Source organism: Podarcis cretensis (assembly GCF_951804945.1).
Source record: "Podarcis cretensis genome assembly, chromosome: 13".
NCBI lineage: Eukaryota > Metazoa > Chordata > Lepidosauria > Squamata > Lacertidae > Podarcis > Podarcis cretensis.
In genome coordinates this window covers 31,623,223-31,684,170 of record NC_137182.1, presented here as the reverse complement: position 1 = coordinate 31,684,170, position 60,948 = coordinate 31,623,223, and the positions used below count along the sequence as shown (strand labels likewise).

At 40.6% G+C, this 60,948-nt stretch overlaps 5 protein-coding genes across 6 annotated transcripts; 3 read left to right on the top strand and 2 right to left on the bottom strand.

The window, feature by feature from the left end:
- Window positions 1–819: 819 nt before the first annotated feature.
- On the top strand, window positions 820–2,009 carry LOC307200422 (olfactory receptor 6F1-like; the record flags this gene model as incomplete). Its single annotated transcript, XM_079948963.1, has 2 exons — window positions 820–868; window positions 1,060–2,009. 2 exons carry the CDS (start codon window positions 820–822, stop codon window positions 2,007–2,009), a joined length of 999 nt encoding a protein of 332 aa, XP_079805089.1.
- A 3,320-nt stretch (window positions 2,010–5,329) lies between these two features.
- Window positions 5,330–16,754, top strand: LOC307200129 (vomeronasal type-2 receptor 26-like). 2 transcript variants are annotated; one of them, XM_079948522.1, is made up of 4 exons: window positions 5,330–6,178; window positions 6,813–7,040; window positions 8,506–8,632; window positions 9,378–10,556. In XM_079948522.1, exons 1-4 carry the CDS (start codon window positions 5,345–5,347, stop codon window positions 10,286–10,288), a joined length of 2,100 nt encoding a protein of 699 aa, XP_079804648.1. In that variant the 5' UTR covers window positions 5,330–5,344; the 3' UTR covers window positions 10,289–10,556. The 2 variants fall into 2 exon arrangements, 1 of the variants encoding a protein (XP_079804648.1); XR_013832336.1 differs by lacking the exons at window positions 5,330–6,178; window positions 6,813–7,040; window positions 9,378–10,556 and adding exons at window positions 7,592–7,683; window positions 16,616–16,754.
- A 3,810-nt stretch (window positions 16,755–20,564) lies between these two features.
- On the bottom strand, window positions 20,565–31,362 carry LOC307200227 (vomeronasal type-2 receptor 26-like). The gene is made up of 4 exons (XM_079948648.1): window positions 30,511–31,362; window positions 29,544–29,771; window positions 23,463–23,589; window positions 20,565–21,701 (listed from the first exon to the last, which is right to left on the bottom strand). The coding sequence occupies exons 1-4, from the start codon at window positions 31,342–31,344 to the stop codon at window positions 20,791–20,793; spliced, it is 2,100 nt and encodes a 699-aa protein (XP_079804774.1). The 5' UTR covers window positions 31,345–31,362; the 3' UTR covers window positions 20,565–20,790.
- A 4,762-nt stretch (window positions 31,363–36,124) lies between these two features.
- LOC307200190 (olfactory receptor 6F1-like) lies at window positions 36,125–37,970 on the bottom strand (the record flags this gene model as incomplete). Its single annotated transcript, XM_079948608.1, has 1 exon — window positions 36,125–37,970. One exon carries the CDS (start codon window positions 37,968–37,970, stop codon window positions 37,035–37,037), a length of 936 nt encoding a protein of 311 aa, XP_079804734.1. The 3' UTR covers window positions 36,125–37,034.
- Window positions 37,971–45,496: 7,526 nt separating this feature from the next.
- On the top strand, window positions 45,497–48,424 carry LOC307200149 (olfactory receptor 6F1-like). The gene has a single exon (XM_079948555.1). It carries the CDS (start codon window positions 46,014–46,016, stop codon window positions 46,977–46,979), a length of 966 nt encoding a protein of 321 aa, XP_079804681.1. The 5' UTR covers window positions 45,497–46,013; the 3' UTR covers window positions 46,980–48,424.
- The last annotated feature ends 12,524 nt before the right edge of the window (window positions 48,425–60,948 follow it).

Genomic DNA, 60,948 nt, shown 5'->3' with positions numbered 1-60,948 from the left:
TTAGCTCTTGCTCCCTGGGAAGGGGTCATTGTGAGTGGATCCACAACATCAGGAGAGCAGCAGGTTCCCTGCACTATCAGGTCTAGTTTCCCTTTGTATGACAGAGCACCAGAGACTTGGTTTTAGAAATATAACAATTAGAACATGTGCAGAGGAGGGCAACTAAGAAGATCAAGGGTCTGGAAACCAAGCCTTATGAGGAATGGTTGAGGGAGTTGGATATGTTTAACCTGGAAAAGAGGAGACAGAGAGGAGATATGATAGCCATCCTCATATATCTCAAAGGTTGCCACATGGAAGGTGGAGAAGCTCATTTTCTCCTGCTCCACAGAGTAGGACCAGAACCAATGGCTTCAAGTCACAAAAAATGAGATTCCGAATAAATATAAGGAATAACTTTCTAATGGCAAGAGCTGTTTGATACAGGAACAGACTCTCTCGGAAAGTGGTAGACTTTCTTTCATTTGAGATTTTTAAGCAGAGGTTGGGTGACCATCTGTCATGGATGCTTTAGTTGAGATTCCTGCATTGTGAGGGGCTGGACTACATGGCCCTTGGGATACTATCCAGCTCTACAGTTCTATGAGTTTATGAATTTTGTCCAAAGGTTCTGGGAAAGTTTGAGGAATCAAAGATTACAAGCCTCTATATTAGGGGTAGCTATTTTCCCATCACCCTCTGCCAGGATGGTCAGTGGTCAGGATGATGGGAGTTGTGATCCAACAACAGCAGAAAGCACCATGTTGGCTACCCCTGCTCTACGTATTCAAATATTTAAATTTTGCAGAACATACAAATGTGCAAAATTTATACTAGGAAATGCTTATTGGAAGCAGCCCAGCTGCCACTCACCCGAAGAACAATGGAGGTGAGTTTCCTACATAACTAAATGTGCAAATGGCTTATGAAGAGAGTTAACTGGAAAGAAGTTTTCATATTGTTCAATATGATTGTACATTCCATTTGATTATAGGGAGTCAAATTATTCAGATTCTGTTAAACAGATACCCTGTTCTGCTTGTCTTCCTCTTCCTCATCAAACGTGTGTCTGTTTTTCAGGTGGAAATGCAAGCCCTAATCAAACAGTGATCACAGAATTTATTCTCCTGGGATTTGGGAACCTTCATGAGCTAAGAATGCCTACATTTGTAATATTTCTTGTGGTCTACATAGTAACATTAATGGGGAATATAATGATCACAGCGGTTGTGTTAACTGACCACAGCCTTCATACGCCCATGTACTTCTTCCTGGGAAACCTCTCTTTCTTGGAAATATGGTACACCACTAGTGTGGTTCCGAAGATGCTGAAAACATTACTGACTGCCCATGAGGCCATTTCCTTCTCAGCTTGTCTCCTCCAGTTTTACATCTTTGGCTCACTGGCAGTTACCGAGTGTTTTCTTCTAGCAGCAATGTCCTATGATCGCTATGTAGCCATATGCCAACCACTGCATTATGGAAACTTAATGAACTTCAGAGTGTGCGTTCAGCTAGCGATAGGGTCATGGGTTGGTGGGTTTATTTCCTTATTTGTCACCATGCCAATGGTTTCTGTGCTGCCTTTCTGTGCCTCTAATAAGATTGATCATTTCTTCTGTGATTTGGCACCTGTGGTTAAACTTGCCTGTGGAGACACACGACTGGTGAGAATCCTTTCTTTCTTTATTGCTTCTCTTGTATCCTTCTCTCCATTCCTTCTTACCATTCTGTCATACTGTAAAATCATCTCCACCATCCTCAAGATCCCATCTGCCAAAAGCAAACAAAAAGCCTTTTCCACCTGCTCCTCACATCTCATTGTGGTTACAGTGTTCTATGGGACACTGATGGTGGTGTATGGTGTACCTACAACAACTTGGTATCCCAACTTAAGCAAAGTCTTTTCTGTGCTCTATATAGTTGGGACACCAATGGTCAATCCTATTATATACAGCCTGAGGAACAAGGATGTCCAGAATGCATTGAGGAAACTGTTGACTAGAAATCCTGCACTGGCATGTGAATGAAAACTTTGACACACCCTTTGAATGTGGGGAACAACAAAGTATCTGCTAATTTGTATTTTAAAATGATGTCTACCATATTTGGCAGATATAGGTATGTAGGATATTTTCAACATACTTATATAAGCATCATTTATTTATTTACAAAATCTACTTTTTGAAAGGTTTAGTTATCTCATTTCGCTTGTTTTACAGCCAATGGTAATCTATAATGCTCATAAGTGATCCTTATAGGCAGTCCTTCATGCAACTTGAGTGTGATGAGTTGTATGTGATGGAGTGGACCACCTAACCCAGCATTAGTTACTATAGCAAGGATTTGAAACTGAGGTTTCCTGACTTCATTTTGAAGACAGGTACTGGAAGTCAAAACAAGGATCTTCACCCTACAAAGCACGTGCATTTTACTCTCAGTCTAGAAGTGTCCACTTTTTATTAATCTGTGGGTTGAACAAGAATGCAAGAAGTATTATCAGAATGTTGGCTTTGTGAGGGAGAGAAGAGCATTGTGTGGAGAGGGATCTTTAAATATTTTTTTAATAAAAAAATTGTCATATACTATTTCTTGTGGTTTCTTTGTTTCTTGGTTTCCATTGTCTTCGGTAATTTCAAACTCTACTCTCCCTTGCAGTGCTGTACAACAGCAGATTTGTCATGATCTTCCAGGGCACAAGATGCTCCTTGCTTTTGGAAGTTATAGAAGCAGTAACTAAGTTTCCAAGTTTTACTGTTGTTTGTCATTAGTATATTATAGTGGAATTTGAAGATGTGGGATGATAATAAAGTAGAGACGGCATTTTGTTTTCCTTTAATGGTATTTTCTCGTTTATATGTTTTACAAGTCTTGTACAACTTTGCGATCATAGATAAGCTCTTGGAATTCAATAGAGCTTACTCCAAAGTAAGTATTGTGCATAGATTGTAGTCATGACACATGGCTGATCAGGGATATAGATCCAGGTCTCCTCCAACAATTTCCAAGATGCTAACTACACCACACTACATTTTGGAGTCCCAATTGGCTACAGGGTTTGTTATGATGAGCTCCTAACTTCAAAATTCACCACTACACCACTGGTCCTTTATTATCTAACCCAAGGGAATTAAAAAGTGACGGTTCTGAATATGTGACAAACACATTTTCTCCAGCATTTCCACTGGGAATACCTAGCACTTAATGAATAACTACTTTCCTGTTTATTAAGAGGACTATAATTAAAGTTGCTGCTTCTCAAAAATCCTTGTGGATGTTCAGTGATAACTGTCAAAGAATACTATAAATCTAATCAGAATAGATAGGGTCTGGTATCCAAATGTCTGAGTTTGAGATGCCCAAATTGCAACCTCTCAGGAAACTAAATTACCATTCAATTTAGACAATTTTCATCTTGGAGATGCTGCTCATAGGATTGCCAGAAAAATAGTGGTCTCTGTGTAGAATGAAGATTGTATTGTATTAAGGATGGTTGTTTTAGTAATCTTTCTGCTGGAACTATTTCCTTTCATGGTATGTCAGGCTCACATAGCAAAATGCAGGCTCCAAGGTCCTCATCGTCCACTTCACATCTATCATCAGCCAGGAGATTTCATCATTGGTGGCATTGTTTCCCATGGTGGCTTCTTATCCACTTCAGCAACATTCATGGAGGAACCTCCACCAGTACTGCCTGAAGAACTTGTGTAAGAACTCAGCCTCTCATGATCAATCCCAGAGCAGCAGCTTCAGAACAATGGCTGATGCTGCAAATGTCAACTCAGTTATCTTTGATTTAAATATAACATACTGATCTGAAAACTCACATGAATCAACTGTGAATAAAGGGAGTAACACAAACTCCAATTTATGGGATATATACTAAGAAATATTGAATACAGTGAAAATATACTGATCCCACAATGGAAAGTAAGCTCCATTGTGCTCTTTTAGGTTTAGTTCTTTGTCAGGATGTATAGATTAACAGTCTAGTAATTTAGCAGTAAACCCAGCTGAACTCAATATGATTAACTTCTGAATAGATATTTAAATGTCCCAAGTGTTGAAGATGCTTCTGAAACAATCTGCAACTCTCATTCTAGGGTGGTGCCCAAGGCTTACCAGCACATCCTGGCATTGACATTTGCAGTCAAGGAGATCAATGGATGCTCCCACATTTTACCCAATATCACCTTGGGCTTCCACATCTATGACAGCTATACTAATGCAAGGAAGACGTATCTTGCCACGCTGATACTTTTATCCAAGCTGGAGAAATGTGTCCCCAACTATGTATGTGATATTGAAAATAATCTGACAGGGGTTATTGGGGGACTCGACTCTGAAATCTCCTTTTATATGGCAACCATTTTGGATATCTATAAGATTCCACAGGTATGGCACTTATGGGCAATACCTCTTTGCAATCTAAGTATCCACCCCTTCATTTCTACTATGCACTTTAATGACAACATTGCTTTGCAGTAAATTTGCATGGGAGGGGAGAATAATTCATTCTCTATTTCAACCCCCTCCCCTTTCCAGGAGACTGATATCCCAAGGTCCACTGGTGGGATAATGGACCAGCTATGTTTGGGTATGCAGCATTTTCTACTTAGTGAAGAAGGAATGTGCAATCAGTGGGAGGGGGGAAGCTTTCAAGATTCAAACACAGGTAACTGGCACTAAAATCCTTCTCCCTCCTCACCACACCACCCCCCAAAAGTAATGGGTTTGGGGAAGATTAAACACATAATGAAGTTATGTTAAGTAGCAGAAACAATCAAGCTTTGCTGGAAAGGAGTAATAGTAGTGAACAGCTGGTTCACAATTGAAATGTGGTTTCATAAAAGAAGTGCGAGGAATCATGTAAAAAGGAGGCAGAAATCTCAGTTTTGCTCTGGGCTGGGTTCTGTGCATCATGAATAAGAAAGAAGAAGCTCTAGAAAAATAAATTCGGAACTTAACAGTTCTGACAAAGCTAAATAATATTTAATGTACAGGTAGCTAATCCTCTTATTAGGGCCTGATGTGCCCCTCCCATCAATTTTATTCAACCCACAAGACCTACCAAAGTCAGCAATGACACACATACAAAAATCTTTAAAAATAAATGAATAAATAAATAAATAAATGACTCAGTGCCTGCCCCCACTCATCAGATCAAATGTTTAACAAGCAGGAATGGGAAATTATCCCAGTTTTCAGCTCATATGAATGTGTCTATTTTGTATAAATGAAAGACAGCATGCAGCCAACAGAATTCATCATATAATGTACATAGTTTGAAATAACTCTGAAAATTATATTTGTCTCGTCCCTTCCTCCATTCCCTCTTTAGCTCATTTGTGGCTCTACTCCAGTGATGAATGATAAAACCCCAGGTCTTTCCTTCTACCAGTTGACAGCCCAGGAAGACCTTCAATATGAGGGAATTATCTATTTGCTTCTGCATTTCAAGTGGACATGGATTGGGGTCATTGCAGTGGACAATGACAATGGGGAAAGATTTGTGCATACAGTACTTCAATTGTTTTCTCAAAATGGCATCTGTTTTGCCTTCATAGAAAGAATTCCCAATTTTAGTTTTATCCCTGAAATTAATGACATGTTACAACAGGGGGCAAAAATACATGATAAAATAATGAGCAGCAAGGCTAATGTAGTGGTGAATTATGGAGAATCTTACTCTATGGCATTTTTAAAATGGCTTCCATACCTATCAGAACACGATATGACAAATAATGTAAAAAGTAAAGTTTGGATAACAACAGCTGAGATTGAATTCACTTCATTTGTCTATCAAAGAAACTGGGATTCGGGACTATTCAATGGTGCTATAGCCTTTGAAATTCACTTCAGTGACCCACCAGGATTTCATCAGTATGTTGAGCACAGAAACCCTTCCAACACAGATGGGGATGGTTTTATCAGGGACTTCTGGCAACAGGCTTTTGATTGTGTGTTCCCAGATATCACTGCAGACCAGGTGGAGGGGAACATTTGCACAGGAGAAGAGAAGCTAGAGAACCTTCCAGGATCGTTTTTTGAAATGAGTATGACAGGGCACAGTTACAGTATCTACAGTGCTGTCTATGCCATCGCCCATGCTTTACATGCTATGTCCACATCCAGACCCAGACACATAGGAATGGCATATAGAGGGAGAGTGAAGAATCAGAATCAACTGTTTTGGCAGGTAACGGGTTGAACTTCCTCAACTTGGAAGAGCACTGTTATTCCTTCACAATGTATTGGTTTCCTAAATACTGTCAGCTTGCTCTTTCCTCTCAGGGTTCAGGCATATGGAATATGAGGAGGAACTAAATCTATAATTTTGTGGACAGATGATGGCTGTGTCTTTGTTTCTCTGAGGAAAGAGCCATTTGACTAACAGTCAGGATGCAGTCAACAGAGATGAGCAACATTCTTGCTATTCCAATTGTTACAGCAAACCTGCAAATAGCTGTGTAGCTGCTATATATGTATAGGCATCCAGAGGAGTAGAAGCAAATGTGATATTCTTGACAATAAATAATTATCTGTCATGTGCATTCCTTTGGCTGTGAAACACCCTTGACAGCCTGCAAATTTTTGCTCAGAGCAGGGGGTCACACACCACTGTTCTGCCTGAGGGATGTAACAGGGAGAGAGAGGCCTGACAGAAAGAATGAGAGAAAAACATTTATGTGGGAAAAAATTGGTTGGCTCTCTACATGCTTGTCCCTGACTCCACTCACTGTAGGTTCTGACCTCAGAGGAAAAAGGATTGCTCAGCCCTGTATTAGAGTGCAGCCTTTTCTAAACACTTGTCTTTTCTGTTTTCAATTTAGCTCCACCACATTCTGAGAAGTATCTCATTTAATAACACTGCAGGAGATGTGGTATCCTTCAACAAGAATGGGGAGGTAGCATCTAGCTTGGATATTATCAATTGGATTATATTCTCCAATCAATCCCTTCATAGAGTCAGAGTCGGAAGGATAGATCCTGGAGCGCCTTCAGATCAAGCATTCACCATTGATAAAGAAGTAATAACTTGGCACAGCTGGTTTAACCAGGTAGAATCCAAGTCACAGGCATTTAGCAAAAGGTCTAATAATAAAGGAGCCCTGTTGTTCTATCCTGAAATTTAAAACTGATTTCATTTGACAACGATGAACACTTGTGAAATACAAGTGGACGAAGGAGGATATAGTGTGGACCAAGAAAGGATAAAAAATGAAGATAGGATAAAATGTGACTGAAAGGGGGAGGAAAAAGGACATGGGTGAATGGGTGAGGAGTGTCCACATAACTGGAAGTACATCACACTAGTGCAAACAGTCCCCAGAGCAATGCTAGATAGTCCAAAACATCAAATACTGGTTCCAGTCCAATACAACAAGCAAAGTCCAGAGTCAAACAGTAAATCCAGGTTCCCACCTCAGCAAGAGAACCAGGGTAGGAAAGCCTAGAGTCATCTGAGTGCCCACAAACCTCCTCCCAGAACAAGCCTCATGGTGTCCACCTGGTCAATTAGTGAGCTGGGCTGTGTTCCCTTGCCTGCCTCAGTCTTCTAGAGTGTGTTTCCCACTGTTCCTGACGCCTCACAGCCCGCTGTGTCCATAGAGATGGAAGTACCTCTGGTTCTAATGATGTGTCCTTTTCCCCTGGCTCCCATGGACTGTCAGCTGCCCCTTGAACATCCTCTACTACTGTCCTGTGAGTACCTCCTAAGTCTCCAACCTCTCCTGCCCAATCATCAATTTGTACCAGTTGTGGCTAACACTCCTTGCCAGGATCCTCTTCCCCTTCCTCGGTGTCCTGATTTTTCATGAGAAGAAGGCAACAGGGGATGAAATGAGGCCAGAGGGAGAAACTGAGAGTTGACAACAGGAAGAATAGAGGAGACAACTAAAGTTGATATGGGAGTTGTAGAAGAGAAAAAGGGAAGTGTGGTAGTGAAGGTGGAGATACTGAAGGAAGGGAAGGACAGGGGTGAGGTTAAGAGCCTGGTGCAGAAGTCATAGTATTTACTGCCATTCTCCTTATTTATTTACATATTACTTTTGTATATTGTCTGTACAACTATCTTCCCACTTTTATTGATGCATATTTTTAAGAATAGCTCAGTTCAGTTCCTTTTAAAAAACAAAACTGGTTCGATGAACGTGTTTACTTAATATGCATATTTTCCCTCAGAATACATATTTAATTACATATTTTGATCAAAGAAACACAATGTGTTGGATAGTTAACTTCATATTCTGATGGTATGGATCAGGACGTTTTTTATTAAAATATATAGGGACTGAATTCATCAAATGTCCCCAAATGACTTCCTCCACCTCAGATAGTAGCTGTTGAGACTAGGGTTGGCAATTACTTCTACAGTGTCCAGTGCCCTCAAGGGAGCCAATTCATACCCTACTGAAATGCTGTGTCACTTTAGTAACACAAAGCTGGGTCCAGCACCTGAGGGATTCCAAACACCTTATTTTCTGTTTATCATTCTGCTTATTCTGTTTATCATTTATGAATTAGGCCTCTCCTCTTTCGGCCTGCACTGAAAGTTGCCAACCAGGATCTAGCAAGAAAGTGAAAGAAGGGAAGCCATTTTGTTGTTATGATTGCATCCTATGTCCAGAGGGCAAGATTTCAAACCAGGAAGGTAAGAGACATAGATGATTGCACAGTCAATTGCACTTAGTTTCCTCATACATGATGGGGATCTAAATGTAGCTATGGCTAACAAGCTACTTTCAAAGGGGCTGTTATTGATAAGAGTCTGATGCTAGGCTGACCAGAGCCAATAATCACACGGGCGGCGGGGGGGGGGGGATATTGTATTCAGACTGCAGTAATATGGTACTGGGGAATGGATTCCAAAGCCTATATACCTCATGGGTGTCCAGGAATGATTTTTATGCATGTTGCTTACGTCAAGCCATCAGGAAGGTATATCATGTTACATGCTGATTGGTTACAAAGCATTGATGTATACATTGTTGTTGAATAAAGGTATTTGCACACTATTCAGCTTTTTCTACTTGTTCTTCAGTTCCATGGTAATATCATCTATCTTCTGCTGCTGCTTCCTTATTCTGAAATCTAAGGGCAGGTTTCCCACTCCCTCTTTCTCACAAAACTTAGAATATGGTCAATTTTTATTCACCACAGTCATGGGATGCTTTTTCATACCTCACCTGGCTTACCACATCCTTGCCATTATAGCCCAAAATCATATTATAGCACCACATAGCTCCAAAGCAATTAAACAAGTCCCCACAACATTTCTTAGTATTTGCCAATTTGAATTGATACATTTCTTTTTCTGAGTTTGAGGGAAAGGCATGAAATGTTTCTGGGACTGATAGTATATATGTGAGCTAAGGTTCATACTTTTCTTTTCCCAGATATGAATGACTGTACTAAATGCTCAGATGAAAACTATCCAAATAAGGAACGAGATATATGCATTCCCAAAGGCATCAGCTTCTTGTCATATGAAGAACCTTTAGGCATCAGTTTAGCTATAGTTGCTCTTTCTTTTGCTTTCATCACAACTCTGGTACTGGGAACATTTCTGAAGAACCATAAGACTCCCATTGTCAAAGCCAACAACCAGAATATCACCTATACTCTCCTTGTCACCCTCTTGCTATGCTTTCTTTGTGCTTTACTGTTCATTGGCCAACCAAAAAAGATAACATGTCTCCTGCAACAAGCTGCTTTTGGCATCATCTTTTCAGTGGCTGTTTCCTGTGTACTGGCAAAAACTGTCACTGTGATTCTGGCTTTCACGGCCACAAAACCAGGATCCAGGATGAGAATGTGGGTGGGGAGAAGGCTGGCCAACTCCATTGTCATTTCCTGCTCCCTTATTCAAGCAGGCATCTGTACACTGTGGTTGGCAATCTCTCCCCCATTCCCAGATGTTGACAAGCATTCAATGCCTGAGGAAATTATACTAGAATGTAATGTGGGGACTGTGATTATGTTTTACTGTGTCCTTAGTTACATGGGCCTTCTAGCAATAATTAGTTTCACAGTGGCTTTCCTTGCCAGGAAATTGCCAGACATTTTCAATGAAGCAAAGTTTATCTCTTTCAGCATGTTGGTATTTTGCAGTGTTTGGTTGTCCTTTGTTCCATCCTACCTGAGTACCAAGGGGAAATATACAGTAGCTGTGGAGATCTTCTCTATCTTAGCCTCCAGTGCTGGTCTATTAGGTTGCATCTTTTCCCCCAAATGTTATATTATTTTGTTGAGGCCTGAGCTGAATAATAGGGAACAGTTAATAAGCATTAACAAAATGAAGAATTAAATATCTCTGTTTTGCTGTATGTTATGTAGGGAAAACGCCTCACTTTATTACCAGCTTTTATTTACACTGCTGATTCAACTTCTAACCACTACCACCATAAATATGAGGGATGAAGGCCCTGCCCTTTGAATATGTTGATAGTTACACAGATGCATGTGTGAGAGAAAAATCACTGCTTTATTAGGGTTGCCATATTCCCCAAAGTGAAAATCCAGACAAAGTTGTTGAGCCCTAGCTTTATTTCTCATTTTAAATATATGAAGCAGTAGTTCTAGTGGAATAACCATGTGTGTTTAGCAACTGGAGCATTTGAAGCTTCCTTTCTCATCAACAAGGTTCCCAGAGTAGCTAGCAAAGATCAGAAGTCAGAAAGTCCTTGCCCTTAGGTTTACAGTATGTACATTATATTTTAAAAACACTCTCAAAGCTTCACTTGAACCTTGTGTATTCATGGTCATGTGTCTCTTGATTTTATTGGGACAGTCACACTTGATCCTGTTCATACTGTTTCACAATTTAAGCCCTACAATATTTTGTTGCTGATCCACACTTGTCCTCTTATTATTTCTGGTTTTCATTTCTTAGTCTTGATCATCCCATCCCCAGATATCCTTTGTCATGGGGAATAGGTTTAGGAACGAGCAGAGGTCAGCTCTGGGTGGGTGTGTTTCAGAACACAAATGATATCATCATCTGCTACAGTACAAAGGTAACAGCAGAGTCTCTCTGATAATGAGAATATAATTAGCCTTTCAGCTTTTACTGTTCCTTGTGAGGGAGCAGCAAAGTGGACGTCAAAACATAAGGATAACAATCAAGCAATGAATGTGTCATTTCCTTTGATTGTATTTCTCCTTTATACTAGCAGTTTGTGGCGTAACGTTTTTTTTAAAAAATAACAACTAGTTTGTATTTTTAAATAAAACCTTAAGGTCACATTTTAGCTCACTAAATATCTTTTAAAAAATAATAATTATGCTTTACATGTTGAAATTTGTAAGACTATGATAAGAGCCACCGGATTCAGTGGACCTTACTCCCAGACAACTATTATGAACAGTATTTTAGTAATGCCTTATGGCTTATTGGTGATGTGAACCCAGGTCTCCACAGCCTAATTTGAACATTATATGTATACCACTCTCCATTAGGGAGTCCCTTTTGGCTACAGCAGCTGTTAAAATCAGTGCCTAACATCAGAATTCACTACTACACCCTTGTTACCACATTATCTAAAAGAAAAGAATTCAAAATGATACTACTGGAAATGTAGCAGCAGTCCTACAGGGAATCTCCCATTCTGACTTAATAATTATCTTCCTGTTTCATGATCAAAAGTACTGTAATTAATTCTGCTGCTTCCCAAAGCCCCTATGGAGTTGAAGTGAACACTGGCAAAACTCACAGCAAAACCTGTGGAAGATGATATAAGCATACCCAGTACCATTTAAAAGGTATGGTATCCACTAGTCTGATATTGGATGCTCCTAGACTCAAGAGAGACAGTGTAAAAGTAATGAGAGTGTTGCAGAAGAGAATAGGGAAATATTTGTGCATAAGGAAGATTTCCTCTTGTTCTAAGGATGGTGGATTTGGTAGTGTTGCTGCTGGCAATGTTTCCTAACAAGATATGCAATTCCCATGTGGCAAAATGCAGGGTGCAGGATCCACACCATCCAGTTCACATATATCATCAGTCAGGAGATTTTATTATTGGTGGCATAGTTACTCATGGTGGTTTCTACTCCAGTCAAACAACCTTCACTGAAGATCCGCCACCCGTGTTGCCTGAAGAGCTTCTGTAAGAACATATTTATTGTTTGGGTTTTTAGTTATATTTCTCATGTCACTTGAATTATCAGCCTCAAAACACCCGCTGAGGCTGAAAACATATGCACGCTTATTTGGAAACAGCTCCCTTTGAATGATATGATCCATTTCTGACAGAAAATGGAGAGGTGTGTGCTTTTAAATTAATGTTTTTAAAGTAATAATGAAGAAAATAATCTCCCATTTCTCCACAGGCGAATAAATAAAGCTTCATTGAAAGGAATATCTATTTTGTGTATCTGAAATACCACCTTTAAATAGTTGGTTGGTTTTTTTTAAGTAAAACAATTTTTTAAAAAAACAACCCAGACCATTTATGGTCATTTTAACTTATTCCCATTTCTCAGGGAATAAACCCTACTGAACCACATATTGTTAATTTCAGAGTGCAGTACCTACATTATCCATCTCATATGCATAATCAGTCATGAGAGTTAATCATTGACGACATTGCTTTGCTTTACTTGGAGGATTCTTCTCCAGAGCCTCCAGAAGTTGCAGCACTTAACACACAATCACTTTCATTGGAGTAAATCCCACTGAATGCAAACTGATTAACTTCTGAGTTAAAATATAAGGGGCTTACCAGTATGAAGTATTTTGACACAGATTGCAATTCTTGTTCTAGGGTGGTGCCTAAGGCTTACCAGCACATCCTGGCCTTGGTATCTGCAATAAAGGAGGTCAATGAAAACCCTCACATCTTACCCAATCACACCTTGGGCTTCCACATCTATGACAGTAATGACAATGCAAAGAAGACGTATCATGCCACAATGCTACTTTTATCAACCCTGGAGAAATTTGTCCCCAATTATATATGTGACATCCAGAATAATCTGACAGCTGTTATTGGTGGGCTTGACTATGAAATCTCCCTTCATGTGGCAACTATTTTGCATATTCATAAAATTCCACAGGTAGGAAACTCTTGTCTGTTTTCATTTGGAGTATGAGAATCCAATGCTATGTTCATACTTTCATGCTCTTTCCAGATTTTATTTTGTGTGTTGGAAGGAGAATTAGACACATTAGAAATAATCAGATCAACAATTATTCTTTCTCTCCCTCTCTCTTATACCCAGGCTAATAAAAACCCTTATTACAATTCATTCATGAAAGAGGGAAGACATTATAATTGGAAAACAATGCTCTAGCAATATAAGTGAGATTCATGTCTGACTCTTGGATGAAACCAATTTTCTTGACATACTTCAGTTTGGGTCCCCATCTCTCCTAAGAGGGCAAGGCCCTGGCAGACCCCAGGTACAAAAGACAAAGGATGCTCAGCGCATGAAGACCATGCATAATGTCATTGCATATGTGATAACAAATGCTCTCTGAAAGCTGATGACCTAGACCATTCTCTAAAGCCCATTTAAAATATAGTCTTTCTCCAAGATCCTGAAATAAATAAATACAAGAGTGTACATCCTCACCTAATTCCAAATTCCAGAGCCTGTTTTCCATGCAATTGTAAAGTTCAAATGCCTTTCAGGGTTCTTCTAAAAATCCCTATAGTAACATATGTGAATGACTATAACTAGTTTAATCTGTTGTATAATTTATAATAGCTTTCACATTTTCTCCAATCTCTCTTTAGCTCACATATGGCCCTGTTCCAGTGGTGAATGATGAGACCTCAGGACTTTTCTTCTACCAGGTGGCCCCCCAGGAACACCACCAGTTTGCAGGAATTCTCTCTTTGCTTCTACATTTCAGGTGGACATGGATTGGGGTCATTGCGGTTGATAATGACAATGGAGAAAGATTTGTGCAAACTGTGCTTCCAATGTTTACAAAGAGTGGTGTTTGCTTTGCCTTTCTAGAAAGATTCCCCAAATATAGTTATGGCAGTGAAAGTTATGGCATGGTACAACTGGGAGCAAAAATACATGATAAGATTATGGGCAGTAAAGCTAATGTAGTGGTGGTCTATGGAGAATCTTATTCCATGGTATTGTTTAGATGGCTTCCCTTTCTATCAGAACATGAGCATATGACACTGAATATGAATGGCAAAGTATGGATAACAACAGCCCAGATTGAATTCACTTCATTTGCATTTCAGCGGAATTGGAATTCAGAAATGTTCCATGGCTCTATTTCTTTCACAATTCACTTGAATGACCCAGAAGGATTTAATCTATATGTTAAGAGCAGAAATCCATTAATTACAGATGGAGATGGTTTTATCAAGCACTTCTGGGAACAGGCCTTTGGCTGTAAATTCCCAGATTACATGGCTGGCAAAGTGGAAGGGAATGCTTGCACTGGGGAAGAGAAGCTGGAGAGCCTTCCTGCAGATTTTTTTGAAAAGAGCATGACAGGCCATAGTTACTGTATTTACAATGCTGTTTACGCTGTGGCCCATGCTTTATATGAGATGTCTTCAGTCAAGCATGAACAGAGAGCAATGGTGCACCAAATGAGGCAGAAGAATCAGAACCACAAGTTCTGGAAGGTAAGGTGTTGAAAATACTCAAGTGGCAGAGCAGAACACATTGTTTGTCACTTTCTCCCGACATCTGGTCTTCCTCCATGCTTCTAGCCTGCTCTTTGCAGCTTAGTTTTACAAAGAGGATAAGAAAACCAATGCTGAATCATGACTTCCCACACAAAGGAGGAGGGGGAGAATTATAGTTACAGTAGTCTGGTTGATTTGTGGCATATTGTGATGCCTGCAAATTCTGGCTGTACAAAGGTGGCACTTTCCGGAGAAAAAAAGAATATGATCATGGGATCGTTCATGCAGAAAGCATCCTGTTTTTCATGACAAAGTGTTTGTATGGAAGATCCCACAAAACCAGCTGAGATGCCAAACTAATAACAACCAGGAGACGATAATGGCTGGAGGCGCCTGCCCCATTCCCTTAGCAGCCCCCATCCTCCAAATCCTTCCTCAGAGAAAGTGTTCCCACATCACTCCCGAGAAGGAAGGTGGTGGTTGGGAGTGGGGGTGGTAAAAGAACAGGAAAAGATGTTGTGTGAGAAAATCAGTTGATTCTGTCCATTTTGGGCTATGACTCTATTCCCATCTGACATAATTACCATGCTCCATTGGCACTGCGATCTGCACTCACCATTTGATGAGGTTTAAGAGTTTTCATATGTATCAAAACGCTTTCCTGGAAACAAGTTTCACCGTCTCTACCTTTTTTTCCTGAAACTACTGATTTTCTTTTTCCAATCTAGCTCCACCAATTTCTGAGAAGTGTCTCATTTAACAACACTGCAGAGGATGAGATTTCCTTTAACCAAAATGGGGAGGTGCTATTTGGCTTGGATATTATCAACTATGTTATATTATCCAATCAATCCTTTCAGAGAGTGAGAGTTGGAAGGATGGATGCACAGGGGTCTCCAGATCAAGCATTTACTATTGATGAGGATGTCATAAAGTGGCCCAACTTATTTAACCAGGTACAGCCCAACTGTCAGCTACTTCAAAGGTTTTCTGGGATTGATTGAGGACAGATGATCTCTCCTTATGGTGAAAACTGCTTTCATTGTGGCAATCATGAATACCAACAAAAAAGATTTTTGATTGAAAGAAGATTACTATTTATGAATTCTATCCAGGTTGATGTGCAATAAAGGGGTGAAGAATAAAAAGACCAGCTGAGAGTAGACATGATCAGGTTGTTTTTAGAGCAGCAATAGAAGAGGAGAAAAAAAGAAAAGTGGTGAAGGGGCTTGAGCAGGAGATACGGAATATATCATTCTTACAGGAGTGGTTTTCAGGAAAGGGTGACACAGCATACCTGGCCTCCCAACAGCAATGCAACTGCATTACTGGGTGGAACAGGAGGAGGGGAAATACAGCAGAAAGGTCAATGCACTGTAAGTGCACTGGCAAAGGGTATGTGCTGGTTGGGGCAACTTTTCCACCATATCCCACTCTCCCTTCCAATAAGCAACAGTGAAAGCATTGCCAGAATGACTGATATTTGACAGCCCTTCGCACCAGCCACTCTTTCTGGTTTTAATTGTATTGTTGTTTTTTTCAGTTATTAACTACATTTGTATACTACCCATGGAACTAATTTCTCTTGCCAGTTTTTGTCACATATGCATATTTTAAGCCATAGGTCCATTTCCTCATAAATCTGATTTTTTAAAATAAAAAACATTTTAATATGAATTAAGATAAATATTCAGAATGCATATTTAAATCCCTGTTTAATCTATTTTAACTGTGCTGCAATTTTTGAGGAAGCTAAAAACATATGCATTGGTCCACTAGATGCTCATCAAACATATTGTACTGGGATTCACAAAGACTGAATTTATCAAACATTCCTAAACGTGACCATCCTCCTATGGTAGTGGCTGCTGAAACTGGGAATGGGTGTAGCCCTAAAACTGCTTTATCTATATATAGTATATCATACTAGGTATTTTCTATCTCTCCCCAAACAAGTGGACCCTGAACCTGAAGGATTCACCAGTCACTGTTCTCTTCATTATCATTCTGCTCTTTCATTTATGGATTAGGCTCAGCCTCTTTCTGTATGTACTGAGAGTTGCAAACCTGGTTCTTACAAGAAAGTGAAGGAAGGGGAGCCATTTTGCTGCTATGATTGCATCCCGTGTCCAGAGGGGAAGATGACAAACAAGGAGGGTAAGATATAAACATAGAACGCTGGATCCACTCAGTTATTTGCAGTTAGTATCCATTGAAATACAGTAAATGTAAGAAAAATGTAAGAAGGAAGGGGGAAAGCTCTGGCTATTCAGATATATGAATCTGAGGAGTATATTGCAAGCTTTGGGAATTACTCTTTATATTTGCATAAGTGATTCAGAAGGTAACAAGCAGGTTGATATTATGGCCTGTGTGTATTTAAGCCAATCTGCATCGGACGTAAATGCTACTGAGTTATGACATCACTCCCAGATTTAGTACACATGATCCCAAATAGTTTACCATATCATTTTTATCCCTGCATCGTCCCACACTATGATGCTTCTTTAGATCCATGCAGGCCTTAAGCAGTGATACTCACCCCTGAACACTTTTTATCATATCAATGCTTCCTCTATCATGTTATTTGAACAGCTCTGTCTAAGGGTAGCAGTTACATTGTGCTGTTGATATAGATGGCAACTATGTGAACTCAGAATACATCATTCTTTTTCCAGATATGAGTGACTGTAATAAATGCTTAGATGAAAACTATCCTAGCAAGAGGCAAGATACATGCATTCCCAAGAATATAAGCTTCTTGTCTTTTGGAGAGCCTTTGGGCATTAGTTTAGCCTTCCTTGCTCTTTCCTTTGGTTTGATCACAGCACTGGTGCTGGGAATAATTCTGAAGAACCGGAACACTCCCATCGTCAAAGCCAACAACCGAAACCTCACCTATACTCTACTCATCTCCCTCCTGCTCTGTTTCCTTTGTGCTTTATTGTTCATTGGCCAACCTAAGATGGTGACATGTCTCCTCCGACAAACTGCTTTTGGCATCATCTTTTCAGTGGCTGTTTCTTGTGTGCTGGCAAAGACCATTACTGTGGTTCTGGCTTTCATGGCCACCAAACCAGGTTCCAGGTTGAGGAAGTATGTGGGGAAAAGACTGACCAACTCAATTGTTCTTTTCTGCCCCCTTATTCAAGCAGGCATATGTGCTGTGTGGCTGGCAACATTTCCCCCATTCCCAGATGCTGACATGCATTCCCTGACTGAAGAAATTATATTAGAGTGTAACGAGGGCTCTGTGACTATGTTTTACTCTGCTGTTGGCTACATGGGCTTCCTGGCAGCTGTCAGTTTCACAGTGGCTTTTCTTGCCAGAAAGTTACCTGACAGTTTCAATGAAGCCAAGTTTATAACTTTCAGCATGTTGGTCTTTTGTAGTGTTTGGTTATCTTTTGTTCCAAGTTACTTGAGCACTAAAGGCAAATAAATGGTAGCAGTGGAGATCTTTTGTATCTTAGCCTCTAGTGCTGGATTGTTAGGTTGCATTTTTTCCCCAATTTGTTATATTATTGCGTTAAGACCTGACTTGAACAACAGGGAAATGCTAACAAGAAGAAAAGAATAAAGCACTGAATTTAAGTTCTTTGCTATACATTTTAATTGAGAGGTTTGCAAGTGTGTGTGTTTTGTATTTGTGTATTAAGTAGATTTTTAAAATTTCTCTCGTCTTCATCAGCTTTATATTAACCTGATTCACAATACTAATCTGTTGTTGTTGTTGTTGTTGTTGTTGTTGTTGTTGTTGTTATACAAGAACATGTAGACATGAAAAGCTACTAACAGGAGGAAAGTAATGATAGAGTTGGAGAATAAAATAATAGCATCATATTACAATCTTGCTTTCCTGAGTAGCAAATGGCATTCAGATACCCCTGCCATAACAAATAATGAGAATGAGAAACTAGCTATGAAGAGGCCCTCCCTGTTGATATATACAAAGAAAGGAAATCAATCTGCATTTAAATTGTGAGCCCAGGTGCAATGAAGCCATGAGGGGTTTGGTGAACACACAGTGGATACATAAAATACGTCCAAGGACTGTGCTGGGATCAAATAAGGCCACAACTTTATTGATGATTTTTTCAGGTTTGGGCATAGGATATGTATCTACTAATCAACCAGACTGCCCACTGGTTTATGGATAGTTAATTCCACCCCCAAGGTCCCTTCCAACTCTGTATATTGAGTGTAAACCTGTCCCTACATTGTCCCATCAATGTGCTATGTGCAAGGCCTTTTGGCCAAAATATACTCACTACCTTTTAAGACAGGTAGCTGCTGTGGAAAGAGCTTTCTTCATTGTGATTCTCTGCTAACAAACCACTCTCCCAATGGAGATTATCTCACACAACACTCTGTTGGTTCCTGAACCCATTTCCCATGGCAAAGGATATTTGGGGATGGGATGATCAAGACCAAGAAAAGAAATCCAGAAATAGTAAGTGGACAAGTATGGATCAGCAACAAAATATTGTAGGGGTTAAATTCTGAAACATTATAAAGAGGATCAAGTGTGACTGTCCCAATAAAATCAAGAGCACACATAACCATGAAGATATACCGTAGATATAGATATATAGATATGGGACTCGGGTGGCACTGTGGGTTAAACCACAGAGCCTAGGACTTGCCGATCAGAATGTTGGCAGTTCGAATCCCCACGGCAGGGTGAGCTCCCGTTGCTCAGTCCCTGCTCCTGCCAACCTAGCAGTTTGAAAGAATGTCAAAGTGCAAGCAGATAAATAGGTACCGCTCCAGTGGGAAGGCAAACGGCATTTCCGTGCGCTGCTCAGAAGGACAAGAACTTTATTACTGTTGATCTTTGCTAGCTACTCTAGGAGCCTTGTTGATGAAAAAGGAAGCTTAAAATGCTTCAGTTACTGTCAGATGGCAATGGTGGTTGCTCATGAGTAACCAGTCAGGACCCTTTTACTGGTTTTATTTTGGTGCCAGACTATTTACAGTGCAGAACCACAAGTTCATGTCTGCCTCAATCGCTAGCAGAATCCGGGAGTGGTCGTTTCCGGGTCCTCCCCCAACATAATAGCTTAGTCACCCCCAGCCTCTTCCTTCCTTATTTTACACCTCTGTGCAGGGTGGGCGACGGAAGAGGCGTGCTTCCCTCCTGGCTGGCTTGACCAGGAGTGGTGCTAAGGCTCCCAGCAGCATCCTCTGGTCCCTTCCCCTCTTCCCCACTGGAAGTGTGGCTTTCCCCACCACAGAAAGAGTGTGCTGGTCCCATGGGTAGATCAAGAGGCGAGGTCCAAGTCCAGTCCGAGGTCGAAGGAGCAATATGGAGGCAGTCTGTAAAAGCTGAGGCCGGGAGCAGGGCAGGGTTCAGGCAGGAACTGGCAACCAACAATGTTGCTTCCGCAACTTGGGAGTGGGGCTGGCTGGCATTTATCTGCCCTGAGGCATAGGGTGGCCCCGATCCTCAGGTGACTCACCTCTCCTGGCCTGGAGGTGAGCACTCCTCCTGTGGGAACTTAGTTCCCTCCGCTTCTCTGTCCTAAGCCTCTGCAACCCCAGAGAGGCTGGAGGGTTATCTGACCCAGAGGCAACCTCAGCTTCCTCTGACGGGGCTGAGAGTGGAGCACCTGCAGGCAATGGGTCATCCATCACCTCAGGAGCCAGAGCAGACTCAGCTGGTGCCTGCACCTGAGGATCCAGCACAGGTGAGGACCCTTCAGGCTCATGCCCCAGCCCCGGCTCAGATGGCTCTGGAAGCGGGAAATCCTGTGCAGGCTAGAAATCCTCAGGTTCAACATCCGACTCGGAATCCCAGGCTATCGCAAAGAGGAACTGCTTCGTAAGATTTTGGGAGGTTCCCTGTAACCCAACTGCCCCTCTCCTTTATTCCCTGTTCCGATGGGAGTCCCCTGACAATTACCAAACAAACACACGTGATTATTCCACTAGAACTACTGCTTCATTTATTTAAAATGAGAAATAGAGCTAGGGCTGAACAACTTTGTCTGGATTTTCACTTTGGGGAATATGGCAACCCTAATAAAGCAGTGATTTTTCTCTCACACATGCATCTGTGTAACTATCAACATATTCAAAGGGCAGGGCCTTCATCCCTCATATTTATGGTGGTAGTGGTTAGAAGTTGAATCAGCAGTGTAAATAAAAGCTGGTAATAAAGTGAGGCGTTTTCCCTACATAACATACAGCAAAACAGAGATATTTAATTCTTCATTTTGTTAATGCTTATTAACTGTTCCCTATTATTCAGCTCAGGCCTCAACAAAATAATATAACATTTGGGGGAAAAGATGCAACCTAATAGACCAGCACTGGAGGCTAAGATAGAGAAGATCTCCACAGCTACTGTATATTTCCCCTTGGTACTCAGGTAGGATGGAACAAAGGACAACCAAACACTGCAAAATACCAACATGCTGAAAGTGATAAACTTTGCTTCATTGAAAATGTCTGGCAATTTCCTGGCAAGGAAAGCCACTGTGAAACTAATTATTGCTAGAAGGCCCATGTAACTAAGGACACAGTAAAACATAATCACAGTCCCCACATTACATTCTAGTATAATTTCCTCAGGCATTGAATGCTTGTCAACATCTGGGAATGGGGGAGAGATTGCCAACCACAGTGTACAGATGCCTGCTTGAATAAAGGAGCAGGAAATGACAATGGAGTTGGCCAGCCTTCTCCCCACCCACATTCTCATCCTGGATCCTGGTTTTGTGGCCGTGAAAGCCAGAATCACAGTGACAGTTTTTGCCAGTACACAGGAAACAGCCACTGAAAAGATGATGCCAAAAGCAGCTTGTTGCAGGAGACATGTTATCTTTTTTGGTTGGCCAATGAACAGTAAAGCACAAAGAAAGCATAGCAAGAGGGTGACAAGGAGAGTATAGGTGATATTCTGGTTGTTGGCTTTGACAATGGGAGTCTTATGGTTCTTCAGAAATGTTCCCAGTACCAGAGTTGTGATGAAAGCAAAAGAAAGAGCAACTATAGCTAAACTGATGCCTAAAGGTTCTTCATATGACAAGAAGCTGATGCCTTTGGGAATGCATATATCTCGTTCCTTATTTGGATAGTTTTCATCTGAGCATTTAGTACAGTCATTCATATCTGGGAAAAGAAAAGTATGAACCTTAGCTCACATATATACTATCAGTCCCAGAAACATTTCATGCCTTTCCCTCAAACTCAGAAAAAGAAATGTATCAATTCAAATTGGCAAATACTAAGAAATGTTGTGGGGACTTGTTTAATTGCTTTGGAGCTATGTGGTGCTATAATATGATTTTGGGCTATAATGGCAAGGATGTGGTAAGCCAGGTGAGGTATGAAAAAGCATCCCATGACTGTGGTGAATAAAAATTGACCATATTCTAAGTTTTGTGAGAAAGAGGGAGTGGGAAACCTGCCCTTAGATTTCAGAATAAGGAAGCAGTAGAAGAAAATAGATGGTATTACCATGAATCTGAAAAACAAGTAGAAAAGCTGAATAGTGTGCAAATACCTTGATTCTACGAAAATGCTTTGTAACAAATCAGCATGTAACATGATATATCCTCCTGATGGCTTGATCTAAGCATCATGCATAAAAATATTTCCTGGGCACCCATGAGATATATAGGCTTTGGAATCCATTTCCCAGTACCATATTACTGCAGTCTCAATAAAATACCCCCACATCCTTGTGTGATTATTGGCTCTGGTTAGCACAGCATCAGACTCTTATCCATAACAGCCCCTTTGAAAATACCTTATTTTTTGCTCTATAAGATGGACTTTTCCCCTCCTAAGAAGTAAGGGGAAATGTGTGTGCATCTTATGGAGCAAATGCACGCTACGCGGCTATCCCAGAAGCCGGATCAGGGAGAGGGAGCCCTGCGCAGGGCTCCCTCTTGCTGTTCTAGCTTCTGGCTTCATGCGACTATCCCTGGCTTTTGCAGGAGGTGGGGGAAGAGACAGGGCACACAGCTCTGTCCCTTCCCCCGCCTCCCAGAAAATCCCCAAGAGCCGCGCTCCCTTTATTTTTTTAATGAATTTTATTAGTATTTTCCACACAACAACAACAACACAAAATATATCAAAAAATAACAATACACAACACACAAAAATCAACATTTGAAAACAAAACAAAACAAAAACAAACAAACAAATCCATATCTTACAAGTTAATATTATAAACACTAAAACAACAAGAAGACATTGATTTCCACCAATCCCACAGCACCTCCTTTATCTCTCATTGTGTCTTCCTGTTTTCCTTTTAAAGAGCACACGGCTTTTGTGGGAGATGGGGGGAAGGGACAGAGCGTGGAATTAAAGAGAGGAATTAAAATACTAGGATTGGCATGAACCTATTCCCACCTATCCTGTTCAGTTATTAACACATCATTTTTTCCAGCTTTAGGTCGCTCTGTGACCCCATCACTTGGCGGAGAATGCTGTAAAGGGTACAAGCCATCCTCACCTCCTGCAAAAGCCCACAAGAGCAGTGCTCCCTTTAAACAGTTTGCCGCTCTTTCCTGGCTTTTGGAGGAGGTGGGGGAAGGGACAGAGGGCAGGTTAGCCGCACACAGCCTCTTCCGGGCAGGGGAAGCCTTCATTCCGCTGCCCGGGAGAGGCTATGCGTGGCTATCCCAGAAGCCAGAACAGCAAGAGGCTGTCCCAGAAGCCAGATCCCTCTTGCTGTTCTGGCTTCTGGGATTCAGAATATTTTTTCTCTCGATTTCCTCCAAAAACTAGGTGCGTCTTATGGTCTGGTGCATCTTATAGAGCAAAAAATATGGTAGATTGTTAGCCATGGCTACATTTAGATCCCCATCATGTGTGAGGAAACTAAGTTCAATTGACTGTGCAATCATTTATGTCTCTTACCTTCCTGGTTTGAAATCTTGCCCTCTGGACATAGGATGCAGTCATAACAGCAAAATGGCTTCCCTTCTTTCACTTTCTTGCTAGATCCTGGTTGGCAACTTTTAGTGCAGGCCGAAAGAGGACAGGCCTAATTCATAAATTAAAGAGGAGAATGATGAACAGAAAATAAGGTGTTTGGAATCCCTCAGGTGCTGGACCCAGCTTTGTGTTACTAAAATGACACAGCATTTCAGTAGGGTATGAATTGGCTCCCTTGAGGGCACCGGACACTGTAGAAGCAATTACAGTGGTGCCTCGCAAGACGAAAAGAATCCGTTCCGCGAGTCTCTTCGTCTTGCGGTTTTTTCGTCTTGCAAAGCAAGCCCATTAGCGGCTTAGCAGATTAGCGCTATTAGCGGCTTAGCGGGTTTAGTGGATCAGCTGATAAGCGGCTTAGCGGATCAGCTGATAAGCAGCTTAGCGACTTAGCGGATCAGCTGTTAAGCGGCTTAGTGGATCAGCTGATAAGCGGCTTAGCGGATCAGCTGATAAGCGGCTTAGTGGCTTGGGAAAAGGGGGGGGGGAGGAAAAAAACCCCGCAGGAACTCGCAAGACATTTTCGTCTTGCGAAGCAAGCCCATAGGAAATTTGTTTTGTGAAGCACCTCCAAAACGGAAAATCCTTTCATCTAGCAGGTTTTCTGTCTTGCGACGCATTCATCTTGCGGGGCACCACTGTACCAACCCTAGTCTCAACAGCTACTATCTGAGGTGGAGGAAATCATTTGGGGACATTTGATGAATTCAGTCTCTCAATATTCTAATACAAAACTGACGTGCAGCGTAAATTAATAATGCAGAGTTTTAAAGAATAAAAGCTTTACTGAGTAAATAAACTTCTTCATAAACAATATGGTTCAAAACAGTTTGACTGAGATTACATACTGACTCTGCTCACAAATAAGGCAGAATGACTGACTGAAAACTTACAGAGAGCACAAAGAGAAACTGGCTGCTAAGTCATATGTCAGGGTGACTCAACAGCTAGCAGTTAGGCCTGAATAACTTTAGTAGGTCCAAATGATTGTGCAGTCTCAACACTTCCCAGCCTGCTTTGCTGCTTCTGCTCTCATGTGTCTATGTCACATGACAGTCCCCCAAAGACCTAGAGAGCATAAGTATAAACATGAAAAATTAACTTATTCATATATTTTGTTCACAAGATTTAGCTTTGCAATCAGTTCAACATGTTGCACCCTAGGGAACGCTTTTGTAAATAAATCAGACAAATTATCCTGTGATTGACAATAAACCAACTTAATCACATTACGTTGTATATAGTCTTTAACATTGAAAAAATTGATGGCCACGTGTTTTGCATGTGCTGAAGTGTTCCCTGAATTGGCAATTGTGATACAAGCTTGATTATCCTCATAGATTGTGACAGGCTGTTGCACTTCATATCCCAAATCATTTAATACCTGGATGTACCATGTGACTTTGTTACACGCTTCAGATAATGCAGAAAATTCTGCCTCACACATAGATGTGGCAACAAAACCTTGCTTTTTGGATTTCCAACCAATTAGTGAATTTCTAAACATGACCACTAGACCGCTGGTTGATTTTCTCGTGGATGGACAATTTGCAAAGTCACTGTCCACAAACACCTGCAAATACCGTATTTTTTGCACCATAACACTCACTTTTTTCCTCCTAAAAAGTAAGGGGAAATGTCTGTGCGTGTTATGGAGGGAATGCCTACGGGTGGCATGCCTACAGATTTTCCTCTTCTAAAAACTATGTGTGTGTTATGGTCAGGTGCGTGTTATAGAGCGAAAAATACGGGTAACTTGAATTAGATGCAGATAACTTTATACACTTATTCTGTGTACCCTTCAGGTATCTCAGTATTTGCTTCACAGCAGCCCAATCAAGTACACTAGGCTTACTTGCTTTTCTGCTTAGAATACCTACACAAAATGAAATATCAGGCCTTGACCATTGGCTCAGGTACAGAAGAGATCCTATTACCGATTGGTATAAATCTGGTTGATCAAACAAAACATCACTTTCAGTCTTTTGAAAATCTACAGTCATAGGGGTTTGCACAGCATTGCAATCCTGCATTTCTAGCAGTTCAAGCAGACCTTTAATCTTTTGCTCTTGGCATATTAAGAAACTTCCATCTGCTTCTCTGCATATTTGGACCCCTAAATAGTGACTTATTGTTCCTATGTCTTTCAGTTTGAAATGTTTTTCCAACTGATTTGCTATCTTTTGAATTTTACCTGTAGAACTACCTGCCACCATCAAGTCATCTACAAAGATCAAAACCAATATGTAATTGTCACCTGATCCTCTTGTATACAAGCAAGGGTCAGCAATGCTCCTTTTAAATCCAAGATTTAAGAGTTGTGTGTTTATACAATCGTTCCAGCATTTAGCACTTTGCCTAAGACCATAGACAGCTTTGTTTAATTTCCACACCAAATCATTCCCCTCCTCAAACCCTAGGGGTTGTCACATGTATATCACCTGGTCCAGAAGAGCATTTAGATATGCAGAAGTAATATCATAATCACTTACTTCCAATTTCTTGTCAGCTGCCACAGACAAAACAAGCCTCACTGATTCTGCCTTGGCAGTGGGCACAAAAAGCTCATAATAGTGAATTCCTGGCTTTTGTGTAAAACCTTTTGCTACCAGTATAGCTTTAAAACGTGTGTCACCAGACACCTGAGTCTTCCTTTTAAAGACCCACCTGCTAGAAATTAACTTTTCACTTGGTGGCAATTTGGCTAGTGTGTAAACCTTATTTTCTTTGAATGATCCCAACTCTTCTTTCATGGCGTCAAACCACTGGGTTTGTTCCTTGGAAGGTAGTTTCAGAACTTGAGCAAAAACCCATAGCTCTGTACAATTAACATGACACACTTTTGTTGCACCAAAAGTCAATTTATCAGGGGGAATACCCTTGGTAGTCCGTGTGGACCTCCTAGGAATAACCACTGGGCTTTCCTTCTCTTGTTGCTCCTCCAGTTCATCATTTTGTTTTTCCTCTGATTCACCGCTTGTGGCACTTTGCAAAGTGTCAGTGTCAGAGGGCAAATTTCCCCCACTTTCTAGTCTTTCTCAGCAGCTGGCTGCCTGAGGGGCTCCTGTGGTTGTACTGAGAGAGGAATTAAAATACTAGGATTGGCATGAACCTATTCCCACCTATCCTGCTCAGTTATTAACACATCATTTTTTCCAGCTTTAGGTCTCTCTGTGACCCCATCACTTGGCGGAGAATGTTGTAAAGGGTACAAGCCATCCATCATTTTAGTAGAAGCAATTACCTTGCCCTGCTTCTTAATAAAACATTCATCACCTTCAAACATAAATTTGAAACCAACATTGGTAAGGCATGAAATTGACAATAAAGAAAATTCTAGTTCTTCAACAAACAATACATCCCTCAATTCTGCATCTAGGCATGGCAAATAACACGTACCTATACCTGATACTGGGCAATGCCGCCCCTCAGCAAGACAAATGCTGTCCTTGCCTTTTGGCAATTTGCTGAGTGTTGTAAAGCAGTCAGGGCTGTTCATTATGATTCTGGCAGAGCCAGAGTCCAAAATGTAGCTGTCTGGAGAAATTTTCTTTTCTTTTCTTGCGGCGGCTCGCTTTTCCTTGGTTTTTCACACGGCAATCTTTCTTCATGTGCCCGAGCTTGCCACATTGATAGCATTTCTTTGCCAACATGGCACGATCCGTGGAGCGTTCTTCGGTCCCATCTCCTCCTGAGAATCTGGGTTTCTGGGTTAGCAGGGCGACTCAAACTCTTCTGGTCTGCCTTCTCAGCTTTTCCACGTGTTTTTCAGATTCCTCCTGTAGACGGGTTGTTGCGTACACCATTGATAAATCTTCTTGCCTCATGCTTTCAAGAGAGGCTATCACAATTAAAGCTTGGTGGGAGACTGTATAGCAGGATATAGACTTGATCCAGGTCTGGAAATCTTTTTCCTCTCCTTTGCAACTGGAGGAATAACATGCGCAAAGTCTGGAGATGTTTAGTTAAAAATCCACCTTCAAGTAGCACAGTTCTATACAGTTTCCTAGTTAGTCCAATTATTGAACCAGCACTGTCAGACAGGTGTATCTGATGTAGATGATCCCAGTATTGTTTGGCAGAGTCCAAATCTGCAATGTGCAGGACATGTGGTTCCTCTAGAGCCAACAAAATGTGTGCTCTGGCTCTATCATCCTCTTCACATTCCTGCTCAGAGGTTTGTGGATTCAAACCAGTTTCCACACAGTGCCAAAGTCTATCACATTTTAGAACCAGTTCATGCTTGAGAGCCCAAGTCAGTTCTTACCATTCAGACGTTCCATCTCGGCAGTGTTGCCAAGATAAATAATTCCGCAGGTTGCTGAGCTGACATGGCTTCTGCTCCTTGCTGCACCGGGTCTGCTTCTTCAGTACGCGGCCTTACCACTGGACCTTCAGTCCCTTCAAGGTCCTCACCAACAGCACCCTAATTTTCCAGCTTTAGCAATTCACCATCCATAAAAGACTGGGCCCCATAACCTGACGCGCAGCGTAAATTAATAATGCAGAGTTTTAAAGAATAAAAGCTTTACTGAGTTAAAATAAACTTCTTCATAAACAACATGGTTCCAAACAGTTTGACTAAGATTACATACTGACTCTGCTCACAACTGAGGCAGACTGACTCTGAAAAGTTACAGAGATCACAAAGAAAAACTGGCTGCTAAGTCACATGTCAGGGTGACTCAACAGCTAGCAGTTAGGCCTGAATAACTTTAGTAGGCCCTAATGATTGTGCAGTCCCAGCACTTCCCAGCCTGCTTTGCTGCTTCTGCTCTCATGTGTCTTTGTCACATGACAAAAACGTCCTGATCCATACCATCAGAATGTGAAGTTAGCTCTCCAACACATTGTGTTTCTTTGATCAAAATATGTAATTAAATATGTGTTCTGAGAGAAAATATGCATATTAAGTAAACATGTTCATTGAACTAGTTTTGTTTTTTAAAGGGAACTGCACTGAGCTATTCATAAAAAAATGCATCAATAACAGTGGGAAGATAGCTTAGTTGTACAGAGAGTATACAAAAGTAATATGTAAATAAATAAGGAGAATGGCAGTAAATACCAGTGTGTGCCATGACTCCTACACCAGGTTCTTCACCTCATCCCTGTCCTTCCCTTCTTCCACTATCTCCAACTTCACTACTACCCCTCCCGTTTTCTCTTCTACAGCTCCCCTATCAACTTTAGTTGTCTCCTCTATACTTCCTGCTGTCAACTCTCAGTTTCTCCCTCTGGCCTCATTTCATCCCCTGTTGCCTTCTTCTCATGAAAAATCAGGACACTGAGGAAGGGGGAAAGGATACCAGAAAGGAATGTTAGTCACAACTGGTACAAATTGAAGATAGGGGAGAAGTGGTTGGGGACTTTGGAGATACTCATGGGACAGTAGTAGGGGATGTTCAAGGGGCAGCTGACACATCATTAGAACCAGAGGTGCCTCCATCTCTATGGGCACAGCGGGCTGTGAGGCATCAGGAGTAGTGGGAAACATAATCTAGAATAGTGAGGCAGGCAAGGAAACACAGCCCAGCTCACTAATTGACCAGGTGGTACCATGAGGCTTGTTAGATCTGGGAGGAATTTTGTGGGCACTCAGATGACTCTAGGCTTTCTGACCCTGGATCACTTGCAGATGTGGGAACCTGGCCTTACTGTTTGAGTCTGGACTTTGCTTGTTGTATTGGACGTTTTGGACTATCTAGCATTGCTCTGGGGACTGTTTGCACCAGTGCAATGTACTTCCAGTTATGTGGGTGGTTCAGGACACACCTCCAGCCATTCACCCATGTCCTCCCCCCCTCCCCCCCGCCTTTCAGTCACATTTTATCCTATCTTCATTTTTTATCCTTTTTTGGTCCACGCTATATCCTCCTTTCAAAATAAAACAAGTATTTCACAAGTGTTCATCATCAAATGAAATCAGTTTTAAAGATCAGGATAGAACAACAGGGCTCCTTTATTATTAGACCTTTTGCTAAATGCCTGTGACTTGGATTCTACCTGGTTAAACCAGCTGTGCCAAGTTATTACTTCTTTATCAATGGTGAATGCTTGATCTGAAGGCGCTCCAGGATCTATCCTTCCGACTCTGACTCTATGAAGGGATTGATTGGAGAATATAATCCAATTGATAATATCCAAGCTAGATGCTACCTCCCCATTCTTGTTGAAGGATACCACATCTCCTGCAGTGTTATTAAATGAGATACTTCTCAGAATGTGGTGGAGCTAAATTGAAAACAGAAAAGACAAGTGTTTAGAAAAGGCTGCACTCTAATACAGGGCTGAACAATCCTTTTTCCTCTGAGGCCAGAACCTACAGTGAGTGGAGTCAGGGACAAGCACGTAGAGAGCCAACCAATTTTCTCCCACATAAATGTTTTTCTCTCATTCTTTCTGTCAGGCCTCTCTCTCCCTGTTACATCCCTCAGGCAGAACAGTGGTGTGTGACCCCCTGCTCTGAGCAAAAATTTGCAGGCTGTCAAGGGTGTTTCACAGCCAAAGGAATGCACATGACAGATAATTATTTATTGTCAAGAATATCACATTTGCTTCTACTCCTCTGGATGCCTATACATATATAGCAGCTACACAGCTGCACAGCTATTTGCAGGTTTGCTGTAACAATTGGAATAGCAAGAATGTTGCTCATTTCTGTTGACTGTTACCACTGCTTCCTGACTGTTAGTCAAATGGTGTCTCAATGGGCCACAAAACATCTCCAAGCAAATGCTTTATCATGTACTGGGGGGTTTCTGTTCAAACAAGGAGACAGCCATTATTGATCTTTCCTCAGAGAAACAAAGACACAGCCATCATCTCTTCACAAAATTATAGATTCAGTTCCTCCTCATATTCCGTATGCCTGAACCCTGAGAGGAAAGAGCAAGTTGACAGTATTTTGGAAACCCATACATTGTGAAGGAATGACAGTGCTCTTCCATGTTGAGGATGTTCAACCCGTTACCTGCCAAAACAGTTGATTCTGATTCTTCACTCTCCCTCCATATGCCATTCCTATGTGTCTGGGTCTGGATGTGGACATAGCATGTAACGCATGGGCGATGGCATAGACAGCACTGTGGATACTGTAACTGTGCCCTGTCATACTCATTTCAAAAAATGATCCTGGAAGGTTCTCTAGCTTCTCTTCTCCTGTGCAAATGTTCCCCTCCACCTGGTCTGCAGTGATATCTGGGAACACACAATCAAAAGCCTGTTGCCAGAAGTCCCTGATAAAACCATCCCCATCTGTGTTGGAAGGGTTTCTGTGCTCAACATACTGATGAAATCCTGGTGGGTCACTGAAGTGAATTTCAAAGGCCATAGCACCATTGAATAGTCCCGAATCCCAGTTTCTTTGATAGACAAATGAAGTGAATTCAATCTCAGCTGTTGTTATCCAAACTTTACTTTTTATATTATTTGTCATATCGTGTTCTGATAGGTATGGAAGCCATTTAAAAAGTGCCATAGAATAAAAGTCTCCATTGGCCACCACTACATTAGCCTTGCTGCTCATTATTTTATCATGTATTTTTGCCCCCTGTTGTAGCATATCTTTAATTTCAGAGATGAAACTAAAATTGGGAATTCTTTCTATAAAGGCAAAACAGATGCCATTTTGAGAAAACAATTGAAGTACTGTATGCACAAATCTTTCCCCATTGCCATTGTCCATTGCAGTGACCCCAATCCATGTCCACTTGAAATGCAGAAGCAAAGAGATAATTCCCTCATATTGAAGGTCTTCCTGGGCTGTCAACTGGTAGAAGGAAAGACCTGGGGTTTTATCATTCATCACTGGAGCAGAGCCATAAATGAGCTAAAGAGGGAATGGAGGAAGGGATGAGACAAAATATAATTTTCAGAGTTATTTCAAACTATTTATGTACATTATATGATGAATTCTGTTGGCCGCATGCTGTCTTTCATTTATTCAAAATAGACACATTCATATGAGCTGAAAACTGGGATAATTGCCCATTCCTGCTTGCTAAACATTTGATCTGATGAGTGGGGGCAGGCACTGTGTCATTTATTTATTTATTTAGATTTTGTGTGTGTCATTGCTGACTTTGGTAGGTCTTGTTGGTTGAATAAAATTGATGGGAGGGGCATATCTCGCCCCAATAAGAGGATTAGCTACCTGTACATTAGATATTATTTAGCTTTGTCAGAACTGTTAAGTTCCGAATTTATTTTTCTAGAGCTTCTTATTTCTTATTCATGATGCACAGAACCCAGCCCAGAGCAAAACTGAGATTTCCGCCTCCTTTTTCCATGATACCTCCCACTTCTTTTATGAAACCATATTTCAGTTGTGAACCAGCTGTTCACTACTATTACTCCTTTCAAGCAAATTTGATTGTTTCTGCTACTTAACACAACTTCATTATGTGTTTAATCTTCCCCAAACCCATTACTTTTGGGGGGTGGTGTGGTGAGGAGGGAGAAGGATTTTATTGCCAGTTATCTGTGTATTTGAATCCTGAAACCTCCCCCCCCACACACACACACTGAATGCACATGCCTTCTTCGCTAAGTAGAAAATGCTGCATACCCAAATATAGGTGGTAAGGGAGAAGTCCATTATCCCACCAGTGGACTTTGGGATTTAAGTCTCCTGGAAAGGGGAGGGGGTTGAGATAGAGAATGAATTATTCTCCCCTCCCATGCAAATTTACTGCAAAGCAATGTTGTCATTAAAGTGCATAGTAGAAATGAAAGGCTGGATACTAGAAAGCTCCCTCTCCTACAAGGAATGCTTGGGATAACAGGATCTTTTCTGGAGTGGGAGACCTACACCCTGAATTGGTGCTGTGGACCTAGCCTCTTCTTTTCAACTTTGCAATCTAATAGAGGTATTGCCCATAAATGTCTTACCTGTGGAATCTTATAGATATCCAAAATGGTTGCCACATAAAAGGAGATTTCAGAGTCGAGTCCCCCAATAACCCCTGTTAGATTATTTTCAGTATCACATACATAGTTGGGGACACATTTCTCCAGTTTGGATAAAAGTATCAGTGTGGCAAGATACGTCTTCCTTGCATTAATATAGCTGTCATAGATATGGAAGCCCAAGGTGATATTGGGTAAAATGTGGGAGCATCCATTGATCTCCTTGACTGCAAATGTCAATGCCAGGATGTGCTGGTAAGCCTTGGGCACCACCCTAGAATGAGAGTTGCAGATTGTTTCAGAAGCATCTTCAACACTTGGGACATTTAAATATCTATTCAGAAGTTAATCATATTGAGTTCAGCTGGGTTTACTGCTAAATTACTAGACTGTTAATCTATAAAAGGTAAAGGTACCCCTACCCGTACGGGCCAGTCTTGACAGACTCTGGGGTTGTGCGCCCATCTCACTTAAGAGGCCAGGGGCCAGCGCTGTCCGGAGACACTTCCGGGTCACGTGGCTGTTAATCTATACATCCTGACAAAGAACTAAACCTAAAAGAGCACAATGGAGCTTACTTTCCATTGTGGGATCAGTATATTTTCACTGTATTCAATATTTCTTAGTATATATCCCATAAATTGGAGTTTGTGTTACTCCCTTTATTCACAGTTGATTCATGTGAGTTTTCAGATCAGTATGTTATATTTAAATCAAAGATAACTGAGTTGACATTTGCAGCATCAGCCATTGTTCTGAAGCTGCTGCTCTGGGATTGATCATGAGAGGCTGAGTTCTTACACAAGTTCTTCAGGCAGTACTGGTGGAGGTTCCTCCATGAATGTTGCTGAAGTGGATAAGAAGCCACCATGGGAAACAATGCCACCAATGATGAAATCTCCTGGCTGATGATAGATGTGAAGTGGACGATGAGGACCTTGGAGCCTGCATTTTGCTATGTGAGCCTGACATACCATGAAAGGAAATAGTTCCAGCAGAAAGATTACTAAAATAACCATCCTTAATACAATATAATCTTCATTCTACACAGAGACCACTATTTTTCTGGCAATCCTATGAGCAGCATCTCCAAGATGAAAATTGTCTACTTTGAATGGTAATTTAGTTTCCTCAGAGGCTTCAATTTGGGCATATCCAAACTCAGACTTCTGGATCCCAGACTCTATCTATTCTGATTTGATTTATAGTATCCTTTGACAGTTATCACTGAACATCCACAAGGATTTTTGAGAAGCAGCAGCTTTAATTATAGTCCTCTTAATAATCAAACAGGAAAGTAGTTATTCATTAAGTGCTAGGTATTCCCAGTGGAAATGCTGGAGAAAATGTGTTTGTCACATATTCAGAACTGTCACTTTTTAATTCCCTTGGGTTAGATAATAAGGGACCAGTGGTGTAGTGGTGAATTTTGAAGTTAGGAGCTCATCATAACAAACCCTGTAGCCAATTGGGACTCCAAAATGTAGTGTGGTGTAGTTAGCATCTTGGAAATTGTTGGAGGAGACCTGGATCTATATCCCTGATCAGCCATGTGTCATGACTACAATCTATGCACAATACTTAGTTGGGAGTAAGCTTTGTTGAATTCCACTATTCTAATATCAAACAACAGTAAAATTTGGAAGCTTAGTTACTGCTTCATCAACTTCTGAAAGCAAGGAGCATCTTGTGCCGTGGGAGATGATGACAAAACTGCTGTTGTCAAAACAAAAACACTGAAGAAGTGTGCATGCACACGAAAGCTCATACCAAGAACTAACTTAGTTGGTCTTTAAGGTGCTACTGGAAGGATTTTTTTTTTATTTTGTTTTGACTATGGCAGACCAACACGGCTACCTATCTGTAACTAAAACTGCTGTTGTACAGCACAGCAAGGGAGAGTAGAGTTTGGAATTACCCAAGGCAAGGGAAACCAACAAACCAATCATCCACCAGAAATAGTATACGATCCCTCTCTACACAATGCTCTTCTCTCCATCACACAGTCAACGTTCTGATAATGCTTCTTGCATTCTTATTCTACTCACAGATTAAGAAAAAGTAGAGTACAAAATATGTTCTTTGTAGGGGAAAAAATCTTGTTTTGCCCTCCAGTACCTCTAGTCAAAATGAAGTCAGGGAGCCTCAGTTTCAAATCCTAGCCATAGTAACTAATGCTGTATTAGGTGGTCCAATCCATCACATACAACTCAACATACTCAGCTTCCCATTCCCTTATGTTTCTGTCTCTAAAGTACTCAATGGCTGCTCCAGTGCTTAATCAACAAGTCGTCAACACCTGTACTGTACTTGAGCCTATTCTAGCTCGCCCGCTCATGCCGGAATCGAATACAGATCCAGAGCCACACGTGCCAGAGCCCAAAATAGAGCCTGAGGCACCCAAAACAGAGTTCGAAACAGAGCCAGAGCCGATCGTGCACACACATTTTTTTTTTACCCTCCCCCAACCCGGACATTTGCTTAAAATTGTAAAAAAATTCACCCAGATGGGCATGTAGGCGCCCAAAAGGACATGTCTGGGATTTCCTGGACATATGACAACTAACCCTAGGACCATTGTGGAAACTAGGTCTAGGAGGGGGAAATATCCTTTCCATACAACCAGATTCAAGCTACTGAAGGCCTCATATGCCCCTCTCTCCAGAGGTTCTTCACCATGAGTTTATTTGTGGCATTATTTCAATACCCTTTATTATCATATAATAAATGTTTCTCTTGAACCTCAATGCAATGAACTTCTTTTTTAAAAAAAAAATATTTTTATTAGTTTTCCAATACACCCACAATAATCGCCAAATTATAACAATAACAATTAATTTGCCAATTATACAATTATCAAAGCCCCAATCAATCTCCAGTTAAAGTGGCTCCCCACATGATAGTTTGGGTGCGTTTCCGATCTTATATCAATGTGTTTCATAATCTAAATTAATGTCAGTTACATTTCAGTTACAATAATAATCCTTTAGTCAACAGCTACATAATTAATGGTTTCCATTTGTGATGTTACAATATATACATTTATAAAGCTTCAAGTGAGGAACTCAAACTATTATCTTTATTCTGCCCTGCATGTGAAAACTGTTATATCCACGGAGATTCCTTCTGTCCATATAGTGTGTTGTCTCTTTCACTTCCCAGTTGTCTCTTTCACTTCCCAGCTGTTGTTTTCTCCCATCAGGGCTTGGGGCAGAACTGAATCTTGAAGTTTCTCAGAGGTCTTATCTCTCCATCCCTTGCTTCGATGTCTCAGAACAGAGAACAGTCTGCTCAGGGCCATCTTTAGCATATGCACCGCCAGGGTGCAAAAATCTGCCCAGCGCCCCCAAATTTAGTTTAGCCATCCCCAAATTAACTTTTATTGAGCTTTTTTGGGGCGGGGGGAGCCAAAGTTGTTGACCTTTTTGGGGGGAGGTGAACTCAAAGTTGGGGGGGGATAGTTCGCCTGTAACAACGATGCAGCAGAAATAACTGCTTTTGTTTCTTGACTCTTTGGAAGTATTTGGTGCTGCAGAGTAATAGAGCGACGGAGGGGGGATGGGGATTTTCACTCCATTGTTTTTCACTGTCATTGATCGAGAGGGACCATATACAGTAGGTATACATTTGGCGCACCCCAGAATTTGGTGCCCAGGTGCCCCACATGCAACCCTGAGTAAAGACGGCCCTGAGTCTGCTAAAACACATTGTGTCTCAATAGTAAAACATATCACCATTTCCCCCCTCAGCCTAGGAAAATGTGGGCAATTTTTGAACATGCTGAAGATTTAATACTCCTTTCCAACTCCCAGAATCTCTGCAGCATTCTTTTCACAGCCTCCAAATTCTTTTCCTTCCACAAGAGGTTTATGGCCCAATTAAACTTTATCTTAGATTACATTCCATCAGTAGCACACATAAATCTCAGTCTCTTTTTCCTTGTCTGTTGTTTTTAAGCAGAGGTGAGGAGGATTACTCTGTGTTTCCAATAGTCATACTTGAGCTACCCCTCCCCTCCTTTCTTCATTTCAAATCACACACAGTTTCTATTTTTGCTTGTTAATATCAACATTACTCCATTGTCCCTTCCTCACTTGTAAATATATTTTTATCTTCTATTCCAGGTTGCCGAATCGTGAATATATAAAAGAAACTTAGAATAAACAAACTATGGCTTCCTTCTCCCCATTTGACTCTCATGCCGAAGAAAATCTTATCTCAATTCAAACCTTTGATCCATGTAGCTGCTATATTTGGCAGTATGTTTTTGCAACCCTTTTGCATCACGCGCCTGTACTTTAAAGCCAATTAAAGATCCAATTAAATAGAGAACCTCTGCTTCGTAATGGCGTCATAGGTGGGGTTTCGCCAGGTGAAGTGCTTTTGCACTCGGCGAATCCCTGCCTCCCATATTCCATTCAAAAGCCAGGTACCAAGATGAACTGTGAGTGAAGCCCATTTCCCCTATTCCTGTAGGCACTTTGCAAGGATGATTTACCCTCTGTCATCCTTGTTTTTTGTTCATTGACGATCACCAACTGTTGTGGGGGATGCCCCCATTAATGCAATTGGGACCATACCATAAGCCTAATGCAATGAACTTCTGATTGCATCCTTCACTTCTTTATTTCGTAGTGTGTAGATGAATGGATTCAGCAATGGAGTAACAATTGTGTTCAAGATGTTGACAATTTTGGTCATTTCTAGGGATGTCCGTTTAGAAGGTTTGACAAAAAGAAAGATGGTGGAGCCATACCAAATGAGCACTACAGCAAGATGGGACGAGCATGTGGAGAAGGCTTTTTGTTGACCTTGCACAGAAGGGATGCGTAGGATAGTGGTGATAATGCATATGTAGGAAAGAAAGGTGATCAGACAGGAGCCCAATATGACAATGATGGATATTACAAAAGCTGCCATCTCAATGTCATAGGTATTGCTACAGGAAAGAACTATCCAGGAATCAATGTTGCAGTAAAAGTGATTGATCACACTGGGCCCACAGAAAGACAATCTTGTGATTAGAAAGGCCGGTATAAAAATAATGAGGAAACCACATAGCCAGGAGCCAGCTGTCAGCTTCCTGGAGAGCTGGTTGTCCATGATGGTGCTATAGTGCAGGGGATCACATATGGCCAAATATCGATCATAAGCCATGACAGACAGCAGGAAGTATTCTGTGCATCCAAAGGAAAACACAAAGTACATCTGAAGGATGCAGCCAGTGAAAGAGATGCTTCTGCTCCTCCCCAGAAAGATGGCAAGAGTCTTAGGGATAGAAGCTGTAGTGTACCATATTTCTAGGAAGGAGAGATTACATAGGAAGAAATACATGGGAGTATGGAGACGACGATTTGCTATTACCAGAATGATGATGGCCACATTTCCCAGCAGTGACATCACATACATGATAAGAAAGAGCATGAAGATGGACATCTGTAAATACTGAGATCCCGGGAAGCCAAGAAGGATGAATTCCACCACTTTTGTTCCATTTTGTGATCCTTCATTTGTATTTCCCATCAATCTTCTTTTAACTGCTCAAACAAATAGCCAAATTAACAGATTCTTTATCCACCAGGAAATGATACAATATTGGATATATATATATCCAACATGAACCTGCCCCTGCACCTTTCCCATCAACCTGTTATCTGTCAGCACTTTCCCCCCAAATACTCTGACTGGGGCTTTTTTAAAGCTGGAACTTGCCCGAACCAAGTTCCTCAACAAATGAAACACAGGGTAGTGATATAATAGCGAAATGCAAAGTCACACAGAAATATATCACCAAAGGCAATTGCTTCACAATAAGGAATATAAACAAGCAAACAAATATGGTAAATTCCAAAAGTAGTATTTTTCTTTACAATCACTCATGTATTTGATAGAAGCAACATCAACTCTATTTGCAAATAGAACGCTGGAGGGCCACTTTCTGTTCTTCCCTTGTGAGCTATGTATGTAGTGACAGATCTGCCCATTTCTCTAAACTAATGATTGTATACTGCATAGTCTTCATGGTACAGCTCCATGATTAAGCCCCTCTGTGGGAAGAAATGCTGATTGTACCAGAAGAGCATCCGGGAGCTGAGTTCCGGATATATATATGAATATATTATTATTTCATGGGGTAAATCAGTTAATGTACTATATACATAATAGTATTAAGATCATCATCGCCATTTGAAGAGAATGAAGGAGGCATTCATAGTGAATTCCAGCACCTCTTTTTCTAGAACAATATCACTGACTCTCACTATCTTGTAAGGTGAAAAGATCCTTCTTCATTGTGGCTATCTGCTAACAAAATACTTTCTAATGGAGGCTCACCCAGTACCCTCACTGATTTATTTATTACTTGCTTTTGACTTCTGTTTAAACCTCACTTTATCTACCTTTTTCTGTCGGTATCATCAAACAGCCCAATAGTGTGTGTGTTCCCTAAGTGGGTTATCACTATAGATAAGGTTTTGTTCCATGTTACTACTGTATATTGTGAGCCTAAACCATTGGTGGGACAACAAGGATAGCCTTCCCATTGGACCTTAGTCACTGGAAGATTGATACAGGGGGAAGGTACTCTTGAGGTGTTCGGGTCTCATGTTGCTTAGGACACTAGTGGCTGCTTGCTCCACCAGTTGCATCTTCTGGACTATCTTCAAGGGCAGTCCCATATGGAGTGAGTCACAATACTCTACTTGGGAGGTTACTACAGCAGGGATTGATCCTAGATTATTCCAATCTAGGAATGGTGGTAGCCAGCAAACTAGCTGTTCCTGCCCATAGTCATGCCAAACCACTGAACCCACCTGAGCTGCATGGAGTACCTCAGGTTGCATGCCTTCTCCTTCCAATTGATACATTAAATAAAGTTAGATTAGAATTTGATTTTTAAAAGCCTCTGTCAACAATGATTTCAACATTATGCATATGCCTCTAAAAAGAAGGAAATAATTTCATTTTTCATTGTCTTTATGAGGTACATCATCACATATATGATGTTGTCCACAAAGTAAAACTATAAAATTTAGTATAGAACAATAAATAAAGCCTATTAGCTTTAAAACACAAAGTATCATGAAAGTGAGATCACTGCTCCTCCAAACACACAAACAAATCACTACAAAACACCACACTCAGCACAGAACCAAAATGTGCACAATAAAACCACCAACCATGCCACAGGAACTTAAAAACAAAATCTTAAAAGGTCATGAAATATAAAGAAAGCATGTGAATGATATTATAGAATAAAAAAATTCCCGTTGTTTAAATTACTGTAAAGTAGTATTGGAGGGAGGGGAAAATGTGTTCCTGCCATAATATGATAAAGTTGAACGCTTATGCAGTATATACAAACTGACTTTCATAACGTACTCTTTACTTATCCATCACAAAATGATATGTTCAATTTCACTAATTTATTTTTAATGCAGTAGTCTCTCTCTCTCACACACACACACACACTACTTGAGATTACAATGGAGGGGTTTATGCCATTCACATTCCCATTCAAATCACTTCTAGCTCACACCACTTCCAATCAAATACTTTGACTTTCCAGATGGAGAAGGTGCCCCATTTTCTGTCTTGTACAGATCCACATCCTTTGTTCCCTTTCATGGCCCATTGCCTTATCAGGAAGCTGGAACTGCTTCAGGAGAATACAAAAAGTTGAATTCTCTCAAAGTTTATATTCTGAAACACACTGGAAAATAGAGCCACTTACCAACTATTTACTGCTCTCTTTGTATCAATTAACTTATAATATATACTATTCTTCCACTGTTACTATTTTCAACAACTAATTGACTCTCTTATTCTTTCTACTCACCCAGTTAAAAATTCAGGTAAGGATGCTGTCCTGCACAGCTGTTTGTAACTCAAATTAATTTAGTTGAATAAGAAATATTTATCTTATTAAAAGCCACGTTTCCTTTAAGATTTCACCTCAGCTTTGAAAATATACCCCTATCAAGTCTTAAACACCTATGGAGGAAAAAGAAATCCCTTAGATAACTTAAGCTGTGCTGTGTTCCCACAGGCCCTTCAACATAGAGAGTCTAGGAATACACCAAGGGATTTGAAGGACAGACCGAGCATCTGGGACCAATTCTAAGCAATCTGTCACTTAAGGTATAACATATTTTTTGCTCTATAAGACTCACTTTTTCCCTCCTAAAAAGTAAGTGTGTGCGTCTTATGGAGCGAATGCAGACTGTGCAGCTATCCCAGAAGCCAGAACAGCAAGAGGGATCGCTGCTTTCACTGCACAGCGATCCCTCTTGCTGTTCTGGCTTCTGGGATTCAGAATATATTTTTTTTCTTGTTTTCCTCCTCCAAAAACTAGGTGCGTCCATTGGGGTGGACTTTTTCTTTAATACATCTTGAACATCCAATTTGTGTGAATTGCATATAATATAATCCTCTGGTGCACTATTAAAAATCCTTGCAGGGGGAAAACACTATTGGTGCAGGAATAAATTGCAACCACTAGGGGATAAGTTTTCAACCTTTTTGAATCCAAGGCTCCCTTGACCAACTACATTCTTTCTGCGGCACCTGCCTTAAGGGGGTGACCAGGCTGAAACACAACGACTCCCCTTCCTGCCAAAAACGAATGAATAAAATACCAGGTTAACTTAATTTACAGTACAGCAGACCATCTAATGCCCATGACCCAGCTATTCAATAAGTAGTAGGTGAAAAAACCAACCCACCCAGAGGTGGATCTGCCAAAGATTCCTACATGGCCCTGAAGCGACGAATAAGTCACACTGAGAGATGGGGGGAGGGTGGTGCTGCTAGGAAAAGAAGCGGGACAGAGGCTTCTCCCCCCCCCAGCCCTTAAAAGGACGACCCGCCACCACCTCACCCACAAGTGTATGATTGATGCTGAAGCAGCAGACATGCTGTCTCCCTAAGTCAGAGCAGGCTGAGGATACAACAACTCCCTTTCCTGCCAAAAACGAATGAATAAAATAGCAGGTTAACTTAATCAACAGGCCAGCAGACCATCTAATGCCCACCACCCTGTTGGAAAAATGCCCGGGAAGGCTGCCACCTTCCCAAGACACCGAGGTGTCTCTCCAGTGGTCACCCTCTGGCTGTAAATCTTCCTCAGTCCAGAGAGACCAGTAATAAGCGACCCCTCCCTCCTGAGAGGAGCACACTCGTCTTCTGGCATCTCATTGCAGAAGAAAAAGTCAATCAGTAGCTATAAACTACTTTATTTCACAGTCCATATATACAGAGAACCCATCAGCGTGTCTGCTCTCTCTGAGCAGCAGTACGGAAGAGAACACTTCACTCAGAAGTGAAAGTAACTTTTTTTCACAGTACTGAGACTGTGCTGAGACTTCCTGTCTCACACTCCCAGACACTCACATAATATAAACAACCATTGTGCTGCTCGCTGAGCAGCTGGTGAGATAAAAAATCCTAACAGACCCAGCTATTCAATATGCAGTAGGTGAAAAAAACAACCCACCCAGAGGTGGATCTGCCAAAGAATCCTACATGGCCCTGAAGCGACGAATAAGCCACATTGAGAGATGGGGGGGAGGGTGGTGCTGGTGGGAAAAGAAGCAGGACGGAGGCATCCCCCCCAACCCTTAAAAGGACGACCCACCACACCTCACCCACAAGTGTATGATTGATGCAGAAGCAGCAGATATGCTGTCTCCCTAAGCCTGAGCAGGGTGAGGATACACCCCACTGGCCAGTTCTGAGGCAGAATGGGCAGCTGACTGGGTCTTCCTGTCACCTTGATTACCATTCATTCAGTAGGGATACCTGAAGATGGGAATCCGAAGTATGGAGTTCTGCACATTCATATACTTCCACACAAGCAGCAATTTTGATTTATTACAAGGAAAAGAAAAACAGAACTAAATGCACAACCTGTCTAGCCAGTTACAAATTAATTGTATGTAGGCAGAGCCCAGTCATTGTTACATTCAAATATTCTATTCTAAAGAAATCTTAATTCTCTTAGAGATATGCAGAAGGAGTGGATGTATCTAGCATTATAAATCTACAAAAACTGAGAGTGCTGAGGAAAGAGTTGGAGCAAATGTGTGTTGCTAATTTGCCATTGTAAGAAACTATAATTTAAATATATTTTTGGGGCCTCACTTATTCCTGTATAATAAATGAAGGTGCAAAATTGTTCCATACACCTTACTCTGTCATGCTTTCCTGAGATAAGATTGAGCTGAAAAGGGAAAGACACTACTGTTGGGGGGGAGGGAGAGAGAAGTTCTTATCTCTGTAGTTCTGAGAACGGGCTTTTCTTATGTTCTTATTTATGGCTCCCAAATCAGAAATTTACCCCAAAATTAGCTTCATTGTTTGAAGTTGAGTTCCTCCTTAAGGGAGTTGATAACCTTCATATTTGCCAGGGCAATCTGGTTAAGTGTTAAGTAGGTAGAGGATGCCAGTTGTTCTCTTATGTCCTGGACAAGATAGAAAAGGTACTAGGGTTATAGGGCAATTTGAATATTAAACCATGCCAGTCTGCACTGAGGATCTGCTCCATAGAAACAAACCACATAAAAAGTTAAAATAAGCACCAATCTTTTTGACAAATTGAATACATTAAAATTTCATAATTAGGGGTTTAAAACCATTGTGGCATTCACCATGTTGTATCTGTATTATTTTTAATGTATTTCACCACATGTTTACACAGAATTTATTACAGAGGGGGAAAGCTCAAAGGGCCATTTTTTTCTTCCCAAGTGGCTACAGATGGTTGGATGTTTACTTAATTACTTAAGTTTAAGTAATTAACTTATTTTTTTACTGATCCAACCCAAGAAGTGGGCAAAATATCCTGAATAATAATAATGATAATAATGATAATAATGATGATAATAATAATAATAATAATAATAATAATAATAATAATAATAATAATAATTTTTTATACCCCACCCATTTGGCTGGGTTTCTGCAATATCAAATATTGATTATATCCTCCCTTGTTTTTCAGTAACTTAGGCTTTGAGCTGACTCATAATTAAATATTCCCAAGTGTATATATACTGGTGATTCAAAGTAGTCCCTTACTGTTGCTGCAATCAAGTCAATACAGCACTGCCAAATATAATTTGCTTTTAATTTGTGATGCATGCACCTCATTTATTGGTTTGCCAGGATGTCACATCACTCCTCCCATTTCCTCCACATAAAATACTGAGCAAACTACTTTTCCCACATCTTACATCAAAACAGGTTTTCAGTTATATTCTAAAGACTATATTCTAAGTATCAGGAAGAGAGAGAAATAAAATACTCTGTGATAATTGTCAAGACGGAGATTCAAGATGCATTTTGGAGGCAATATTTTGAAAGGTAAAACAAAATTTATTCTTCCTTCCTTCCTTGAAAGCACATTTAAACAGTAACTCTGAATTGCATCCAGACCTAAGCTTAAAGTAGACCTACTGAAATCTAACTTATGTCCCCATTCCTTCAATGGATTTACTCAAAGTATTGATCTGATATGTAGAGAGATCTGAAGGTTTCTGGAAGCTTCTCTGTGTGAAAGAAACAAGCAGAAGGTTCAAGATGTTTGGGTTATTCCTTTAGAGAAGCTGAGTACAGCTGGCTTAAACTGATTCTGTTATCTCATGCTGACTATAAAAATAGGCCAGAAGAAGCTTGGGTTTCACTTTCTCTTTCTATCGCTTTTCATTCTGGTGTGGTGTTCTGTACATAGTATGCTTAGTATTAAAGTTTACACTTCTAAGTTATTGTAAGTTTAAGTTAAGTCTGCTGCAATTGGATTTCTTATGGGCAGTGCCAATTCTGAATGTATTGGATTTGTGAACATTATGCTCATTTACCTTCAGTAGCAGTAAAGCTCTGCTGGATGAAATATATATTAATTAATTAATTAATCTGGTCTATTTTTGGTGGAATCCTGCAACGTGTTTAAGTTTTTATACTGCTAACTATACATTGGAATATATTCTAGATCAACATTGAGTAGAATTAATGACAATTTAGCCATCCAGATTTTGCTGGACTGCAACTCTGATCATCCCTGATCTCTGGCCATGTTGGCTGGGTTAATGTGAGTTGGAGTCCAGAAATCTATGCAGAACTACGGGTTCCCCATATTTCCATCACAGGGTCCAGTTCCTCTTTGAATGAGGGAGCATGGTACAGTGGTACCTCTGGTTATGTACTTAATTCGTTCTGGAGGTGTGTTCTTAACCTGAAACTGTTCTTAACCTGAAGCACCACTTTAGCTAATGGGCCCTCCTGCTGCTGCCGCACCGCCGGAGCACACTTTCTGTTCTCATCCTGAAGCAAAGTTCTTAACCCGAGGTACTATTTCTGGGTTAGCGGAGTCTGTAACCTGAAGTGTATGTAACCTGAAGCATATGTAACCCGAGGTACCACTGTATTATAATGTTTCGCAAATTATTTTGACAATTTATTCCTATCTTTCTTGTAAAAAATGTGGGAAAAGAGATGAGGGGTAGCCAATTAGTGGCCTCCAGATGCTGGACAACAACTTCCATTGGCCCTTGCCAGTATGGCCAGTCTAACATAGGGTTGACACCACATTGGCTTCCTCTTCTCTAGAGCAGTAGAACAAAATGAAGCTGAACAGGCAGAACAGTTGAGACTGTATGTAGAAAATAGCATAAATCTACTTATTTCTTTCAGATTGTTTTGAGGAAGATGGAATCACATGAGACTTTAGATTGTAGCCAGTGCTGGTCATACTTCAACTACACTCCTTTAAATTAATAGACATGACAAATTTAGATCTACAGTGGTACCTCGGGTTACATATGTTTCAGGTTACGTACACATCAAGTTACAGACTCCGCTAACCCAGAAATAGTGTTCAGGTTAAGAACTTTGCTTCAGGATGAGAACAGAAATCGTGCTCCGGCGGCCCGGCAGCAGCAAGAGGCTCCATTAGCTAAAGTGTTGCTTCAGGTTAAGAACAGTTTCAGGTTAAGAACGGACCTCCAGAACGAATTAAGTACTTAACCTGAGGTACCACTGTATATCAGTGAGTCCACTCTGTAGAATTTAATTTGCTAAAACTCTGTGTGAACCAAATGACAGACCTTGAAAAAATTCCTGCTGAAGCTCATCTAGTCTGATTCCCCTGATTCTCCTTTCTGACACACCTAGAAGGCTGCTTATATTATGCCAAAAAGCATCATTAGTGATTGGGAATTCAATACATAGTTCAGAGGTGACAGCCCTAGACACTTGCCTCACACCATCGATGTTCCTTCAGCTCTGGTCACCATGAAGATGAATGAGTGTCATACACTCATAAGAGATAATTAAAGCATTGCATTTGGAGGTAGCCCAGTATGGGGTGGAAGTTGGGAGTTTCCTATGTGTGTATTTATGTGCATGGCTGATGTAGTTTGGCACCTAGCAAGGAGTTTTCCCATGGCTGCATGTGATCGTACAATCTAAGGGATTTGCTAAGACACTAAATGATTTATAGCAAATCAAAATATTCAAATTGTGCTGAACTAATTTCTTGTTCTGTTGGTCTTCCTTTCCTCCATACCCCGTATGTTTCTCTTTCCAGATGGAAATGGAAGCCCTAATCATACACTGATCACAGAATTCATTCTGCTGGGACTAGGAAACCTTCATGAGCTAAGGATCCCTATGTTTGTGGTATTCCTTGCAGTCTATATAGTAATATTAACAGGGAATATAATTATCATGGCAGTTGTGTTGACTGACCACAGCCTTCATACAGCTATGTACTTCTTCCTAGGAAACCTCTCTTTCTTAGAAATATGGTACACCACCAGTGTGGTTCCAAAGATGCTGAAAACATTACTGACTGCCCATGAGGCCATTTCCTTCTCAGCTTGTCTCCTCCAGTTTTACACCTTTGGCTCTTTGGCAGTTACTGAGTGTTTTCTTCTAGCAGCAATGTCCTATGATCGCTATGTAGCCATATGCCAACCACTGCATTATGGAAACCTAATGAGCTTCAGAGTGTGCATTCAGCTAGCAATAGGGTCATGGATTGGTGGGTTTCTGACCCCAGTGCTCACCATAATAATGGTTTCCATGTTGCCTTTCTGTGCTTCTAATGAGATCAATCATTTTTTCTGTGATTTGGCCCCTGTCATCAAACTTGCCTGTGGAGACACACAAAAAGTGAGGTTCCCCTCTTTTCTTATCTCCATCTTTGTAACCTTCTCTCCTTTCCTTCTCACTATTATATCATACTATAAAATCGTCTCCACCATCCTCAAGATCCCATCTGCCAAAAGCAAACAGAAAGCCTTTTCCACCTGCTCCTCACATCTCATTGTGGTTACAGTGTTCTATGGGACACTGATGGTGGTGTATGGTGTACCTACAACAACTTGGTATCCCAACTTAAGCAAAGTCTTTTCTATGCTCTATACAGTGGGGACACCAATGGTTAATCCTATTATATACAGTCTGAGGAACAAGGATGTCCAAAATGCATTGAGGAAGCTTTTGACTAGAAAACCTATATTGCCACTTGAGTGAAGAGAATGTTGGCATACCATGTGAATGTGGAGAAGCACAGATCACTGTAAATTTGTATTTAAAAATTATTGTTTCCATATCTAATATTGGTGTTTTTTTATTTAAAAATGTACAGATTCTTCTGAAACATACTTATGTGCATATGTACCACCTACACACACACACACACACACACACAATCTTTGAATAAGGTATAAATATTGAAGCGTCATATACTTTCAGTGTGATGTGAATGTGTTATCAGCTGTATTCAGAGTTTAGTCATTCCCATTGATAGCCAATATGTGGAGAGTGGACACAGCCCACATCCCAGCCCTGAAATTGTGCATCTTTTTGTCCATTCCATGGATTTTTGTGCTTTCTCGTGCATTCATTATGGATCTCTGGATGAGGATATTCCTAAGTGAATATTGTTCCACATCTCAGGAAATATTGGGTCTCAGACAGCATGGAACCATGTCTGCTCTTAAGCAGTTGGAAACTGAAAGTACAAAAAACTTACCATTGGTGGGGAGAGGCATGGAAAGAAATGGAGCAGATGGAAGGAGACTGCCCCTGCTTACAGATCCATGGAAAAGTCAAAGAAAACTGTTCATGATCCCTCCAGTGGGGTAATTCTTTATTTGAATATTCTGTGCATCTGGCAATTTCAGATTCTTGCAAGCAACATATGGGACAGCTGCAGAACAGTGTGAAGAGCTTTCAAACCTGGGGGAATTAACAAGCTGAGCATATATCAGATCAATATAAAGTATTGATGGGCCAAAGAGCAGTCAGGGTACTCTGGGTGGTGGCTTTATTTCAAATATTAATATTGAACAGTTTGAAGTGACAGGGTGCATAAAAACTCACTCCTTTTGAAAATAAAACATTGTCAAGGTTCATGAGTTTAATTAAAGCTTTACTTGCAGAACTTGCTTCAAAACAACAAAAACATCAAAGATGCATCCAAATATTTCCATAGAATATATTGTGCAAGTCCAGCATAGGCTCAGCATCTTAGAAATAAAATATGAAATACTTCAAACAGATCTAAAATCAGAGGTCTGTCTCTCCTTACAGTCTCCATTTTTCCTGGAGCTGTATTCACACACTGGAGGGGTTATTTATACACCCTTACTTCCACAGAACCTGAGATCAAAGATTCAGCCACCACCCTTCCAATTTACAACTCAATACCTCTCATATGATCTAAGGTTAAAACCACCACAACAGAGCTACCAGAGAACAATAACAATAGCGAATTATCAACCCATTTAGGCAGCTTAGAGAGCTCTTCTTGCTGGCTATACTCCAATGGAATTTTCCAATGTTAAACCTTTCAGCAATACATAGAGCCATTCTTATTCCAGTGTCAATTAATTAATTATACTTTACAGACCTTGTATGTGCACCCCTGCCCCATCTCTATTTTAACCCTTTGTGTGTTCAGACAAATGCATGGAAACAGCTTTTATCTTCTCATGATGGCTGCAAACCTATGATAATTACAGTTATGGAAAGGAAGAAGCTTATTCATGCCAATGGAAGGAGCGTGTCACTGACGTCTCTGTGGCTTTCAATACATTATCCTGCCTACAGATGCTTTGAGTTAAATGCAAAGGCTCCTGTGTCTCAAATTAATCTTTATTCTTTGTATTTATTTATTTAAGCTTTATTAAAGATTTTCCTGGGTTACAAAAGTACTGTATTGTCTCTATTTTCAGGTCATAGAGTCTTTTCTACAAATCAGTTACATTTGATGTGAGACATTTATGTTGTGTACAGTATAAGGTTGGGGGAGAAGAGAGGAGGGGAGCTTTATTAAATTTTAAAACACATAAAAAGAAATAGAATCTTATTGCTGTCAAAACAATAGTGTATACGTCAAAGAAACAAAAGGTGGTAATTACTTAAAACAAAAACCAGTAAATCAAGAGCTCTGCAATGTATACCATATCCCAAAGGCATCCATTGGGAAGATAAGCTTGTTATTCATTTCTCTTGGTATGTCAAAATAAATTACAAAGTTTATACATAAAAATTCAAACTTGCTATTTTAGATACATCGTGTGAGAAAGAAAGGAAGAGTCAGAAGGGTGGAGCTGTAATGCTAGCTTTCTAGCAGTGTTGTTGCTGCCACTTACCAGGAGCAAAAGGGGTGCAAAGAGGTTAGCATGGTGCAGGTACACAGGTGGGGCCAACCCTGTGCTCACATCACTTCAACCATACCCTGCAGACCTTGTCACCTCACTCTACACCCTGCTGGCCAGCAGCAGCAGCAGCAGCACCACTGTTGAAAAGCTAGTGTTGCGCCAACACCTTGTAAATTGACCTAGAAATATTTATCATGATGAGTGCATTATAATTTGAAATAATGAAAATACGAGCGCAGAATTTCAATAGGACTATGAGAATTTATCAGGGAGCTTCCAGACTTGGGTCACAAGATTGCAGATAATGGGATTTTCAAAGCAGATTTGCAAGTTCCCTTCTCAGAAAGTGTGTCTCAAGAATGTTTAAGAAAGGCTAAAGTATTTAGGTAGACTAGAAGGAATTGGAAGATTTTACTACATCTGTAGTATAATGTGTCCTGTGGTGCTGGCATACAGTGTTTCAAGCCCTATATTACTGCCTTTTGCTGCAGTTTACTTATAACAAATCCAACCTCAACATTTTTTGGGGGAAATATTATCAATATTGCTGCATAGCATTTGACCAGTTTATGAAAGCCAAAGCTTTACTCAACAACATTCTTAGTGTTTCTTTAACCTCCTTATTCCTCAGACTGTATACAATGGGATTAAACATAGGAGTCAGAACAGTATATAACAAGGAAAGTATTTTGTTTAATTCTACTGACTGTGTCCCTATAGAGACTGCATATGTGATGCCCAGAGTCCCATAGAAGGAGCTTACTACAATTAGATGAGAGCTACAAGTGGAAAAGGCTTTCTTCTTTCCAGATGATGATGGAATTTTGAAAATGGTCAGTATGATAGAGACGTATGATGTGATGGTTAGAAGAAAAGGAACTAATGACACAGCAAAGCATGCTACAAAGATGGCCACTTCTGCTAGGTGGATATCAGAACAGGACAACTTTAACAAGGGTGTCAAGTCACAAAAGAAATGATCAACCTGATTGGGGCCACAAAGTGTTAAAGACGTGGATACAATGATGTTCAGCCCAGCAGCTAACAGGAAGCCCCATAACCATGTTCCAGCAGTTAATTTAAGGCAACAATTCCAATTCATTGATTTGGCATAGTGCAGTGGATTACAGATGGCAAGATAACGATCATATGACATGAGCAACAGGAGAAAGCATTCAACAGTTCCCAGGGCACAGAAAATGTATAGCTGTATGATGCAGCCTGTCAATGAAATGGTCTTGTCCTTTCTCAGTAAATCCACCAACATTTTGGGGGTAATGTTTGAGGTATACCAGAGTTCCAAGAATGATAAATTGCCAATAAAGAAATACATGGGAGTGTGAAGTTTCTTATCAACTGATACAGATATTAAAATAAGAAAATTCCCGACCATTGTTATTCCATAAATTCCTAAAAACAGTGGAAAAACAAAAAACTGAAGTTCCTGGAGGTCCCCAAATCCATGGAGAATTAATAGATTCATTGTTGTTCTATTTTGCTGCATAAAAAATTCCATCAGGTAATCCTAATTATGGGAGGAAGAAGTATTTTAAACAATAATGCAGAAATGTTTAATCACAAAATTATGTGTCAAAGTAGACTGTTCACCATTGTGAAAAATGCAAATATGACAGTCTTGTGGCACCTCACCCAATACCAAGAAATTTATTATGGAATAAGTTTTTAAAATCTGTTGGCATTTAAGATGCCAGAAGACTGCCAGTTTTGCTGCAAGGGACTAATACAGCTACGCTTTTGGAAACAGCCATTTAAAAAACCTCCAAAAGATAGTTTGCTGAATTGTTAATCATGGGGTGTGAATTCATTTTTGTGTTTGCTGTTAAGTATTCATTTTCCCTTGTTTCCTTGTATGAAATGATGTATGAAATTTTATTATGGGTTGTGACTGAAACAATTACATCTGAAATGAAGAGAGTGGATAAGGGATATGTAACAAACCTTACCTTTTCTGTCTAGTTTTCTCAATCGGCTTCTGCACATTTGGGCTTTTCTTCTGATGTGTCTCATTCAAATGATTATATCTGGGTATCTTCTGGATTTTGGGAGGGGGGGATTTTTAAGTCACACTTTTGTCATATTTGTCCATCTCACCCAGATATGACTCAAGCCATGACTTTCCATCTCAGAAATGGCTTTTAAGAATCTTCCTTCATACCCTATCTACACTCCTGATATTTCTTCCTATTGTCTGGGTGGTTTTATCTAAACACCTTTAATTCTTTTAGATTCTGTCATTCAGTTTGCACATCTTTTATTCTCTGTTTTTTTTAAAAAAAAAGCAAGATTCACCAGAGATTATTTCTGTAGAGACAGACAGAAATATTAATAACAAGGCACTAGAGAATATAGTCTGTAACTAGTTTAATGATGAGGTTTGAGAGCTAATATGAGTAAGGGACAGTGTGCTGAAATTATATTTCAGAAACATGGCTATATCAATCATTCCTAGTGTGTGGTGTTAGGTCAATCATTATGCTGCATTCAGTTTCCATTTAAATAAGTGAGGCTTTTCAAGCTAAATATGACTAATTAAGGTGGCAATCCTATAATCCATTACATGGGAGAAGGAAAGAACAAACCTCTCTATTTTTATTTCCTTGTGTGTCTCATCCTTCCAATCTTTGGTACAGTTCACCCTATTCTACAATTACTAATTACCCTCTCCCACAAACTCATTTAAATAGCATTAGTATATTATTATCGTGCTCAGATGAGCAGGTATGAAATAAATCCAAACACTAGAAAAAGCCAGCATGCCTAAGACGAGGGGCTCAGTGTGAATGAACATGTCAAGTGATGTCCCAGCTAGAAAAGCAAAAGTGAAGCTGCAGATGACCAGAAACCTGACTGTAGGACGTGATGATGGAGTCTTCATTTTATTCCAGTGTGGTTCCATCATTCAACCTGACATCCCAAAGTCAACTATTTTACCAGCCCTACTTTATTAATACTTCATTAACACTTGTGTCACTAGAAAACTGATTAAAAGCAACATACCACAAAAGTGAGCAAATTGCAGGAATTACATATTTGGATGGATGAATGAATGGAGATATTAACATGCAAAATCAGCCAATCCTTTTTCCAGTTAACAGGTTCTTTGTGTTGAGATCAGCCCTGAAAACAATGGTGTAACACTTGGGGAAGAAGATGCAAGACAACAGCCCGGTATTGGAGGCCAAGATGGCAAAAAGCTCCACAGCCACAATGTGTTTTCCCTTGGTGCTCAGATAACCAGGAATAAAGGAGATCCAAACACTGCAAAACACCAGCATGCTGAAGGTGATAAACTTGGCTTCATTGAAGGTGTCAGGCAAGCTTCTGGCTAAGAAAGCTACAATGAAGCTGAAGAGGGCCAGGAAGCCAATATAGCCCAAGACACAGTAGAACATGGTGATGGAACCTTCATTGCATTCCAGTATGATCTTCCCAGTCTGTGAGTACATGTCAACATCTGGGAATGGTGGAGAGGTCAACAACCATGCAATACAAAAACACACTTGTTTGAGGGAGCAGGAAAGAACAATGGAAATAGCCACTTTTTGGCCCAGCCATGTCCTCATCCTATTGCCTGGCTTTGTGGCCAAGAAGGCCAGGACTACAAGGATTGTTTTTGCCAACACGCAAGAAACTGCCACAGAGAAAATGATACCAAAAGTCATTTGTCGGAGAAGGCAGGACACCTTCTCAGGTTTGCCAATGAAGAGCAAACAAGAAAAATAGCACAACAGGATGGCAATGAGAAGAACACAGCTGAGGTTCTGGTTGTTGGCTTTGACAATGGGTGTGTTCCAATTCTTCACGAATGTTTGTAACACAAAACAAGTGATCACAGCAAAGGAAAGAGCAACACTAACCAAAACTAAACCCAAGGGCTCTTGATAAGATAGGAAAGATATAACCTTAGGGATACACTGGTCATGGTTCTCATTTGGATAGTGATCTTCTGGGCACTTGATACAATAAGCTGCATCTGCAATATAATATATATACAATATATGCACGCAATTAGTGTTGGCCAGAATTGTCTCAACACATTTATTTCCCTTTAATCCATTTATTCCCAGAAATATCTGTTCTGCCCCACGCCCCCGTTTCAATTATTTAGTGATAGCAAATCAGTATATTAGTATCAGTAAAAGGAATAATGTTGTCCCTTTAAGGGAAGGTAGTGCCTTTCCCCAAAGTAGGCTGGGAAATGAAGGCACAGGAGTATTTTATTTTCTATTCGCTCTGCCCAGAGCGGAGAAAACCTCCTTCTGTCCTTTACAACCTAGTTCAGTTTAGTTCTTGCAAGCCCAGGGAGAGAGGCAAATTCACTTGTTCTTAAAAAACTCCATTAAAAACTCCATAGAAAACACCATAAAGAACTTAATGGAGTTTCCTAACTTCATTCATTCAAAGCAAAAGAACATCATACACTCGAATGTGAGTAAATATCTCTACGTGTGCCTTGTGAACTTCAGTAAAATGCCTGCTCTAGAGGTTTGTGGAGTTTTGTTTATAATATCCAGATTGAGAGAAGTCTCAGGATGGAAAAATGTCTATTTTGAAAGCAATGGCTCTAACCCAGGCTTCCTCAACCTCAGCCCTCCAGATGTTTTGAGACTACAATTCCAATCATCTCTGATCACTGGTCCTGCTAGCTAGGGATCATGGGAGTTGTAAGCCAAAAACATCTGGAGAGCCGAGGTTGAGGCAGTCTGCTCTAACCCCTCAATCCTTTAAAATCATGAATTTCTTGGGGTCCTCCTGATCAGGATTAGGATTACACTGTACAAGGAGCAGTTTTTAACCCTTTTGTGGCTGTGCTGTGCTCCATACAAAGTATGCAGCAATCTGCAACACATTTCCCTGTGCATATCTTTATATTGCTACATACCCTTCTTGTTAGAAATCATGCTTTCTGAGCACGGAGTGCAGTCATAGCAACAGGCTGGTTTTCCTTCTTGAACTATTTTGCTGTGTCCAGTATGGCAGCTTTTGACACATGTAGACCGTGGTGGTATCTGTTCATAAAAATATATCATTATCAATCTTTATTAAGGTCCAGAGACCCAACAAATCATTACAAAGCAATGCACAATTCAGACAGCCTACCTCCAGGTTAAACAAGCATTAAGAAATGCATACCTGTACTGATTTACCCTGCAGTTCATTGAGAAAGGAAGAAGGTGTGTCTATCAAAAGGGTAAAAAAGTGAAAGGTAAAGGACCTCTGGACAGTTAAGTCCAGTCAAAGGCGATTATGGGGTGCGGTGCTCATCTCACTTTTCAGGCTGAGGGGGCCGCTGTTTGTCCACAGACAGCTTTCTGGGCCATGTGGCCAGCATGACTATACCGCTTCTGGTGCAACAGGGCACTATGATGAGTGCCAGAGTGCTCACAAATGCTGTTTACCTTCCCACTGCAGTGGTACCTATTAATCTACTTGCACTGGTATGTTTTGTAACTACTAGATTGGCAGAAGCTGAGGTCACCACCGTTGCACAGATTTGAACTGCTGACCTTCCGATCAGCAAGCCCTAGAGGCTCAGTGGTTTAGACCACCGTGCCACCTGTGTCCCTTCAGGCAAAAGTGTATGTGACTAATAGCACAGAATCAGATGGATCCCACAGGAACTTAAGTGTGTAACATTTGTTTTCCAGCTCTATGCCTCAAACAATACCAGTTTGGGAGACTCTGCCCAATTTCCTCCCTGGCTGAGTTGTGACATATGTTATATTCATATTGTCCCTTGTATTTTTGATATTTTTTATGATCTGTGATATTGTGTGTGTTGACGCTGGTCCGTGACTGTATTAATAAATTCATTCATTCATATGTGAGTCAGGCTTATGAATTAAAGCCTTGCTGTGACAAAGGTGTGTGAGTGTGTGTGTGTGTGTGTGTGTGTGTGAGAGAGAGAGAGAGAGAGAGAGAGAGAATCAGTCAATGACAGCAGGACTTAAGCTGTCATAGTCTAGGCTTCTTCTTCTTTTACAGTCATGGTACAAACTAAGGAAGTACAGTGTTCCATCAGGCCTATGCCGCAGCTCTGCCCCTAGGAGTCAGTCATGGGTGCTGATTGTCTCCCGGGGTCATCAGAGACTCAAATACTGCCAGCACCACTGGCCAGGGCCCAAAACAATTCCCTGCCACCTGCCTTGCAAAGAATTCAACATGGTCTGTTGTGGAGAAACACCTTATCTGAACTTATCTAGATATAGTGCACCAGTCTATGATCATTCAAGACAAATGATGGACTGAAGGTTTCACAACAGCAATGCAGATAACCAAGAGTAGCACCATTCTATTAAGATATAGAACATGTCCCTACCTCCTTTAATCTTCTATTCCACACAATGGCATCATTGATAATGCTGAACATTTGACCTGATGAAACTCTTCCAACCCTGACTTTTTGGTAGGACTGATTGGGGAAAGTGACCCAGTTGATGATATCATATCCAATGCTCAATTCTTTGTTCTCAAACAAGACTTCTTGGGCAGCTCCATTGTTAAAGTGGATGTTTTCCAGGAAAGGATGGAGCTAGTTTTGGAGACAATGCAATAAATTTTATAAAATGGAACCCATTGTTTCTGCCTGTTCAATTCTGCAATGTACAGGCATTTTAAAACTGGACCCAAAGGACAAATTCAGAAGATTTCTATCATTTTACCTCCACAAAAAAGGGGAATAGCAATGTGAATTAGTTGTGTAACTTGATTGGGAGAAACTACAACAATTATTATCAACTGGAGTGAATCTTCTTACTCTCATCCATTCAGACATCTACAAACTACTGTAAACATAAACATGGAAATGACCGCTCCCCACTTAAAACGGGGGGCGCCCTTTGCGGGGACGCGTGCAGCCCTGGATCTGGAGTGGCCCCATCAGCATAGGCTTTGCCTTCCCTCAGGTGGGATACCTGGAGGTCCCCGCCTACCCCAGTGAGTTGTCCAATCCCACCTGGGGGAAGCGTTGCCAGGGAAACCAGGCCAGGTAGGGGGAGGGATTACCTGCCCACACAATAGAGGGTGGATCTTAATTGTTAATCCTCACTTGGCTCCAGAGCTTCTCCCACCCTACCCACCCTCAGTTAATGCCTTCTTTTGCAGGTTATCTTTTCTTCATAGGTTTTCCAGGTTAACCTGTCTCCACAGGTATGCGGGCGCTGCTACGATAAGGTCGCTGTTAAAGGGCTGGAAAGGAATTTCCCTGCATCGGCAGGTTTCGCCTTTCCCGTAGCAAAACGTCACAACTTTGGCGGTATCAGGCCTTGGGCGGAATCCTTTAGTCCATCTTCCTCTTTGCGGCGGCGATACCAGGGTTCCCCGTTAAAGGGGTTTTTGAAGGGAGCCTTTGGCCGTACGCCGAAAGGTCGTCATTGCTCTCCCCTGCGGCGGCGTAACGGGGGCGGCTATCTCTGCTTGAACATATGTTCTCCAGAGCCGGCCCATCCCCCCCCCCACACTGGATAACCCTGATGCTCCCTAGGTCCCCGGCTGGGGACTAGGGAGGGAGAACGCCCAATGCCTGAGCCAAGGTCTACCCACATTTGAAATTTAATAAAGTTGTGGCCAATTTAATCCCATAGCGCGTTGTCTAGAGTCGTTATTCCACATGACGGGGGGGACCACTCGGGATCTGGGGACTCCGCCTGTCCACGCAATAATATTTTCCTCAGTTCCCTATCAACTTACAACCTCTCAGTTTGAATTCATTGGTGTCAGTTATTTGGTTTTATTTTATTTATAAAAGTAAGGTAGTCACCTTGGCCTACAAAAGCAAATCCAAAATTGATAGAAGGGCAACTAAAATGTCACAAAATAGTTAGCAAATTCCATATTCTCCATTTATCTTTCATTGGGTTGAGGAGGGAGAAAAATATATTCTACCCCCCCCCCCAATACTTTACTTAACATATTTTCCCCACAGCAATTTGCTAAACAGAAAAAAATAGACACATACCCCTCAGCAGCTTCAGACAACCACACAAGGACATTCCCTGGAGTAGGGAGCCAAAAGTGCACCTGTGGATGCCATTGAACCCAAAAGTATGTCCTCATTCTCAAAATTCAAAATGTGCCCATTATCCCATGATGTATAGCCAAATTCCATCCTCAGAGTGATTTATTTACCTTCCATGGGTGAAAATTCACATGTTCCACTTTGCCTTTATCCAACATTATTCTTTGTCTGGAAAAATATGCAGCATGCAAAGCATGTGCCACAGCATAGACAGCATTGTAGATACCGTGGCTCTCACCAGACATATCCATCTCAAAAACATTTGAATGAAGATCCTCCAGATTCTCCACTCCTCTACAGCTTTCACATTGATTTATTAGAAATTGCCAGACTAAACAGAGGAATGTCCTTAGTGTTTTATCAAACTTTATGTTCAGAAGAAATTCCTGGAATCCTGACACCACGTTTGTGTGGACTGAGAAAGAAAAGGCACCAAATAAAATGTCCCTGCCAATCAATTCTCCATTGGGAGAGGTACTGAAATACCACCGCGGTGGCATGATCCAGACCTTCCCTATTAGGACTTTCTTCTTTAATTCAATGCCTTCTAAGGACAACACTAATATATGGAATAAGAGAGAATCCATTGCAAGAATAATCACATTGGCATGAGTTAAAATAAGTGTTTGTGCCATCACTATAATTCTTTTAATGTTATGTTTAAGAGCAAGGTCATTTGCTGTACCCTTTTGCAAGAAGGCAACACATATTTTGTTCTGGGCAAACAAAGGAGTCAGTTTCTGCATGAAGTTTTCCCCAGCATCATCATCAGATACAACCAGGCCAATCCATGTCCATTTGAAATGCCAGAGTAGCTGGATAATCCCCATATGATAGGCAGTTTCCCTTGGTGCCATCCAGTACAAAAAAGGGAAATCGCTTTTCCCACTTACTGAAGCCTCAAATGAACCAAAAGTGAGCTGAGAAACAGAGGTATATAATTTTAAAACTCTAAAGAATGATAATAATAATAAATCCACTCTGATTATAGGAAACTGCACCAAAAGCTAACAATCTGGAGCTTATCTCTTATATTTAGTATTTCTTATGCTTCTTGACAAATAGCCGAAGGTATTTGTTGTAGGGTCCCATAAACATACTAGCTTCTTTTTTTATTATTCTTCGTGTGTAAAATGAATGGGTCATATCCAGTTTTAGCCCTACTCAGAGTAGATCCATTGAAATAAATGAAATAATGAAAGTCCATTGGTTAAATGGCTCTACTCTAACCAATATAAACATATATAAATGTAAGAATAATTTTCTTTATACTCCCCCCCCCCAAAAAAAAAAAAATCTGGCTGGGTTGTGCCAGCCACTCTGGGTGGCTTCCAGCACACACACACACACACACACACAAAACCTTAATAAAACATCAAACATTAAAAAAATTCCCAATACACGGCTGCCTTAAGATTTCTTCTAAAAGTTGTGTGGTTCTTAATCTCCCTGACATCTGATGGGAGGGCATTCCACAGGGTGAGTGCTATATACTGATCCCAAATAAAGGCTGCATTTTAAATAAATAAATAAATAAATAAATAAATAAATAAATAAATAAATGTAGCATTTCTCTATTTGATAAATCTAAGTATTGAATATTCTACAAAATTTGTTTTTTGTACATATGTCAATAGTTGATTTTTACTTTATTTATTTATCTCTAGATTGCTCCTGAAGAAGAAACTGCAGTTTTCAAAGACATTCGGCTTCAATAAGTATTAATAATTGGCACTTTTGAGAACCAACTACCGTATTCCTTTCTTCAATTTTATTTATAATAAAGGGGAAATTGAAAGAATATAATTGAACAGCAAGTGGACACCATTCATTTCATTTTCATTTATTATATTTCTATGCTGCTTTTCACTCACATGAGTCAGAAAGGAGTTTACATACAATAAATAATAACATAGTAGAACATCACAATTGCAACATAAATGATATAAAACAATTAACAAATTATAAATAAAATAAGCACCTTCTATAAAACACTATTAACAGAACAACTTTAAAAATAGATTGAACAGATAAAACAACCACAAAAAAGTCATATTATAACATTCACAAAGCATTACAGCACTTGTAATCGACAAAACAATATTAACAACACTAACATACTAACAATGAAAAGCAAACTAAACACTGCTGAATTCATTCATACATATATTGATATGCATATACCTGTGGAAACTTGTAGTTACTTAAGAGGATGGACATTTGCATAGAGTATTCTGAACCAAATCCCCCAATAACTGACAATACATCTTTTCTGTCACACTTGTAATTGGGCATATTCTTTCTCTGCTTGAAAAGTAGATCCAGGATGACCTTGTATGTTCTTCTGGAGTTAAACAGGTTATCATAGATATCAAACCCCAGTGTGATGTTGGGCAGGAGCCCTGGGTTGTCATTGATCTCATGGATGGCAAAAATCAAGGCAAAGACATGTTGGTAATGTTTTAACTTTACGCTGCAATGAGGTTGACAGTGAGATTTAGAAACATCAATTAGAGAGAACATAAATTGCAATTAGTAGCACAGGTATAAAAGAAGAGCTGTCAGACCTCCTGCTCCAAAAAGCAAAGCCAAACAAAACACTCTAGCTTCATAAATGAGGGTTAAGATCAGAAAATAAGTTTGAGTCGGGGGAATGTATTTTGAATCAGCATGTGTGAGTAGAATTGTTCAATGAAGGGGAAGGGGGAGAATATTTCATTCTAAAATTGGGGCAGATGCAACCAAAATTCAGCACTGTGTGCTTGGGATCAGCTGGAGTTAAAATTTGTAACAGAAGATTTGTAACAGTAGATGTGGAACTCTCACACTGAGATGGGGGGGGGGAGTGGGGCTGGTCAGGATACTTTCTTCATGAACCCTGCACTGCTTTCTCTCTCCCACCCCAGTCCCATGCTTATTACGTTTATCATATAAAGTCATACTTCGGGTTACAGATGCTTTGGGTTGTGCACCGCGCCAAACCCGGAAGTACCAAAACGAGTTACTTCTGGGTTTTGGCGCATGTACAGAAGCACCAAATCGTGCTTTGCGCATGTACAGAAGTGGCAAATCACAACCTGTGCAGTGCTGTGGGTTGCGGACGTGCTTCCTGCATGGATCGTGTTCACAACCCAAGCGTCCACTGTAGTAGGATTACACTGAACAGGCTCCTCTTCCATTTCTTTAGGAAAACAAGGGGTGGGCTTTTGATCTATAGTTTAATGCGTTTGAGTGAGTAGCTCTTCAAAGATCTTTGGTAGCTTCTGGATCTTTAATAAATCTATTACAAGAACAAATTTTAATGCTACAGCTTTCCCATTAACTTCAGTAATACAATATGAAAAGCACTTGAAGTTCAGCAGTTTAAATTGATAACAAATCTAATACCATCTGGCAAAACTGATTACTAGTAACTACTGTACAAATCTTACACAGCACCATCATGATTGCTATCAGGAACAGCTGTAAAATTGAGTGAATACTCCAAAGGTTGTATTAGAGAAAGAACGCCACCAATGATTACTTCTCCAGGCTTATACAAATGCTCTTGGATATTTCTGCATTTTCCTGTCATTTCCGTACAGGCAAAAGGAGGGAGCTGCAGCTGCAACAATAATAGCAACAGCAAGTGCCTGCATGTAAAAACATGCCTACCCATGCTACACTTGCATAACATATTGTTTCACCACACTCACAGCAGTAGCAGTAGATAGTACATTTATCCCTATCCTTCTTGCACAGACCACCCATTCTGTGTGTCACACTGGAAGCAGTTCTCATTTGAGCTCAAAATTTA

What these genes read in the sequence shown, in the direction of transcription:
- LOC307200129 (XM_079948522.1), top strand. Translation starts at nt 5,345, where the DNA reads ATGAATGATAAAACCCCAGGTCTTTCCTTCTACCAGTTGACAGCCCAG. An exon ending in AGAATCAACTGTTTTGGCAG is followed by an intron (nt 6,179 to 6,812) that starts GTAACGGGTTGA and finishes TTTTCAATTTAG; the next exon opens with CTCCACCACATTCTGAGAAG. An exon ending in GGCACAGCTGGTTTAACCAG is followed by an intron (nt 7,041 to 8,505) that starts GTAGAATCCAAG and finishes TTTATGAATTAG; the next exon opens with GCCTCTCCTCTTTCGGCCTG.
- LOC307200149 (XM_079948555.1), top strand. Translation starts at nt 46,014, where the DNA reads ATGTTTCTCTTTCCAGATGGAAATGGAAGCCCTAATCATACACTGATC.
- LOC307200227 (XM_079948648.1), bottom strand. Translation starts at nt 31,344, where the DNA reads ATGAATGATAAAACCCCAGGTCTTTCCTTCTACCAGTTGACAGCCCAG. An exon ending in AGAATCAACTGTTTTGGCAG is followed by an intron (nt 29,772 to 30,510) that starts GTAACGGGTTGA and finishes TTTTCAATTTAG; the next exon opens with CTCCACCACATTCTGAGAAG. An exon ending in GGCACAGCTGGTTTAACCAG is followed by an intron (nt 23,590 to 29,543) that starts GTAGAATCCAAG and finishes TTTATGAATTAG; the next exon opens with GCCTGTCCTCTTTCGGCCTG.